The following is a 60948-nucleotide window of genomic DNA, read 5'->3' as shown; positions in this document are numbered from 1 at the left end:
TTTGTGTAGTTTATATTATTCTAAAAAAAAAAAAGAAATCTAAATGGCAATCGATGGACGGATAAAATAAAAATTCGTGTGGACCCACATGATGAATAATTAAAGCCGGCCCTAGCTATGCCATAAATTTTGGGTGACGTGTTACTAAAAAGTTATGGCTATCACTTGGTGGCTCTTCTTGGTGGCTCATTATTGTCGCTTGGATTAAAATTCTAGTCTAGCGTCATGAAAAGACAACGGAACCACTCTATTTTCGTTTCTACCCTTTTATACCACAACGCCAATGCATTTGCAAATCCACGAGGCCAAAAGGCGGGATATAAACGCAGAACTCAGTTGTAAGGGTACTCTTGTAATGATAGCTCACATATGCTCTGTCAAATTAATTTCTTATCCCATTTATGCCGCTGACCTCTCTTCTCTGCCCATCTCTTCATTTACTAGTCACAGCCCTTCCCCTCCTTTCCTCTCTCCATAGCTTTCTCCCGTTGTGCTATATAAAGAAGAGGAGAAGCTACTACAGTCTTTAGTGTTACACTTCCGAATGGGTCGGTCACCATGCTGCGACAAGGTGGGCTTAAAGAAAGGGCCATGGACTCCTGAGGAGGATCAGAAACTTTTAGCTTATATCGAAGAACACGGCCATGGAAGCTGGCGTGCCTTGCCAGCAAAAGCTGGTAATTTTCTGATTTTTTTTTCAATACTAGTACAAGTGTTTGCAGCTTAGTTCACTGATATATCCTGTAATCCATGCTGTTTTGCCTACAGGACTTCAGAGGTGTGGTAAGAGCTGCAGACTGAGATGGACCAATTATCTTAGGCCTGATATAAAGAGAGGAAAGTTCAGCTTGCAAGAAGAGCAAACCATCATTCAACTCCATGCCCTCCTAGGGAACAGGTTTCGTATTCAAGCGAAGTCATCTATCTATCATTCTATGCTCAGCAGTAGGATAGAAATTCTTGTATGTTATGTTATGACTTGGGAAGTTTTCTACAGATAGCCATTTGCTTGGTCTTCAGGTTGTTGTCCTTGGATTTTCATAAACTATTCACTTCATTTCTTCCCTAGTTTCTTTCGGCCCGTTGATCTGTGTTGAGTACACAGGCAGGCACCGGATTTATGAAAATCCCATCATGGCTCTTTCTTTCTTTCTTGGAAGTGTGTAACATTGATGCTTACTCAATTCTTGTTATGTATTGTATTTCTTTTCTTTCTCCTTTCCCTTCTTGTACAGTTTTTATTAAATGCATTGGCCTCTCAGTTTCTTCAACCACCTATTCTGACCTATCTTCAACAAACAATATTAAATGTGCTTTCTGCCATTTCCATAAATTTACTCCCTGACGTCCAACTTTTTTCAAGTTGGTCTTTAAATGTAAAAGGATTTAAATCAATGCGCCATGCATGTGATTTCTAGTGTAATCGGACATAAACATGCCATGCATTTTCTTTCTGATCTATTAAGGTTTCATTTTAAATATATCAAACATAAACAGTTGCTTCTAGTTATCGATGGATCCAAGGGTTAGCCTTGGTTTCTATGGCGTCTCTCTCTATTATTTCCTGTTGTCTTGTACTCAGGTGGTCGGCTATAGCAACACACTTGCCCAAGAGAACAGATAATGAGATCAAGAACTACTGGAATACGCATCTTAAGAAAAGGTTAGCCAAAATGGGAATTGATCCTGTGACCCACAAGCCCAAGAATGATGCCCTTCTCTCCATCGATGGCCAATCCAAGAGTGCTGCCAACCTTAGTCACATGGCTCAATGGGAGAGTGCTAGGCTTGAAGCTGAAGCAAGGTTGGTTAGGGAATCAAAACTACGTTCGCAATCATTGCAGCATCAGCTTTGCAGCTCTGGGTTTTCATCTTCATCATCTGCTTCAACCCCAGCCCAAGCTGGGAATAAACCAGAGGGACCACCTATTTCCTCACGCTCTCTAGATGTGCTTAAGGCGTGGAATGGAGGCTGGTTGAAATCTACTGAAGGCCATAATGTTGGTGGCGAACTTGAATCCCCTTCGTCTTCCCTGACTTTCTCCGGGAACGCTCCACCAGTTATGACCAGTGGACTTGGAGAGAGTACAATGCCTATGATTGAGTTTGTGGGCTCTTCAGGTTCTTCTGAGACAGGAATTGTGAAAGAGGAAGGTGAGCAAGAGTGGAAAGGTTATGAAAGTTCAGTCCATCTGCCGGAATACAAAGATGGTATCGAGAATTCCATGTCTTTTGCGTCTAGCCTGCATGAGTTGACGATGTCCATGGAAGGCACGTGGACGTCCGAGTCTCTCAGGACCAGTACTGATGCCATTGCTGAGGAAGGATTCACCAATCTTTTGCTTAATACTAACTCCGATGACCGAAGTTTGTCGGAGGAGGGCGGAGGTGAGTCTAATAACTGTGAAGGTAATGGAGGCAGTGGGGGTGACCTCTATGAAGATAACAAGAATTACTGGAACAGCATTCTTAATTTAGTGAACTCTTCCCCTTCTGACTCTCCCATGTTCTGATTCAGTGCCATATTCCTCAAACTAAATCTAGAGCCATTGATTTTCTTTCCATCGCCATAAGCAGCGAGTTTGTTCACAGAAAAAATGTTTCATTTCTATAGTAGTTTTCGTTGCTTTCGGAGTGGCTTTCTTGGGAAGTATGTAACTTGTGAAAGCATCCGCGACTTCCGTGGAAACCAATTCACTGGTCGCAAATGTTCATATCAATTTGTTCTGATTCGACTTGATTTCATTATCTTTTGTATCTCCATCCAAGTCCAGATCTTCTGGGCAATGTTCAAACTGATATAGTAGACAGAGTGTGAATTGAATGACTTTAGTCTTTTACCCCCCAAGTTATTTCCTGTGCTTAAGCTGCATACAAGCACGTCCAAATAAAACGGTATTTACTATGGTATTTATTGCTGTTTGTTTCACGTCACAGTCTGGCTTTTCAAGGATTTCATTCATTGCATTATTTTTTTTTTGGATAATCTTTCCCCCGTCTACCTCATCTGCTAGGTTGTCATGTACTCTTTCAAGATGGAAACTAAATTAAACTTTTTGACTTTTCATTTTGAATGGTTCATATGAGTACAAAATTTTTGATAGGCGTGTCCATATATATGAACACCTACATCTCATTCATAATTAGACCAATTTAGTGGTTAAACTTAACACCTTCCAGAAGAAAGTCTCGACGACCATAATTGGAGCCTTATGTACTTGCATGTTTAATCAAAACTTTAAATTCAAATTTCCAATGGAGTTTATGATGCATGTGACAATCATTAGTATGAATATAACGTGTGAGGGAAGCATTTATGCATTGGGTTAAATCTTATCTTATTTATATATAAATCATCACAGCAACACGACAAATGGCTAAAATTTGATAGACTACTAGTCTCTACAATTCCAAATAATAATATTATTAGTTTGACGGATCAGTGGTTTAATAAAGCGTTATTTTCACACCAAAAACAACGTAAGTACGAAGAAGAAACAATCATGCAGTGCCTATTGAACGATTCTACGCCTGAAATCACATATTTTCATGTTAGAAATTTAAAGGAGCTAGGCTTTTAGTGCTGTTTGGTCATGGATGGCAAAATGGAAAAGGAAAAAATGGATTTTTTTATACAATATATATTACAATATTTTATAAAAAATATTTTTAATGATTTTTTAGATATAAATACGAGGATTATCATATCTTTAATAATTTTCGGTCAAAAAATAATTTTATGTACATAAATAGCGAAATTGAAGAGGAAAACTTTCTTAAAATGAAAAAAAATAGAAATTATTTAAAAGTATTTTTCTATTATGTTTTTTTTTACCTTATTCCATTTTATTTTATATACTTGAGCAATAGCCTCATTTCGCTTTCAAAGGGTTGGACAAGACGGCTTGAATTTGGGGGAAAATGTCTTAGAAAAAATCTCACAGAAACATGGGCAATCAATACCTTGTGAGGGTGAAGGTGAGATTTCATTATAAATCGATAACCATCGCTCCGTCAGAGATTTTCTTGCTTCCTCTTCCTCCAATCAATACCTTGTGCTCGTTGACTTTTCAAACCAATCCGATTGCTAGCCCATTTTACAGGTAACTACAAAGCTTAACCCAATGCCAAGCCAAGTATAGTTGACTCAATTTATGGGTTACACGAAAACTTTTTATGGGTAATTTGTAAATATTACTATAAGTTTGATTTTAATTTTGATATCTGTTTTATTTTTTATGAGCCTGATTCATCCCATCCAAATATTTTCTCATGTCACAAAAGCTCATTATTCAAAACTTGAAATTGGTATGCTTAGCACAGTATATAGTATTTTCTAAAAGCCTTACTTGATCTAAACTATAAGACATTAGGTAGGTTTTATGTATATTTTTTTAATTACAGCCTTACTTTATTATATCCCACTTAAGTAATTAATAAAAGTATCTTAAATAAATGAGATGTTATATTTGTTTCACTTAAAGCCATAATTGGAAAGACAAGAAAATTTTTAGAAAATAAAAAATTTTAACTAACTTTTTTGTAAAAACATAAATTTTATTAAGAACTACTTATATTGTGATTCAAAAGGAGTATGATTAAGGTATTATGCAAACTAAATTTCAATCCCAATGAATTTAATTTATATTGAGGTTGAAAAGATAAGTTACACCATTCATAATTTATAAATTATACAATTTTTTATAATTTTTGTCCTATATATTATTATTATTATTATTATTATTATTATTATTATTATTATTATTTTAAAGGTTTGATTACATTATACTGAAAAAAATTCAGCAATTTTTACACAAAAAAATCCAGCAATTTGAATTTATTTATGAATAATGTATTTTTTTTTACTGTACAGAATAAGCTAAACACATGAAGTATCAAATAAGATTAAACTAATACGAGAGAGTTGCATGCCGCTTGGAGCTAAAATCATTGTCTAGATATTAGATATCAGATATTGTTGCTTGCACGCGAACTATTTCATTTTCATAATGAATTTGGAAATGGATTAAATTTGAGTATTTTGTAGTACAATGAAATATTAATTATTGTTTAAACAACTTTCGCATAACATGCAGTCATGCATGTAGAGTCATGCATGTTTTCTTTATACAAAGAGTACAATTTTCTCCAAAAATTATGATACAAATGTTGCTCGTATTTTGCAACGTTTTAGAAACAACTTACAATATTTACTCTAAAATTTACCATTTATTTTTTTAAAAAATTATTTTCCCTTTCAATAACAAAGTTTACGATATTTAAATTTCAGCAGTACTTTCTATGCATGTTTATAAATCGAAGCAGAGGAGTAAATGCTAGTACATGTCAAGATCAGAGACACAGCATTGTTGAATTGCCACCTTTTTCTTGCACCTTGAAACGTCACTTTCTTTCCATAAACATGGACAAACTGATCTTTTCATGACACTTCCAATCTCGAATTTTCTTAATTTCTCATTTTTTATTTATTAAAAATAAAAATGATTGACCATATATATCAAAAGAGTTTTTTTAGGCGAGAGCATTACAAAGTTTAAGCGTTCGATTTTCTAAATAAAACACACCAAATAATTTATTTCAAAGTCTCGAGGCTTGCCAATTGCCATGCATTTCACATACACAATTTTTTTTCCAAAACATATATTAAAGATCCTGTCATTTATTTTAAAATTGTGATTTAACATATGATTAATGTACAATTTAGATCCTGAATTATAAATTCAGAGGCAATTTGAATTCTATATTTATAATTAGCATATTTTGGATATTGAACAATTAAATTTGGGGCATCCTCACCTCCATTATTAATTTGGTCCTAATAGTTGTTGATAAAATCCTCACCATGTAGATTTTATTAAGAGTTAAATGCAATTTAAACTATAAACTATAGGTCCAATAGCAATTTGAACATTAAACTTATTTTTAGTATATTTTGAATCATAAATAATTAAATTTAGAGTAATTTGGCCCCAATTGTTAAAATGATACAAATGTCCATTACTTCAGGTGTGGGCACAGACAAGTGGCAATGAATTTGTTTCTTTCTCTACATCTTTGCCTCTTTACATTCCTAGGTGGTATCTCCCTCCCCTCCCTCTCTCCATGAGATCCTTTTACAGAAATTCCTCTCTCACTCTTCTACAGAAATTCCTCCCCCAAAACAACCTCATGGATGAGTCCTCTGATAACAATCCCTATTCGTAGTCCTCTGAACACTTCCAAATGTACAACTTCAAGTTTTATTGTTGTTGTCATCATCGAAGAAAAAGTTCATAATCACCTAGTGTAAGCCAAACAACATTGCTTTTATCATGATCAATCGACCTAGTTCTCTAAACTCGTTAGCCAAGTTACTGATGGTTGACCTATCCTAAGCATTCAAGACGTTGGACAAGGATGATTCGGTGCAAGTACTCATATTGATTGGGTAGGGTTGAGTGTTTTGTTTAGGGGTGGACCTGACAATAGTGGAAGATGTCTTCAAAGGTGATGTTAAAGGGTTTGGCGTGATGGCTGGATTCAAGCTTACTAATGATTGCGCTATGATAACCTTCTCTCCCCATATCTCTTCATTCTTGCTAGTGATGTCTTCTCTTGTATGTTGAACTACCATGTTGAAAATGGCAATTTGTAAGGAGTCAAGCTTACTAATGATTGCCCTATGGTGTCTTTTTGTTGATGACACTATTCTCTTTCTTAATGCATCAAGAAAAAAACTACGGTGTTATAAAGGAGCTTCTGAATACTTATTTTAATGCTTTAGGCCAGTGCATGCATTTTGAAAAATCCTCTCTATTCTTTTCGGCAAATACTCTAAGATAAGTAAGAGATGAGGTTTATAATTTTCTGCACATTCCTACTATTGAAGACCCTAATTCTTGGTTTGTCCATTCTTTGAGGTATATCTAAAGTGGCAGCTCTTGCTTATGGTAGGGATAAAATAGGTAAGAAAATACAAGGGATAAAGTGGGTAAGAAAATACAGGGTTGGCATAGCAAGTCATTATCCTTTCCTGGGCGAGAAGTAATGATTAAAGCAGTAATTAATGCAATTCCAATCTTTCCTATGATGTGTTTTAAATTTCCCAAGAGAAAGTGCCAAGAACTTGATATTATGGTTGCTAATTTCTTTTGGGGGAAAATTGAAGATAGAAACAACATTCATTGGAAGGCCTAATCTAAACTTTGTGCTCCTAAATTTGGAGATGGCCTTAGGTTTTTTAGACTTCATAAATTTTAACAATGTTCTCCTTGCCAAAATTGCATGGAAAATCCTCAACAACCTTAATCTTTTATGGGTTAAAGTTTTGAAAAATATTTATTTCCCTAATACCTCTTTTCTAGATGCTAGAAAAGGGTCACATGCATCTTGGGCTTGGCTTGCTCACAGGAAGAGAATTATTATCAAAGGACCTTTGTTGGAAGTTAGAAAGGGGGTAAGAGTATCAAGGTTTGGACGGATCAATGGATTCCTGTAACATCCTGAGTTTTAATCCCCAAATTAATTAAACCTAATTAGGAAAATTAAATAAGTTAAAGTGGTGTGTGGCTAGAGAGGTCTAATAATTATATTTGATGGTATTTTAGCCCTAGTCATGGGTCTAGTATCAAGGTAGGCTACCCAAGCATCAAAAGGAGAAGAAAAGGAAGAGTTGATATTGTTGTGCCACACACCGCGACATGTAGATCGTTTGCCACGATGCACAAATGCTTCTGAATGAGGGAGGATCTTTTTGTGCCATGCGCCACGGTGCATTGTGCGTCCACCGCAGTGTATGGCCATTTTTTGCAATTTATCAGATGCAAAATGAGATAGAAATAGAGAGAAAGAAAAGAGGAAATAGAGAGACACGCTAATGCTCTGCTAGAGTTTACTTATGGACAACATTGGGAGTATTTTGAAGGCTATAAACACCTAAGGTAAGTATCATACTCATTAATCTTCTCATTTCTTCCACATTTATGAGTTTATAATTAGGATTTCATAGTGGAAGTAGAATTTCAGTCCATATAGGTTATAGGTTCGAATTTGTTGACTCAAATAGAGTTATTAGGGATAAATTAGAGTATCTAAACCTAGTATAATAAGTTTTGGTGTCTTGAATTGTTGGGCACCATTAATATCTAAAAATCTCATTTATTATGGGTGGTTGAAAGTTTGTGATGCTATTAATAGGGATCTAATGGCTAATTAATGCTATTGGGGACTAAAGGTAATTATTAAACCCAATAAATAGGCTCCAATTCATGTAGAGTGAACATTGGACAATTTAGAAGTAGATGATTGAGGGTGTAAATGCTTGAATTGGTAATGTTGATGAAATTTAACTTGGTTGATTGTAGTTTTAACTCTTGGTCACCTATTAGATTGAAAATTCAAACATGAAAGCTAGTTGATTGAGGGATAAACTTTTAACTTCTCAAAAATTTGAGGTAACCAGGAAAAATTCTACTTTAGGTAGTTATATATTAATTGATTATAAATAAATTTTTATTGTGAGTGTGGCATGCATGGGTTAATTTTTAATGTGAAAAGCATGTACTAGTTTTGATAAGCATATGAAAAATTAAATGTGCCTAAAGTTATTTTGATTTGAAATGCAAATGCCTAATTAAGATATTTTTTGAATATGAACTTGCATATGCCTTTAGAAAAATGAATGTAATGATTATGTGAGATAGATGTGTGTTATTAAGAAATGGATTTTGAGAAAATGATGAGAATACATACTTGGGTAGTGCATAGTCGCGAGCCCAATGTGATTGTTGTAACAATGAGTATATGAAAATAAAAAAGTAAAAACGAGTGAGTAATTGATTATAGTATGATCAGTGGTGAGAGTTTGCCTAGTAATTAGGAGTAGAGAAAAATTTATATGTTATTTAGGCTGCTCTCCGATGTATAGGGGTATAGCCTTGTCCCACAGTTTGTTAAGGGACTGTTCTATAGTTTGTCAGGGGACTCGAACTTAGCTATCTCTATTAGTTTAATGAGAAAAATAGCCTAAGGTATGAAATACTCCAGGGAATTTGAGAATGGGGGAAGCCGTGGTTTGAGAGTGAGTCCTGTAATCTTTGATTGGGTCACACCTCACTATTGGTGAGCTTGGTAAGTTTAGTCACATAGACAAAGCCCTAATTAGTATTATAGCCCACAATTTCAGTCTAAAAAAATAAGGAGGACATAAGGTGGTTGATTATTGTCTAAGTAAATATATATGGCATGTCACATGTATTAAGTGGTGGCAAGTCGCATGAGTATGGGTCATGTCAGATATCTGAGAATATGGTGACAATGCACCTAGTTATGAGAGTTAAAGAAGTTATTTAATGATAAATAACAAGATATGTTATATGCCAGAATGTTTTACATACTTAATTTTCTTGTGTATGTATTTGGTTTATGATTGATATATAATAGCATAGGGTAGGTTTTACTTTAGTTACTAAGTAGCTAGACTCATCCCTTTCATTCAGTATTTTTTAGGCTCTAGCTCTGGTGTTGAGAGAGAGAAGGCTAAAGAGTCGGGAAATTAGCATATTCCTACTATATGCCTCTAGTTTAGATTTAATTGTGTAATAGTATATGATTTGCCAATTCTAGGATACATGGCATCACATTTGCATTATTTTATTGTTGGAAATGTTAGTTTTGTATTTTGAGCCCTTAATCTTTGTGTATATTGATATATATATATATATATATGTTTATAGGGCCAAAATACTAGTGCAAATGTAGAAATAATGATTTGAACAATTTGGACAAGATGCAATGACAAATTACCTCCCTTTTTGTTTTTGGTAAAATGGGGTTAAGGAGTGAATTTTTGTTATATTATTGTTTCAGTGCTTGTGATGAGTTGTACTAATAGTCTCAGGTTTATTGGACATAGTCCAGGTGTTAGGAAAAGCTTTTGGCACTTGTTGAGAGTTTTGGACACCTATTTTGTATAAAAGTCATGAAAAGTTGTTGAAATGTGTTTGGGTGTCCAACTTTTTAGTGTGACTTGTTTTAGAAATGAAACACATGCCATTAGCTAGTTCATGTAAAGAGCTTTCTATAGACACTTAGATCACATCATTTGGACGTCAGACGAATAATCGGGGTGCGTTGGAAGTTCCTTAATTTTGTTGTCAAATGATAGCAGAATCAGTAAAAATTTCATGCAACACGCCGCGACGCATGGTGCTTGAGCTGTGGCACGTGGCACAGAGAGTAACATGCCGCGGCGCATTGTCCCGTATCACAGCATATATTTTATTTTTAATTATTTTTGACTTCTTTTACTCTTTTTAGGTATCTCATGCTTTCAAAACTTATTTTACTCTGATATAAAGGGTTTGGATTGATTTAAACTCATTTTTATTTAGAAAATTTAGGATTCCTTGCTTTTAAATTAAATCTTGATAATCATATTTTTTAGTGAAGTCTCTGATTACCAAGTGTTATATTGGTTAATTATGTTTAGTGGAGTGAGAATGTTTCAATTCCAACCTTGCCAAGTTTTAAAGATGCTACTATTAAGGGAGCTACCATTAATAATTCAAAGTTGTTGAGCTAATTTCTTATGGCTATTGGGATCTTTCAACCATCTCTAACTTGTGTATTGGTGATACTCTGAAGGGCATATATAAAGTTCATATACCTCAGCACCTTAATCTTGATTCTCTTGATTGGATGGTTGCTAATGATTGAAAATACTCTTCTAAGGTTGGTTATATGTTATTAAAAGCTAGGGCTCCTCAAACAGTTAGTAAGGCTTTAAGTTCTTTCTATCTCATATGAACTTTAGAAGTGCATTTGGCAACTAAAACTACAACCAAAAGTAAAACACTTTCTTTGTAGAGCTTTAAACAATGCACTTGCCACCAAAGATGCTCTTTATAAATAAAGATGTGTAGCAGACCCACTTTGTCCTATCTATTTATCTCAACCTAAGACCATCAAGCACTTATTACTTCTCTAGACCAAATAGGTGTGGTTTGGTTGCTTATTGACTCCGAAATTAGATGCTTTTGATATGTCATCGTTTAATTGTTGGTATAGTAAGTATTTCATTAATGATAGCCTTCTTGATGACTATAAAAAATTGCATGTTGTCAATGTATGTTGGAATATTTAGAAATTGACGTTTACCTCAGTTTTTTTCTAGTATTGTTATTAACCCTTTCACAGTTGTTTTTGCTATAAATGTTGTTGTCTTTGAGTACTGGAAAGCCATTTTTATTATAGAACCTACCTCCTTTATTTATGATCTTGTGCTTGGTTCTTGGTTAGCTCCTCCACGAGATAGGATTAAGATAAACTGTGATTGTTCATATCTTGCTTCTTCAGGAAATGCAAGTTTTGGAATTGTTTAGAGATCACTATAGAAGATTCATCAAAGGCTAGTGTGAGAGAATTGAAGCTTCGTCTAGTTGCATGGTCAAAATTCTTGCCTGCCAAAAAGTAATCTCTTTGCTATAAGATGGGTATTATCAAAGGTTTATTATTAAACTTGATTGTTAGGTTCTTTTTGGAGCTCTATCTTATAAAAGTTTAAATGGTTGAAACTGATTACTTCATGGCCTAGTAGCTGACCTACTTAAGAATCTCTTTAGAGCTATAACTTCTTAGTAGTTTCTTTGTTACAAGATGGGTACCATCAAAGGTTTGCTATTGAACTTGACTATCAAGATCTTTTTAGAGCTCTATCTTCTAAGAGCTTAAATGGTTGTGACTGGTTACTTCATGGTCTATTAGCTAACTACTTAAGAACCTTGAGTCCTTGGCCTTGTTACATCTTTCTCTAGTTAGACGATTGGAAAATTTAGTTGTAAATTACCTTGTAGCCTCTACTTCAAAGGGTGTGGAACCTTTCAGGCTGGGTTTTTGAACCTTTACTCCCTCTTTCTTTTATATTTTAAGTACTCAAAATTCTACATAGGATGTTTTGCAAACTTTTGCTATGAACCAGGACCGTAAGGGGTTGGCTAATCTTTTGTTATTTTTCTGACTTTATATGCCTTTGCCAATGGCATAAGGCTTGACATTTAATCTTTGTTTTTTTTTTGTAATGCATATTCTCTCCTTTTTTAGTAACAAAATGGAGATAGTACGCCGTCTTCCTTTTATTTGGTCGGAGGAAAATAAAAGGAAAGCAATTGAAGCAAGGAGGATTTTTGTTTTTGGATAAAAATGTTGGGAGAAAAATAATAATAAATTGATAATATGATTTTAAGATAATCATATGTTAGAGTTGCAACGGAAGCCTTCATGAAGTACCTCTTGCCATTGCTTATTGATATAATAAAGAGTGTCTATAAATAGAACTTTCAAATAAGAACACTAAAATCAAAGAAATTTTGTCAGAGAAAAGATTATTAGGGTATCTTCTAACTAGCATGAAGGCATAGTGATGGACTGAAGATCGTCGTCACTAGTCAGGAAACCCTAAAAAGGCTATTAGGTTTTACAATAGACATTGTACCTCATTCAAACAGCCGTCATTTACTCATAGTCCCTATCATATTATCTTTACTTAATTAAATAAATGATTAATAATATTCCTAAACCTAGACTCAGTCAACAATTGACTAGCGAGTCACACTTAGATTAATTTAGTTAATTGAAAATACAATAACCACCAATAAAATATACTATATAATAAAATAAAATATCTAACAAAAAATCATGGAGGATTCTAATGAATTCAATTTCTAAAAAATGAATAAATTGTGTTACAAAATTTTAATAAAGAGCAGAGGTAAATTAAAAGAGTAGGTAAAATTAATCAAAATCTTTTAACCTTACTTTTTAATTGTTTTTGAAAATTTAAACTCATTGAAATTTCTGATCCCCTCCTCTCCAACTAACCAAACCATGAGCAAGGAAGCATGAGGAATGAAGGATTCAATCGCAGGCTATACATACATTTTTTATTTTTTCAATAAAAAAGGAAGCTGAGTTGAAAGTTGAAGCTCTCCACATGGGGTGAACTTAATAGCCGCAGCATATGTATTGCCTCATTCCTTGTTTCGTTTTTCCCTCCTAGTTATTTTTTTTCCCCAAAACAATCAATAGTTGTGAGGCTTATCAGTGTTCATTTATTTCTGTGAATTATGAATCCACATGGCTCTGGATTTACCATGACCGCGACACTTTAATCGACAGGAAAACTGGGTAAAATGAACTCTAATTTATTGGCCACTAAATACTAAAAACACCTTACATGATGAATAGGGAAATTACTTTCTTCTTAACAAATAAGTTTAATTTACTGCTTCGTTTTTCGAGCGCTATTTATGTATATAATTATTTATCAAAATGTTATGATTATGACTTACTCCTTTATTTCAAATTATAAAATATTTTTAAATAAAATATTACATATCAATAAACCTCATTAAATATACTTAACAATTTTATCTTTTTAAAATAAAAATATAAACTTCTAAAAATACCCATCATTTAATATATTGAAAAGAAAAAAGATATAAATTAATTATAGAGAGAGAAAGGATAATATTAAAATTATTGTATTTAATGAAATCTTAATCTATACAAAGTGTCTTATATTTTGGGATAAAAAAATTCTTTTAAAAATATCTTAAAATTTGAGATAGAGATAATATTATTTAGAAAAATTACAAAATTATAAGATGACCTTTCCAAACAAACTTTTGTTTTTGGCCGAATTCCAAACAAACTTTTATCTATATGCTATATTAAATAGTGTTCATGAGATCAATTATTTTCATTTTTTTACCTATGTTAATCACTTTGAGCGAATCAACCAATTAAAAACATTTAGGCACTATTTGCTTAAAGGAAAGGAAAGGAAAGGAATGGATTAAAAAATAAGAATAAAAATATAACGATTAAGATATAAAGAAAAGATAAATCAATCATGTTCATGAGAGGTAAATAATTTAATTCATGAAATTAAAAATTATGATTCTAAATTTTGTGGTAAGTGTAGTGATTCTCATGCTTAGTGTATATGGTATTACATTTTTTTTCATATTTACTACTTCCTTCATTTAAAAATGTAAGGTATTTTTTAATGAGTTGGATGTTAAAAAATATAAGACATTTTTAATTTTTCGAAGTGTAATCATTATTTTCTTTCAAAAGTGTCTCTACTGATAATTACTTTATATTTAGTGTAGGGTGTTTAATAGGGGTAAATATAAAAAAGATATGGTTAGTTTGAAAGTAAGTAATTACTTTATTAAAAATGAGATTTAGTTAAAAATACTTTATATTTTTTAATGGAGAGAGTATGAAAGATTGAATAATTTAGTTTTAGTTTTTTTTTTCTTATTTTTTCATTCATCCCATTTCATTTTTTTAAGCAATCAAACTGTCCTTAGTGTCAAAATACTCCCTCAGTTTTTAAAATAAGAGAGAATAACTAATTTATACAATTTTAAAAAGTTTGTTAAGTACAATAATTATGTATGAAATTAAAAAAAATAAATTCAATTATTCCTGTTATCAATGAGCCAAATTTGTCTAATAGTGAAAATAAACATTAATTGTATGAGGACCAATTTAGATGAAATATAATAAATACTTCTTCAAATGTATAATTTTTCTTATACATGAAAACAAAGAGATATTATCTTATATTTAAAAATAGAGAGAGTAATATGAGAAGGAGATCCTCTCCTCATCCTTCTTTCTCATTTTCTTCTCCTCATATAATCTCCGTCCTTAGATTAATAATGAGTCATTCAAATTTAATTGTTTCATAAAACCATAATCATAATATTATATTAAAAAGATAGATAAATAATGTTAAACCGTTAAAAGTTAATCTGCATAGTTTATAATAGCAATAAAATAAAATAAAAATCAATCTATACAAATGTTTAATAACAGTATGCAATTATGAACTATACAGGTAAAATTTCAAATTTACTTTTATTTTTATATGATATTATGATAAATATTTTAGAAAATAAATAAATATGGATCATTCAATTTATTATCTAAGGGTGAAGATCCGATGAGGAGAAGAAAATGAGAGAAAAGATGACGAGACGTCTGAGGCCCACTAATTATGTGTGGACGTAATTAATTGACTGATTTAGCTTCTACGCTCGAAAAATAGGATCGATATCTGAGTCCAAGAAACGAGAAAACAAATATTTGTTTTTCTCCAATTTCTTGATAAAATAGGCGTCCTGTTGGCAGAAAGGAAAAAAGATAAAATTGGTGTTCCTCACTCATGTTGACCCCAAGTAAATAAAAATTTAATCAAAGTAACCTTTTTGCATTGGCAAAGGGTGATTATAGTTTTGTGGCATATCATGAACAGTAGTTGACTTCAAAACTCAAACGTTAGGATGACACATTTTAGAGCTCAATACATAAATGAAAATAACTATTAAGGTTGCCCTTCTTTAATCTCTTGACGAAATAGTTTTCCGTCTTATTGGCCCTTTCAAGTAAATATTTTTTTATGAACACGTAATTTAATCCATAAAAGTGTCGGCCAAAAAAACAACTCATAAAAGTCAAATTATATCTTACACTTATTTTTCAACGCTACATGATATTAAATGCACTCACTTTACACGATACAATAATAAACGCTTATCTTAACATGAAAGTTCGAACAGTGGGGGGCGATATTTAGAGTCATCCAAGAAATGAAAAAGAAAAAATAATACTCCCTCCATCTCAAATTATAAGACACTTTTAGATAAAATTTTACATACTAATAAACCTCATTAAATACACTTAATAATCTTATATATTTAAAATAAAAATATAAACTTTTTAAAATATCCATTATTTAATACATTGAAAAGAGAAGGGATGAAAATTAACGATAGAAAAAGAAAGAATAATATTAAAATTAGTGTATTTAATGAATCATTAATCTATCTAAAATATCTTATATTTTAATATGAAAAAATTCATTTAAACATGTTTTATAATTTGAAATAGAGGGAGTATTTAATCTATCAATCTTTCTCTAATCTTTTGATGAAGATGTGTAACAATAATTTGATTCATGAGAGTCAATTATCTTGCACCTCAAAAAAGAAGAGACAGAAAAATCAACGTCTTAGAAGAAAAAGTTATGTGAAAATTGACAAGCATGCATGGATTTATCAAGAGACAGTCATTCCCCTAAAACATCAACTTCTCTTTCAAGCGGCTCTGCTTGAAAGCAATATTATGAATGGGGTGCGTACTGTTTTCCTCAAGTATACATCAAAATCTAAATTAAATTCTCAATGAAGACAGAAGGCAGGATTCAAGAAAAGAAACCATACCTGTATAGTCTTAAAGTTATATAGCGATTATTTTAAAAAACTGTTTAGTTATTCTTTCTAAATAATCACTCATTCTCTCTCACGCAACCTCGCTCTTTTACTCCATGCTTAACCATCTCTATTACTCAAGTATCCTTCTCACTACAAACTTTTAGTCTTTATATTTTGATTTTGTCTCTATTAGTTTAATTTTTTTTATTCCTTTTTCACTCTACTTCGCTCAAAACTTTAAAAGAGAAAATAAAATAAAATATAAAAAAAATGCTCATATATATAACATTTATTTAAAAAAAATTGTTATAGCAATTACAAATAACTATATATTGGCTCAGAAAATATATATAATCAAAATCTATAGCGATTAAAAGCCGTTATATATGGTAAAAAATAAAAGTAACCGTTATATATAATTTTTTTTTAGCAGTGGCTTATGCCCTCATATTATACATTTGACTCAGCGGCACTATGTTATGATGCAGTTCTCCGAGTTCAATCCCGCTAGTAAACAATTTCACTTGCCTACTCTAAAGAATAAATTTGGGAAACCAAATAATAAATAGACGACCTAACACAAGTGAACTGAAAACTAATCTCTCTAGTGCCTTGATGTTTGCTGTTGGTTCCAAAGACGCCATAATTAAGATTGTTGACATATGGCGATTGCAACGTGAGAGACAGAACAGACGAAGACAGTTACTAAGAAAGCTTCCTCTCGCCTGTGAAATCAGCCTCATAATTTCAGACTTAAAAAAAGATGTTGCAAATCTGTCAAACTTATTAAGTACTGCCATTCTGGAGGATTATAGATGGTGAAGCAGAAGTTAGTAAATGAAGGTCAGTGAGAATTATGGGTGATTCGGTTTCAAAAGAACAACATTAATTGCTCAATAATTAAGCATATTGTGTGAATGAAGTACTGACCCATATATAGTGGCTTCGTTGCTTTATTGCTCAATAACCCACTGAACTCGGTGTCGCTGTGTCATGATCATGAACAACAGAATATGCACCTTCCTTCCTTCTTTCTCGTTCAGTTTATTATTTGGGTAGAAATATTTCGGTTTAAAGTTGAAGAAAATGTTCACTTGGGCCCAATTCTAGTACTATCGTTCCCTGTAGCGATCAGAAAGGCTTCACGTTGATTCTGACAAATGTTCTAAGCTCTGTTCCATTCGGCAGAGGCAGAAAAATTATTACACAATCCCATCCCTCGGAATATGAGAACTTGAAAATTAATGGCGCACTGTCAACTTGAATCCTTAGGCACCTTAACCTATACAGAGTTATTTACATACATAGCCCTAAGCCCCGCGTGGTGACTCCAATCTAAAGAGGCCCAGAGAGCCAAGACGCCTGAAACAACTATTTGGTTGGGTTTTTATTTTTATTTTTTAAAATTATTTTGTAATATAGTTTTTAAAATTATTTTTCAAAATAAATTAAAAAGAAAATCAGTTTGATTGTATTAATTTAAAAACTGCTTCAAAATAGAAAAATTGATCGATAGCAATGCTCTCCAACGATTAACAGTGATACCTTATAATAGTAATTGATTAAAGAAACTGCAGTTTTTAATAATTAAAATATAATATATTTCAAGAACAAAAAAATGACAAAAAGGTTTAAGATGTTTCTATTTTTTATTTTCAAAAACAAAAAACGAAAACAAGTTTTGAAAACAATTAAATTCAAAATATGTATCCAAATTAGTTTTTTATTTTTTCTTTTAAAAACAAAAAACTACTTTTAAAAATTGAAACCAAACCACCTAATATATTTTTTGGTTCCCAAATTTGGGCAAGAGATATGAAAATAACAATTTTCAACGAAGCAACCGAGGAGGTGGAGGATTACACTATAATTTTGACCAAACATGTTCTTTGGCCCAAAATCTTGATGGCCGAAGCCCAATAAATTTTTGCAGGTCTCATTAAGGTAAGCAACCCTATTTTAACTCAATTTTCCCGAGTCCTTTTTTTTTTTTTGGTTGCAATTTTTGATCAATTAATTGTCAAATGAACGGAGCACAACATTGAACTACTTTTGTGATGTCCAAGACATTAATCCACAACTAACCATGATGTTTAAGGTCAATTAGTTAGATGCAGAAAAATACCAAAGAAAGAAAGGATTAACCTTAACTATTTAAAATTTTAAAGATTAATTTAAAAATACTTACAAGCATATGGAATCCCAAAATAATTAAGTTTGGAAAGAAAGAGTTAAGGCCCTTGAAAAATTCTTAAAATTAGAGTACCAATAGTTACTAAAGTATAGAAATGTGTTTGATCATTAAAACAAGACAAACAAGGTTAAAAATATCAAGTTTGTTAGGCAATCTGTTTTGAGAATAATTTTCTGCTCTCTAGAACCAAAAAAGTTAAAAAAAATTTATTTGATAACTTATTTTCAAGAAGTATTTTAGAGAAAAATATTGTTTTAAAGAATAGAAAAACGAAGACATCTTTTAAATGTTCTAAGAGTTTTATTCTGCAGAATTAGAGAGAATGAAAAAAAATACATATTTTTATTATTTTTTTATCTTTAGAACTTGTTTTATAAAATATTAATTCTTAAAATAATAAAATAAAAATAATTTTAAACATACCCATCATCTTTTGGCAAAAACGTAGGTAGTCCACTGCGGCTTGTAGTGTAGAAACTACTCGTCGCAGCTAAGTGCGGAATCCGTCATGGCTAATAAGACTTTCTGCCACGGCCAAATAACACTGACAGTAACAATCATGACAGCTTCTAAATTCTAATTTTTAAAGTATCTAACATTCAACTCAAATATTCAATTAAGGCAATTCAAGCGTTTATACAAAAATAATTAGACGGCCTAACTAATTAATGGCAACAATTTTACCATTGTTCAGTACTATATGGGGATTTTGAACGCTTTGATTCTGACAAATGTTCTCAGCTCTGTTCCATGCAGCAGAGGCAGAAAAAATATTGCACATTCTCATTTCTTGGAATATGAGAAATTGAAAATTTGTGATGCACTGTCCACTTCAACTCCTCAGACATCTCAACTATACATAGTTACACACATAGCCCTACGAGGTGGCCCCAATGCCAATCTAAAGAGGCCAAGAGAGCCAAGACGTCTGAAAGAAATACACTGATACACTATTTTTTATTGTTCTTTGGTTCCAACGTTTAGGCAAGAGAAATGAAAACATAATAAATTTCTATCAAGCATCCGATAAATAAGGAGGAGGAAAACACTATAATTTTCGCCAAACTTGTTCTTATGGCCGAAGCCCAATAAGCAGTTCTCGTTAATGAAGTCAACCATATTTTAACTCAATTTTTCTGGGTCTTTTTAAATTTTAATTAATAAATGATCAAATTAACTGACATTTAATAAAGATATGACATTGCACTAACTTTCACTTGAGGGTGTTTAGTGCACTTGGAAAAAAATTGAATTGACACTTTAACCCATTTTTAATCCAAAATAATTAGATTCATTGTGTGCAATATTATTTTTTGAAAAAAAAAAAATCAGTGCGAAACATAATGGCCACTAAATTTATTCCAAGTGCGAAAATTATCTTTGGACTTAGAGGAAGTGGAGACTGGGGGTATGTGATGGCAATAAACCAATCATTCATATTGTTGTTCGATCGAGTTAGGAGTCTAATATGGCTATAAATCTTCGATCACATTCTAAAAAGCATCTTGAACATATTGAAGGGCTACAATCAACTTGGATGGTATTGCAAAATTTTAAGTAGTTCCGGGATTATTTTTCAAAGAAAAGAATTGAAATCTATCACCTTGGGCCTTCCAAAAAAAAAAAAAGTCCTAATGTGTGTGTGTGTATATGTCATATATGTAATTGATATTTATAATTTCATATATTTAAATATAAATAAAAGAAAATAAAAAATATTGATTGTTTTTTCAATTGAAAAAAACTACAATCATTTTCAATATAACTTCAATTATTGGGTTAGGCCCATTATTTATTTAAAAAAAAATAGTGAGATCCATGATATACTAATTTACATTATATCATCTTATAAAAAAAATAATTTACATCATATCACTTTGATCTAACTCATTTTTACAATCTCATTTTTAATTTAACTTTTTATCTCTCTATATTGATATAAGATAATGGGTATTCTTTTTTTTTTTTTTTTTGCATTTGAAAGTTACAATTACACAAGCTAGGCTTTGCTAAAAATTTCACCTTAAGTCTGGAGTTAGGAATAAGGATCGTGCCTAGAGGGTCGAGTTTAGAGACCTTGTTTAAGTAAAAGTTCAAGCTTTAAAAATAATTTTTTTTAAAAGTAATCGGACTTGAGGGTTTGACCTTGATAAGTCCTGTAAAAAAGAACTCGGGCTCGAGCGGTCTTTCAAGCCCTATTAAATTATTATTATTCTTATTTTTTTTGGTGGAACATATGCTTGAAATCAATGATCTACTCACTTGATTTTACATGCATTATATTATTATTAATTTTAATTTATTTTAAAATTAATTTAATATAGTAAATAAATATCTATGTATAGTATAAAATTTTTGATATTTTTTATTTTTTTTATAATTATTATGTTTGTGCATTTATAAAAAAATGAACTATTTTTTAACCAAAATTTAAATTTTATTATTGGACTTATAAATTTGAGTTGTTTAGTTTCTAAAAAATTATGAGGATTTTGATTTTTTTAATTTTAAAATATTTTAATTAATTTATAATATTTAATTTTATTTTAATTTTTTTATTTTTAAAAAAAGGGCTCGCGGGCTTGACCCTGAGCCCTTCACATAAGGGTTGGGCTTGAAAAATGGAGCTTAAAATGAGAAATCGAGCTTTAGGACTCTGGTTTTTAAGGGCCGAGCTCATAAAAGCCCGTCCTTTATGCTAGACCCTTAAAGGTCGGGCCCGTCTATATTTTTAACTCTATTAAAGCTTCTAAATTTTGTCGCATGACCCTTATTTATAGTCAATCTTCGCTGGTTGCCTGCCAATGGATGAAAAATACAAAGGAACTTCTGCCATTGGATAGAAACTCAAAATCTGGCATAAATACGCTACATTTGATTAATATTTATATAAGGGAGAAGCCAAAAAAAGTGGCGAGATTAAGCTTGCTCTACTAGGGTTTTGATATTTTGGAGTCTTGGGAGCAAATTGAAACATCTAAACACCTTATAAGCATCTAAACGCCTTATTAGTAAATACTCTTACCTTTATTTTTGTAACATCCCAACTCCTCTAAAGGTTCAATGTACATGATTTTGAGAATAATGTGATTGGATTTTTATGTGTTGCACGGATTTGATATAAAAAAATTATAAAAAATAATATAACTAAAAACATTTACAAAATTCTAATTTAAGTAACGATATTGTCTTGTTAGAAAAAAAAATGAAGATTTATTTGCATATCTTTTTTTTTCAATTTTAAGGTTTAAAAGATGAATGAACATTATTTTTTGAAAAAAAATATATTTTTTTGATAAAAAGACAATTATATTAAAGTAAAATAAAATAAAAAAACATTGCAAAATGAAAACTTGTACCGGTTGTCTCCCAGCCAGACAAGTTGGAGAAGTCTGAGTAGATAATTTAAAAAACAACAAAAAAAGAAAGTAAATTTCAAATATCCCCTACAATGACAGATTCAGAGGGAGGAACGAGCTTGAAAAGTTCCGGCCTTGTGCATGTAATTTCAATCGGATATCTTGGAATCAAATGAGAGCATGAGAAATGATAGATCCAAGAAAGACTTCGTCTCAGGCAATCCAATCTAAAAGTAGACACCGAATGATTGTAGGATTCAGATCTAATCCATTTGATACACTGAAGGAAGCAACCCTTGAAGCTGATGTCAAAGAGAATAAAACTTCCACGGATCCCTTTACCTGATCTGCAGAAGAGTGCCCAGCCATCTTGATTCGCGGAGCTATGAGGAGCAGACGAAGAGATCGTCTGTTGTGGGAGTATAAGCACAGGTAAGGCTTCATTCTCATCGTAATTTTTACAGATTACTGTTGAGAAAAAATACTATGTCTGATTTCTTTGATAGCTGCATGAGGATCTAGGAGCTTTCCTTTTTGGATAGAAAGATTTCTTAGTTCCCATATCTTATGAAGCATGAAAATCAGCTGAATAAGGATTTCATCATCTTTCCTTTCCAAAAGATTGTTGATAAAAAAACTTAGACCTTGAAGAGGTTGGGAATAATCTCCTGATAGAGATGAAAATGTCATTGATAGAAAACCGAACCAAATTGCTCTAGATAATGGACATGACAAGAATAGATGATCCAAAGTTTCAATAGTGTCACAGCCAAAAGCACATAATTGAGAGGAGATTAGATGATGAGAATTGAGAACATCCTGTGATGGAATTGCCCTGTTTAACATCTTCCATGTGAAAAGAAGAAAACTAGGCTTGGTCTTTAATTTCCATAAAGCCTTCCAATTAAAATCAGATGGATTTGATGGATGAAGGTTTTGAAACCCTGACTTGACAGTGTAGCAACCTGAGGAATTTCCTGTCCAAATTAATTTATAATTGATGCCTGTAAAGGAAAAGGAGTTCTGGGAAAGTTTGGAGTAAAAATTGGTCACTAGAAGGGATTTTGAGAGATTTGAATTCCAGGAAATGGTTGAAAAAGGGTTATTGGATTTTGTCAATAGATCAGATACCCGTAAGCAATTATTTGAGGGTTTTCGTTGGTGTCTGGAAATAATCCAAAAAGGACTATTGATAGGAATGCTAGTACCAGTTCCAACCTGCCATTTAAGTCTATCAAAAATGATATGTGCATAACTAAGGATGTTTCTCGAGAACCAGGAAGAATTTTAAGGTATTTTAACTCCTAGGGAAGAGTTAAGATCAATGTATTTCTTCTTCAGGGTTGATTCTATGATAGAACCTTGTTTAGCCTCTGTAAGTCTCCAGATTTGCTTTGCAAGAAGAGCTTGGTTGACTAGAGAAATTCTCTTGAGTGCCAATCCTCCTTCTTTGATAGGCGAAAAAAGCTTTGATTGGTTGGTGAGGTGCATTCTCTTTCTTCCATCTGATATACCCCAGAAAAAATCCTCACACTTTGAATCCAACTTGGTACAAAATGTGTTTTGGAATTTTTACATAAGATAACTGGTAAAGGTTAGAAGCAGAAAGGACAGATTTGATTAGCTGCAATCGAGAGGCTTGAGATAGCATGGAGATTTTCCAACTTGCTAACCTTTTATCTATTGCATCTAACAGACTTTTGTAGATGACATATTTATCTTTCACATTATCAACATAAGTACCCAAATATTTCCCAAGGGAATCAGATATTGAGATACCAAAAACAGTGCTCCAATCTGTCATAGTATTAGGACTTACGACCAGAGTTGATTTTTCATAGTTGATATCCTGACCCGATAGAGTGCAATTTATTCTTAAAACGTTCTGAACACAACTAACATTGCATCTGGTAATTTCAAAGAAAAAAACAGAATCGTCAGCATAAAGAAGGTGTGAGACAGGAGTAGCATTCTGACATATTCGAATTCCTTTCCACTTTTTAAGCTTTTCCTGTTCAATAATGAGACAAGACAGAATGTTAGCTGATAAAATGTAGAGATATGGAGACAAAGGATCTCCCTGTCTGATGCCTCTAGAAGGAAAAATTGGACTGGTTCTGTTTCCATTGAGAAGAATTTGATATTCCACTGTAGATATGCATTGAAAAATGAGATTAATCCATTTTTTCGGAAACTTCATTTTCTGGAGAACTGCTGTTAGGAAATGTCAGGACAACTTGTCAAAAGCTTTTTCAAAATCAATCTTTTAGAGCACCAATTTTTGTTTTTCTTCTGTAAGCATGATGAATTTGATTGACAATATCAGCTGCAAGAAGCACATTGTCAGAAATCAGTCTATCCTTGATGAAAGCACTCTGACGGGGGTGGACAATTTTTGGCATGATTTCCTTTAGTCTGAGGCCAAGAGTTTTTGCGAAAATTTTGTAGGCAGTATTGCAAAGACTAATTGGTCTGAGGTCCTTAAAGGTAGTTGTATTGTCACCCCTGGGAATGAGAATAATATGGGTTTTGTTTAAACTCTTGAGCATGTGTTCAGAATCCCATATATGTCTAACCATACCTTCATTTCTCTTCAAACAAATTATATTGAATATGTTTTGTCAAGGAATAATAGATAGATTTTCTGATCACCACTCATGTTATAATGTGGAATAAATATTTCATGTAATGTTGGGGGGGGGGGGATGCTAACAAAAAAATGATAAAAATGTCTTCTAATTAGCTACCGGAAGATATTCCATGAAATTATATCAATTAATTTAAATATGTGTGTGTGATTTTGTGTTCATACCCATATTTTTGAGAAAAATTTAAACAAAAATTACCTACAATTAAAAATTATAGAATTATATCTATTAGAATTTAGAAGTGAGTATAATAGAATGTGAAAGATGCTCTTTGAAGTATAATAATTCTTACAAATAAATTAAAAGTAGAGTTGTTGATATAACCTAACATGTTTATTGGTCATCTTAAAATAAGAGTCTAGATTCTAAACCAAACCCCTTGCATTAGGTGTATGATCATTCATATTAGACCATCATCAATCAAACCTGTGCGACACACACATCCAACATGACGTCATCTTCCTCGACAATGGTCATTGAATCTTGTGCATGGTACAATTTAGACATCGTATAAAAGTATGATGAATTTTGAATGATAATAAATTAATAAATTTCAAAAAAAAAAAATAATGAAGTTGTCATATATATTAGACATAAGAAGAATTTATTTGAATACAGCTTTAATTAAAAGAACATAAATATTCTAGTTATTAATCCCGTTATAGTGTGGATGTAATAATATCGTTAATAGTTAATAGAATATTATTACATTTTTTATAATTGTGTTAGAAGTTGTATGTTATTGAAATCATTTGTTAAATTTTTTACACATATTAATATTTTAAGAGGAGTAAGTAATATTTTTTCAGATTGTTGGACTTGATTAGAGGTCTAAGAAAATTAGTTATGACAAAACAAATGAAAAATTAATTATTGGCATTTTTTTTAATGGGGATGATGTTATCGATGATAAAATTATAGTAATAATGTCCACTATTTTCCTAGCGAAACATGATCAATAAAATTATACCAATTAGTCATAGCATGTGATTGTAATGCTATTATTTTGACATCTTTTTATTGTATATAATAAAAACTATTCTGTATTTTCACAGAATGATTAAACAATGAATTTAAACATAAGAAAAAACAAGTATGAGTAAAGAAGGTAATCGTACAATCAGCTTATTTAAGTAATAATCAATAATCAATTAGGGATTAACTATTCTTAATAAAAATGAAAATTTATCAAATTAGGAAGGCAATACTTATAAATAAAAAATTAAGTATCAATTGATTTAATACTATTTAAAACCCATTAATTTGTAACTGCTAAGTCTGACGTCTTTTCCAAATTCCACATAGGGAAGTGTTAATTAGCCATTAATTATCACAAGTTTGATAAGAAGGAATTTCTTGTGTCAAAGAGATTAGAAATTTACTACTCCCAATTCATAAAACGCATTTGGAGAGATTCAACGTCTTAAAATATTAAACACTTGGATAAATTTTTTTTATTAATAATACTTTTTCAATATTACATTTTTAATTATATTTTCTTTCTTTAATATTATTTCATAAATGAAGTATTAAATTAAAGATATTTTTAGATGTCCATATTTTTGTTTTTTAAAAAATAAAGTTATAAAATATATTTAATGAGTTTTATTCATATGTATAATTTTATCTAAATATATTATAACTCGAAAAGGAAGGAATATTTTGTAAACATAAGACTAAAATTATAGTTGTTGAAAGAAAAATGTTAACATACGTCTACTCTTATGTTTGAGTTTCACATTCAACTACCCCTTCAAGAAATTTAGTATGTGTTTAATTTTTAATTTGTTAAAAATTTATTTGGTAAAAATCAGTTTAGTGAAAGTCAGTCGTTATAATGAAATTTATATTTGGATACATTTTTTTAAAAGTCAATTTGATATATTAAAAGTTGTTTGATTTGTGATAATAAAATATGCTTTTGAATATACAATTATAAAAAAGGATTTTGATTTATGATGATTTATAATTTTTATTATACAAATGTAATATATTTAAAAAATGTGATAAAGATTTTGAATAACATAAATTTTGATCTATAATGCTAAAAATTTGATCTCTAGTTATTTGTTTTTTTAATTTGTAATTTTAAAAAATGTAATAAAAATTATGTGTAATAAAAATTAACATGATTAATTACTCAATTTATAATGCTAAAAAATTGACATCTGATTATTATTATTGAAATAATAATTATATTTTTAATGAATTAAATATTTTTTAAATAAAAGAATAAAAGATAAAATTTGAAGTAATATGATCAAATAATATTTTACTTTTCAAATTCACTTTTTAAAAATTTTAAATAATTACATTTCAGAAATTTATTTTTAACTATTATTTGAATGTACTTTTAAAATATGTTTTTTTACAAAATATTTTTCCCAAACAATTTTCAACTTTCTAAAAGTAAAATTTTACTTTCTAAATGTGAAACAGATAAAAACCAAACATGCCCTTAATATATTTCTTGTGTTAAACTTTGTTCATCACATGAATAAAAAATGATACAATAATCTATTATAAGAAATTGGATAAATTGATCCGTTAGAAAAACTTGTGTTTAGAAAATATCGGTTAAATTTTCAAAAATTTAAGAGTATAGATTAACATTGATACATAAAAAATTTATTATTAAAAATTTAAAAATTTATTATTAACAGCACATTATTAACAAATATAATAAATCGATTATAATGCAAAATGTAATAAATATTAAATTGTTTGTTTGGTTTGATCTTATAACATAAGATAATTTGCAAAAGCCCTTGAGAAATTTGACAAGAATCAAAAAAGCATAGACAATAACTTGACTTTTTAATATAGGAAACAGACTACAGTTACTGATCAATGAATTTTCATCTACAAATATGGATGGTTTTGGCAACTGATTAATATGATCAAATCCAAATGATCAATATTTGATCACATATTAATCAAGTTCTATTTGTCCAACACGACAATATCTATCCAAATGATTAAGTTCTATCTCAATTCCTCAAGTTCTATCTGTCCAAATGATCAAATCTATCAATAACTTCAGTTAAGAGAAGAAGAAGCATAACAATATAATTTAAAGGAGGACGATCAATTTACCAAACAAAAAAAAAAAAAAAAAACAAGGACGATCAAAAGATCGGATGATCCATAAATAATAGCTCCTAAAATTGAAGATTAAAAAAATAAAAATGAATTCCTTATTAGATTTCAAGTTATCACAACAGTACAAACTTGCAGATATGAAGATTTATTTAACTCTTTCCAGCTGCTGATAAAACATTAAGGAATTATGCAAAAGTAGTACTATCAATTTTGTTGTTTCGCTGATCGCATGCTACTCAACTCTGGAGTAAAAATGATTTATTGCACTCGCAAGTTGAACCCTGAAACATCCTTGGAGTAAAAACAGACAAAACAAAGCATCCTACTCAACTTTAAATGTTTGTCTATCCCCTGTATTAATTTTAATCATTTGAATGCTAGGGATTGTTGGCAGGAGATGCACAAGTTAGCTTCGCTTTTTTTGAGTCCGCCATTGGTGATCTTTTGCAATCTTCTAATTTTGTTTCTCAAATGACCAATCTCAGTTTCTCACTTGTAATGGGAAATGAGTAAAAATAGACAAAAATAAGTATTGGGCCATGATAATAACATTGAAAGAATAACTATGCATCTCCTCCATAGAACTTGTAAAGATAAACTCCCCCAAAAGTTCAATATACTTCCCAAGTTTGCACTCCAAAGCACACATCTCCATCACGTGCATGATCAATCTCTAATTAGCAGCATTCAAGTATGGAAATTAGTAATAATCCAAAAAACGCTCAACAGGTGAAAAATAAGCGTGGTTTGATAGCCCTTAACTTAGTGTGGACCAAAATAGAAAAAGTGTTTGAAAAAGCTGTACTTAAATAGGCACTTGAAAAGAAATATAATGGTTCCACTTATGTAAATCTTCTCCCATGGATCCCACCATGGATATTGGCCAAACAGAAATAAATCATTTCCGAATTGGCACTTGTAGTCAAAACAGAGTTCCATTTTAGGCATTGAAGTCGATAGCATATTATAAATCAAATACCTATGCATCTGAATTAGGTTTCGTGGAAAACTCTCAAGTAAAGACATAAAATCATTGAGTTTTAGTACTACAAATGATCATCTAACCAGATAAAGAATGTTTGCCATCCCCTAGTGTTTTCCCATGCTTCCATTATTTGCAAAATTGTGCTAAGTGCAAAGCTGCTGTTTGGTTAGAGGTGGATCAAACAACAAAATACCAGTAGAGTTTTAGTATGACAACTCTTGGGCAACGCTCTTCCTCTTTATACCTCTCTGAAACAGAAAACAAAGTATAGAACTCAATTCTCACAAGCTTAGAAGTTTGAAAATAATTAAAATTAATAACTACTAAATCTGCTCTTCATTAGCAAGCAGAACATCCGTCCTTGCATGCAGGGACTCCAACAACTATAGTAACTTTGCAAAAAAAATCCCCTTAACATTCTCGTCTATTCAATTTCAGCATCTGTATTAACAAAATGTAAACCAGACTATTTCAAGTGAAGAGGTATAATATTGAAAGGGTGAAAGATACAAATTATAAAAGTGTGAAAGATATATCAGTAGATTTAATAAAGAGAGAGAGAGATATATATATATATATATATGCAGTGACGAGAGCACAAATAGGAAATATATCAAGAAAGCCGTCATATGCATTTGTAAATTGCAGCAACTAATAGAGGAACATATAACATCATCACATATAATTAGTATTTGATGATTGTTAAAAAGCAAATATGGGTATGAATCATATAAAGACTCCTAATGCAGTAACTCATATAATTAGTATTTGCAGATTAATCAATGAAAAATTGCTTAAACAAAGATATATAACAGAAAAGGGGAATAAAATCCAAATTCTTACAATTTATAAATAACTTGTATTCACATTTCAATGAATGTAATAACAAAGTAGGAAAACATACTATATAGTGCATGGACTTGTTATCTAACTTATCTCGAGTATTTAATTTTGTTCATGGCACAAACCTGAAACACAGCTCCACCTTTTGCTCTTGCTTGTTTCTTCAATGACCGCAGCAAAGATAAGATAGCAATTTCATCCTCACCTCGGTCTAGTATATCTCCAAGTTGAACCAACACCTAGTGCAGAGAAAATGAAATTGTCATTTGATAAACTATCTGAACTATAGTGCTAATCTTTTTTCAGTTTTTCCTCAAGCATATAGAATCAAAGACAATAAATTTCCTCTAGTATTATATGTACATGGTTCACAATTCAATTAAATTGACTTGATGGAATTAGAAGAGTTACATCTCTTGGATAATTGTGATATACTGCAAGACAATCAATATCAATATGAAAAAACAATGAGATTTTATCTAAAACAAAATTGAAGATCAAATCTTGAGAAAAAAGGAGAGCACAAATAGATCAAGAAAGATATATCAATAGATCTAATAAAGAAAGAGAGAGAGAAATATAGGGACAAGAGCACAAATGGGAAATATATCAAGAATTTTCAAATACTAAAATCTTGGACAGATTTTCCCTTTTTTTGTTTGGGCCAAAATAACCATGTATTTTCCCTCTACCGCCATGAGCAATGTGGACTGTCACCAAAACTTTCAATCGTCTCCTCCTTTGCTACTCATCCTTTGTTCCACCTTCCCACTCTCGACTCTATGTTGCCTAGACCAAACACAGATCTTCGAACACCCCAGAGGGCTCGCTCACTTTGTTGCTTGCTAGGGTTCCGCTGTGCGAAGAAGAAGAATAAAGATACCACTGTCTCTCTTGCTCCCTTTCTCGCTTTGCACCAAATTTGAACCGCCATCTAAAACGATTGGGAGAGGGAACAAAATGATCGGGATCCATAAAAAAACCAAGAACCTTTGTTAAAGAGAATGAGAAACTCGATTGAATATCATAACAGAGAGCATAGAATGAAATAAATGGGTGAAGAAATAGAGAATAGAGAATGTATAAGAAAACCTGTCGCCTGGATTGAAGACATATGAATATGAACTGCAAGGAAAGGAGAGTGAACAGAACGATCTAATAGTAAAGAAACTATAAGGCAATATAAAATAATGATTCCAACATTAAGAAATGGATGAGAGATTCAAAGGAGAAAAAGAATAAACCTGACGACTGATACGAGGAATAGGGAGGAATACAAACTGGTTGCAAAGAAATGCGAAAGGACCTTTGGGCTGCAAAACTAGAATGAAATCAGAAAAGAAAATGGGACGCTCTTGGAAAAATGAGGAAAATAGAAGAGTCATGGGAAGAGCAGCGGACATAAATGGAAAAGGCTAATGCTCCCGCGAATTCCACACTGCTAAAAAATTTTCCTCTATGGTTCTTTGACTCCACTGCACTTGGTTTCCTTGAGGCTTGAGATCCCTATCTTAAAGTGTCAGCACACATGGACAAAAATTTTTTGGTTACAGCATATCCTCAAATACAAAAATTTTTTTACTACATTGTAACATTAAATAGCATTGTTGCTGATACTAATAAAGTAATTCAAGTATTTGTTTTAAACACCATTTATTGTCCCTGACATTAAACGCATTATGCCAAACTCAATAACTGTCAATTTCTTGCATCACTATTTTAATCAATGGCAATGAATCACCAAGTTCTCAAAAAAGATAGCTCATTTCACAAAACATGGCATTGAAGAAGCTCAAGAGTGAAAGGAAGCACATTGTATCTTTGCTTTCTTCAAACTACCTTTTGACTTTCCTAAGAAAAGCATTATCGCAAAAGCACATAGATGTGTGCACAAACTAGCTAATTTTTTGTCAAAAAATCTACATTAGACAAAAATTAGAACCAAACAAAAGTACCACAACATGAACGAAAACAATTGATTCAAGGTACTTTCAAGATCAGCATAAATGCATGAAAATGGTAGGATGTGAAGTATCGAAAAGAATAAAAAATTACTTACTCCTATAGGAAGATGCAAGGGACAGAAAATGACAGGAAGAGAGATGAAGAATGTAAAGAATGACCAAATATTACTATAGTTTGAAGTTAGACAAAAATCAGAAGCAGAGCTATAAGGAAATGGGCAAAAGGAGAGCAAGCATGAGCAAGTGCATTTGGAAATTACATGTTTTAGAAAAAATGAAGCTCTTCATATGGCTTGTTGCCCATGAAAAATTGCTTGCTAACTCCTTGAGGCCAATAGAATTTTATTTGCTGATAATACATGCAGCTTTAACAGTAGAGATTATCTTGAATGGATATGCAAAAATGAAGTTCCCTTTGACTTTTTTAAGTTCATATACTTGTTTGAAACCATTTCTATTCACAGAGCTTCATGTCTAGATAATTTCATGAAGCTTTTTTTAATGGATAATTTCATAAATCAGCACCTTAAGCTATGATAGTTTTTGGCTCTCAGAAACATCGACAGTCATTTTACATCATCTTCATGCGCTAAATAAGGAAATAAATGCAATCATTTCAAGAGGAATTGATATCCACTTCCAATCGCTTGCTTCCTTGAATTCCAAAATTTATTATTATGATCTTTAGATTAGATTTTTGTAGTCTAATGACCAGATCAATCAGAAAGGTAGAATCTCTAGGAAACTGAGAGCCAATAATTTTGCTTTCCTGTACTTCTATATGCTTAAAATGCCTTGCCAAATTATTAAGAGTTACAAAGAACCTTAATATCATTTTTGCTAAAGTTGCATGTTAGCAAATCACAATAAAAAAATAAAATCTTCAAATGATATTGTGATCCTACCACATCAATAGCTAAATTTCAATCGCTCATAGTCCTTCAAAATATTATTTGAATAGTTATCAAGGTCCATAAATCCTCAACATGGAATAAAAACATTTAATCCATACTATGCAACTTCCTACAATGCAGGAACATATCTAAAAGCAATTCTGGTTGCCTACCCTCTTAGTCCATCAAAGGCTTTGTTTAAATGTAAAAGAAATACTGGTGGGATATTTAAATGCCATAATGTTGATTAAGCTCAAAACAAGACTGCAACGGGTATACAATTTGAGATATTGAATAATATACCGTATTGATATTTCAGAAAAGAGATGAAAATGCAGGGATATTTCTGGATCACCAAAGATAAAACATGCCTCCCAATAAGCATTATCTTAGTCAAGTTAGCTTTTAACTTCAATCTTACCTAGCAGAGTGAGTTCAATACATTCAAATCATCATCAACTCAACAAATTAGTATTCTAAAATTTTTAAGAAGGAAGTTTCATAAGGTAATAATGCAACATACGTTACCTACTTCCAATGGTATTGATAGGAAAACAAATTGGCGCCTACAAGACAAATGACATAATGTTCCACCAAAATTTGATGTAAAGAACAACTTACGAAGAATCAACATCGTTAAATTCAAATAACCAAAAAGTTCAAACATGAAATGATGCTAAAACAATTAGGAAATTTATAGATTGTTACAACCCAAGAGAATATTCGATTCTCAAGTAGAAAAATTAACAAGACAGAAAATAACCAATAGGGAAATCCTTAGGTTTGATATTAAAGCTTCCAAAATAGAGAGCTAGTATTACAAGAGACTCCACTGATTCAAACCATACCCTATCCCCTGTTGTAATATCAAATAATTAGAATAATAGCTAAACGTTGAGAAAATGGCAATGCTAAACTAAGCATGCCGTCTAGCTTTTGAAAGGCTAGTCTCTCCTCACCACCAAAAATACAAATATCACCCTCTTCACCAAAAGACACCAACAAGTACTATAATTTCAAAAACAAACTTCATAGACTCCAATATTATTTTATGCTAAAATAGGCCTATGACCACCAAGAGTCAACACTAAGTTTGCATTGCTCTCTCTTTGACATTAGGGAGAATAAGGTTAACATTCTAACTATTATAAAGTTGCTTTCCCTTTTCTTGCATCTTCTTAAGTTTCTTCTTATGGGCCTTTGTAATAAAAGAGTGTCTATCATTACCCTCCCTTAAAAGCTTCACCTTATCTTGTCCTCAAATGGAGAATCAGGGAATTTCTTAAAGATAACATCAAGATCTTCCCATAAGTTCTTGAATTCATGTAATTCCTTCCATTTGACTAACACTTTCAGCTAGTCATCTATGAGCTTGTGAACTTTACAAATGTCTTGAGGCTAAACTTGCAATTCCCATTCAGCAGAAAGAGCTATTAGAATGGTAAAAGTCACTGCAATTATGGACATTGACTTCTTGAGTTGAGAAATATGAAAAAAAAGGAAGAATTCGGGCAGTAGGAGGAAGTTCCATCTTATATGCCACCTCCCCAATCCTCTTGATGATCTTAAATGGTCCATAAAAGTAAGGGCTAAGCTTCTCATTGGATTACTTAACTAAAGTCTTTAATATATAAGGTCTAATTTTTCCATATACCATGTTACCAACCTTAAGCTGCACATCACGGCAATGCTTATTGGCTTGTTACTTCATTCATTGTTGACCCAAATTAAGGTTCTCTTTCAAAATTGTAATGATGTGATTATGGTCTAAATTTTCTCATTAACATCCTTGATGATGGTTTATCACTAAGTTTACAGAAAACAGGAGGATCTTACCTATATATAGCCTTGAAGGGTGTCATTCCCAATACATTATGATGTAAGGTATTGTACCAATATTCAACTCAACCTAACTATTGAACCCATTGAGTGGGTTTTTAACTTGTGAAGAAATGCAAATATGTTTTAAGCCCTTAATTCAGCACCTCAATTTGATCATCTATTTATGGATGATATGTTGAGCTAAGGTATAACATCCTGAATTTATTAACCTTAAGTTTAGAGGTTAATTGAGGGTGAAGTGAAAATTGAAGTGGGGTTAAAGATTCGATGATTCATTAGTATTTTGACTTGTTTGTGTATTGTATGAATAGATATGGGTGATAGGAGTGTGTTTTGAGTTGAAGTGTGTGTGGTGAGAATAAATCTCACTGTATCACATGCCGCAGCTTGTGCTGCATGCGCCGTGGCACATGGACTAGAATTTGCCTTGATTTATTTTAGAAACTTTAGAGGAGAGAATTTGAGAAACACATGAAATAGAGAGAGAGAAGAAGGGCTGAGGAGCTAGGTTAAGTCATTTTGGAGTGGTGGAAGGTGATTCAGATTTGTAACTTGCTAGATAAGCTATGTATAACTTTTACCTTCCATTTTACACAAATTTCTCTGAAAATGAGTTATAAAAAAAATTAAATCAGTAAAATTTGAGGGGTTTAATTCTTGTCCCATAGTATTAAAAAGGTTCTCGAAAGTTAAATTAGGCCTTATGACTGTTTAGAGCTAAACGGTAGAGCTTTGAACCCGGAGGCTCAATTTTGGCCTTTAGAGAGAGAAAGTTAGAAAAATCTATCTTGAGTGAAATAAGACCGGTCGAGGTGATGTAAAGTAGTAATTGGGTAATTGTGAACTTAGAATGGATAAATGAAAAAGAGTTTATGGATAAATATAGCCCTAAGTAGTAAAAATGCTATGTAATGTATGAATGATTTTGAATTGAGCATGTTTTGTAACATTGATTGAGTGTGTGTGTCAAATGAATTTTGGTTGAAATGAGTATTGAAATTGTGTTTTGTAATGTAAAGTGTTATGTATATATAATGTGCAAAAAAGTGTTAAATGATAAAAAGGAACTTTAAATGGTTTGAGAAAGCATGATTTGAGAGGTAGGAGTTCATCCGAGTGTAGGAGATGATAAAGATCATATGGTAAGGTTTTCTTAATACCCTATTAGGGTGCGGTGTTGGAAATAATTCTCTTTAGTGCCTTGAAAAGTGTGGTGTTGGAAAAGATCTCCTTAGTGCCTATTAAAGTATTGTGTTGGAGATGAGAGACTCCTTAGTATCTTTGTGATATGGGTTGGAGTCAACGATGTCCCATTATGTGTATTGGGGAAAAATCATAGTCCGTATTATGCGTTAGAACATCTTTAGCCAGGTAATTTTACCACTGCAGGTGAGCTCAAGACTAATGAGAGTATACATTAGTCTGAAATGAGCCTATGGTTTTATGTTGAGGTGATTTTGAGGTTTGATTGGTAGAGATTATGCTAGTATTTTATGTGATATGATGAAATATCTTGAGATAATATGGAATCCTTTGGGATTGATGAAAAGTTAAAAATGAAATGTGATATGTGATGTAAATACTACTTTATGAGATTTTAATGATATATTACGTTTACTTTCATATTGTTGCATGTCATAGTTAATAAGCGTAAGTTATTCTATTACTGAAATTTTTATCTCACCCCTATAGTTATATGTTTACAGGATCGGGATGTGATCAGGATAAGGGAAGAGAGTCTGGACTGGCTTGAGTTGTGAAGCCGTGTACTCTAAGGTTGTATAATGAACTAATCTGAAAGATTGTATATACAAGTGTATATGAGTTGCCATAAGGTTTCATACATGAATTGAATTGAGTTTTTGTGAAATCAAGCCTGATTAGGTATATGTGTGTTGCTTGAAACAAAAGGGCTTTTATTTGAGTATGTTTATGTTGAAATGGTTATTTATGTTGGTGAATCTTAAGCTAAGGGATAAATTATGATGAAATGAGTAATTTGAGGGCTAAGATTGTATTTTGAATATGACTGCATATATATGAGTTGAGAAATAACTAAGTGGACTAAGTTATACAGAGAAATAGCATAATATGTCAAATTAATAAATTCTGAAAATTGGCCATAGAGGGCCCAATTTTTGATATATGAGTATGATTTGATTAATTGTGGTCAATCAGGTGTATTAAATCCTTTTAAACTTGGTTCAAAGCCTAATGTGGTCTAATGAGAGTAAGGGATCGATTTAAGTGCTTGAGTGTGCAAAAATTTCAAAAAAAAAGTGACTTTTTACACCTGAGTGTTTAAATTTTGATTGAATCACTAGATCGTGTCCAAACCTATCTCATTAGTTAGTATATGAGCTAAGCTTTATGTGGGCACTTGAATCACTCCAATCGGATGTCGCATGAGAAATTGGCGCATGCCGGAAGTTTGTCATTTTTGCTATCAAAATAACAACAAAAATTTGGACAGGTGCACCGTGGCATATGGGGACACATGCCATAGCGCACGACATAAATAGGGCGAGCGTGTGGCTTTATGCTACATGCTGTGGCGTACAGACCAAAACCTTAGTTCTATTTTGTATGCTGAATTACATGCAATTGAGATAGGAATGTTGGTGGGTTATGTTCACTATGTAATTGAGGTGTGTATGATTTACTTTCGCTGTGTTTTTCTCTAATTGTGCTATGAACTGATCAATTTTATAAAACAAGTCTTCAACTGAAGCTTTTGAAATAAAATTTGAGAATTGTAAATGATGTGAGATCAGGGTAACACCATGATCTTCTTCTATATTGAATGGATATAGGAGGAGGTTACATAAGGTATAGTCGAATCTCTACTTTATTGAACAATTCTCTCCAAAATTGACTCATAAAAACTCTATCTTTATTAAAAACAATGGTTTTTAGAAAACCATGCAATTTTTCAATCTCATTTGTAAATTTTACAACAATATCTTAGGCTGTAAATAGATGCAATAGAGTTAAAAAATGAGTATACTTAGTGAATCAATCCTTAACAACCATAATGGTATGACATCATCATTTTTAGAAGCTCAGTGACAAAATCCATACTAATATCCTCCCATATTTGTTGAGAAACGGGTAGAGGTTGTAATAGCCCCACAAGAGAGGGTACTTGATATTTAGTTTTTTGAAAAATATCACATTAAGAGAAATATTATTGAATGTCCTTCTTCATGCCTTCCCAATATACCATATTAGCCAGCCTCTTATAAGTTCTTAATTAGCTTGAATGACATCTTATATGTGAATCATGAAATTCTTTGAGCAACAATGGGATTCAACAAGACCCTTTAAGTAGCACTAGTTGTTCTTTGTAGTGTAAACATGTAACATTTTAGAATTTAACCCCAAGTAACTAAGTCTAATTAGGATAATTAAGTATATTAATGTGGTATATGGCCAGAGAGGTCAAACGAGTGGCTTTGATTGTAGTTTCAGCCCTAAATTTAGGCCCAAAGCAAAGTCAAGTCACCTGAGCATCAAAAATGGAGAAAATCTAAAAAAAAGCTCTCGTGCCATATGCCATGGCGTATAACACATCTGCCATAGTGCACATATGGAAACCAATGATGGAGGACCTCATGACACATGGTAAAAAATTTACAGAATTTAGTCTGCATCAGTTCGTGAAATCAGAAGGAAAGGCAGGAGAAAACATAGAGCATTCACCAAGCCATGCTAAGGTTCACGTTTGAGGATACTTGGAGACGTTTTGGAGCCTCCAAACACTAAGAGTAAGTCTCTTATACCTCCTTCCTTCATTCTTCTTCATTTTCTTGAAGAGTTGAGTTAGGGGTTGAGTGGGAATAATGATTTTCTGTCTATGAGTTATGGATCTGAACCTATTGACTTAAATAGGATTCATGAGAGTTGTTTAGGTTATTTAAACCTACTATTAATAATTTTACTAGTCTTTGGTTGGTAAGGACATTAATGTTTGAAAATTAGTCATAATGAAAGTTGTTGGAGGTGCTTAATGGCCATTAATGGTGGTTCAATGGCTCATTAGAGGTGCTTTGGAGTTTGTGTTTTGAGGAGTAAACCTTTGACCTTTCAAAGGTTTGTGATAATTGAGAAAAAATTGGTTTATGCCTTTGTATATTAATTAATATGTTAGAAAAAATGATTTGAAACTCATAAAATTTCGGCAAGACTTTGTGATATGTGTGAAAATTATGTTAGTGATGATAAAAATGATATGTTTCTATGCTTAGGCATAATGAAAGAAAAGGAGATTAAGAATGAAGTTATATGTGTTGTGCGGTTATGTTGGTATTGTATTGAGCATGTTGTGACAAAAATGAATTCGTATGCTAGATATTATAAGAGTTTGCATACTACATGTTGATTGGTTTATGGCATGATCAAAATGGCAAGAATTTTCCTAGAGATAGGAATAGTATTAAATCCAAGTGGTAATGGCGACTTACTGTTGGAACTAAAAGTCAGCCAGCTGTCGACTATTAGAATCAAGAGATAGCCATTGTCTTGTGGTTGATTAAGGCCTGTCCCATTTGTTCTTTGAAAGACTCGAACCTAACTAGTCTTTATTAGTTCATAAGAGGGCTAGATTAGAGGTATGACATTCCATAGTTGTTAATATTGAGGAAAACTGTGGATCACAAGTGAATAAGATAGCTTTGACCTAACAACTCCTCACAAGTGGATGGCTTGGTTAGTCCAAGTTTGGATGTAGCTACTAAATAGCCATCGATTTCATGTCAGAGTTATCAGGAGGGTATAAGGATGGTATTGATTACGCATTTTATATTTTCAGCCACATGGTTGTTATTATTGTAATCCAGCATGATTTGATAGGGGCACATGGTTGTTATTATTATGACCCCATATGTGCGTTGTCATTTCTACATGTTATGAGATTATTTGTATTTATGCCTGACCACATGGTTGTTAGTATTATGTTCGTGGCAACCTTTTGAAAAATATATACAATGTGAAAGTTGTTACTGTTATTTGCATCTATAATTAATTGATATACAATTATATAGGCTAGATTGACCTTAGTTACTGAGTAGTTATAATCACCCCTCATTTTTCAATATGACAAGGACTACCTTATCGAATCACAATCAGGAAAAATGATCAGAGGCATAGGATTCTATGTAAATCCTACTAGTAGGCCTCTTAGTTATATCTATGTGTATTTGCATTGACAATTTTCCAACTAGGAGTTCATTTAATTTTGTAACTACTTGCATTAATTGTAAAATTGATTGAAATGTGTATTTTGTGCCTCAGGTTGCATGCTATGTGATTGTAAAGTTTATATAGGACTAAAATATTGGTGCAAGTAAGGAGTTATGTAAATGAATGATTATGATGAATTTTATATTGATTTATGGGTGTTTGGCTCCCTTTCGTGTTTTTGTGACCACGGAGTTGAGTGTTAAAAAAATGATATATGTGTGATTGGTTGGTTGTGGTGTATTGCACGAGTCTAATATAATCCTTTGAGTGTGGTCTAAGGGTTATGTGGGCTCTTCACACTTGAATTATGATTTAGGCACCTATGTTGTGAGACAAGATTAAAAAGAAATGAGTTTTGAAATGGGTATCCAACTTTTGATTGAAAAATGACTTGGTTATAAAATCAGTGTCATTAGCTAGAGCTAGGAGCTCTTCGTAGACATCTAGATTACTTCAATTGGACATTAGAAGGAGAAATGAGACACTTCAGAAGTTTGACCCAAGAATTATCATGTGACAGTTTTGATATTGTTAAATTCATGCAATGTACCGTAGTGCATGGCACAGAGATAGATGAGCTGCGACATATCATATTATGTTATGCTAAAAAGTAGTTTTTACACTCTAAATGCAAATGCCTTGTTATAAATAGAAATCTTATGCTTTCATAAACATTTCGTACTTTGATTTGTAAATGAGAAAAGTGCATTAGAGGTTTGAATTGTAAAAAACCTGGGATCCCACTCTTGTAAATTGTACAAACTGGGTAATTCTTTTAGATTAGTCCCTTCATTACCTTGATTTTGGAGTTAATGTGAGATTAGTAAAGGAGGCCTTACAAAACACCCCCTTTTTTAATATTGAATCCTTCCACACTCTTGGATTAGTGATTATTTTTACATCACATCATTCAAATTAGGATTAAACATCACTCCCTTTTCCTAATCTTTGACATCATCATATTTCCATAAAGAGAATCTATACATTTCTTGGTTCTCTTGTCTCAAGAGTGCATCGGTGGCACTATTTTTCTTGCTCAACTTAGACACTATTTCAAATTTATATCCTATCAATTTAGAGGCTCAATGTTGTTGATTTTCTTCAATAATTCTCTATTCCAGTAAGTATCTGAGGACTTTTTGATTTGTACAGATGATAAATTTGTAACCCTAGAGTTAGTGTCACCACTTCTTTATTTTCATAACAATAGCTATAAGTTCCTTTTCATAAATTAGGCACCATTGAGCCTTGTTAGAAAGCTATTGGCTAAAGTAAGCCACAAGTTTGCCAAGTTGCATCAGCATTGCTCCCACACTAATTGTAACATTCTGAATTTTTAATCCTGCATTAATTCCTAGTTACAGAATGAATTAGTGATTTAATGTAAGATTAGTACTTTGGATAGTGGAGTGTTATATTGACTCTTTAGAATGTTATATGAATAGGTTTGAGTGGAAGAAAGAAGTCCTGAAAAAGAGCATGTGAGCATAGTAAAGATTATCCTCACTGTACAACACGTCGCAACACATGGTGCAGAACTTTGATAAGTGAGAACATATTTAGCTCATGAAAAAAGGAGGAGAAATAGAGAGAAGAGGTTCAGGCGCAGAGAAGGGGGGCCAACCTTTACTAGGGCTTTAATTTTCGGAAGAAAGGATGATGTTTCTGACTTGTTACTTATCAGGTAAGTCTCGTACTACCTTAAGCTCTAATTCTACCATGTTTCTCTTAGTTTTAACTATTAGAAATTGAATTCGAAAGTTTTAAGGAGATGATTTCTTACCTTATAGTAATAGAAAAGTTCTCTGGAACTAAACTAATACTTTGTGATTGGTTTGAGTCAGAATGATAAAGTTTTAAAGATATAGACACAATTTGACCTAATCTAGAGAGAGTAATGAGAGAGAAGTTTGATTTTGAGGAAGATAGTGGTTGTAATGAGTGATAATTAATCATAATGCATGTGAGTGGATGTGAATAGTAAAAGTGATAGCGATTAGGTACTAGATTACTGTGATTGGCATTTTTTGTCAATAGAGTTATTGACTTTGGGTGCCTAAATTTGTGTAGATTCTAGCATGTGATGCATGAATAGTGGAAAGAAGCTTCATAAGGTTGTGGAACATAGGTAACCCTTTCTATTGAACAAAAAGGTTGAGGTAATTAAATAGTTTGTTATGTTTATTAACTATTATAATTGTGTAGAAGTGAATATTGAATATGCATAAGAATATTGAATATGCATATTTTAATTTATGATTTTGATGATTTTGCTTTTAGTACATGATTTTGTATCATAAAATGATTTTGGCATGCAATATGATTTGGGAATGTATACAGAACTTTTATTGGATTTCAAATTTTATAATGAATTTATTTATATATGAATATATAGTGAAAATTATGAAAGTATTAATTTATATGTTGTGAAATATGGAAAAGCATGGTCATAGGGGGTAAGAGTTCACCTAGGATATATGGAGATGTGTGTGTAGAGATGTGAGTAAAAAATTCATAAGGTCGGACTAACACTATGGGACATCCGATGCAGCATATTACGAGCTAGTACCTGATCGCTCTCGTAAGTGTACGAGATCACAATAATAAATTACCTAAAGTATTTCAGGTGTCGAACCTACAGGGAAGTTACACTTTTACTAATTTAAATAATTAATAGTTCAAGAAAAATAGATAAAATGAATAAATTTGATGAAAATATAAAGAATAAAAAAATAAATCAAGAAAATAATGATGATAAAAACGCAATCACTTAAAGCGTTAGGGTTTAAGATTCACCCTATAGGTTGCTAGTTTCTATCCTTTGAATTGACTCTAATCAATTATAGTGACAACTATTCCTAAAGCATCCTAGTATTCTTCCAAATTATTAGTCCTTTTTTACTTAGCGTTGAATTCATTCCTGCGATACCTAAGCAACTAATTAAACCATGAAGCTATAGCTTAAGTCACTATAAATTTCTAGAACTATCCCTAACCTAGTTATTTATGTTTAGTTCTCTATGTCTAGGTTCTCTTTTTATTTCTCAGTCCATCAAGATTACCCATAGATTTGATTAAATGATAGCCAATCATTAAATCAATATGAAGAACAAGAGAAATAAATATAATTGGAAAAAAAGCAAAAATATTCATAAATATAAACGCAAAGAGTCAAAACAAAGGAAATAGAAAACTAACTCCCTAATTGGGCTACATCTTTATCCCAATTGGATAATTTAGAAACATATAATACAATCAAATAAAGCCGTTCTAAAATCTCCAATCATGAAAAATGATCACAGAGAAAATTAAGGAGTAGAAAAGAAATAATTATAATTTATGAAACTCCTCAATGAACTCACTTTCAGCCTTTAAAATACTTCTACGAGCTCCAAATATCTCAGAGATAATTCTTGAGGTACTCAAAAAAGTGATTGGATGACTTCCCTCGTGATAGAGGGAGTATTTATAGTTAAAGTAGAGGCTCCTTCTTTTGTTCCTTATCAATGTGGGACTCTAATATATATATATATATATATATATTTCTCTTTTCCTTCTTTCCTTCTATTTAGTTTATTCTTTTTCTCTGTAAAATATAAAGATAAAAATATATGAGTAGATTTTGTATTAAAATTCCTTTTTATCTTATAATTAAGTGATGAGGAAAAAATATATAAATATCAATTAAATAGATATTAAATCTTAATAAATATAATCAAATTCAAACTAAAATCCATACCTATTTAATTATAAAATATGCACTTATCAAATTTCCCTATACTTAGCTTATTACTTGTCCTTAAGCAAATACTTCTGCATTTAGCCTTATTCCTTAAATAAGTATATCAAATGCAGGAACTTTACTCAAAGTAGTAGTAAAACTTAACTGTATAACTAACCTACAGAGCTTCAATGTAAGAGGCAAAGGTAATAATTATACTAGTACCACCATAGAGAGTGAATTAAATTCTGATTGAGCACTTATTTGTAAAATAAATTTATCTATACCCTTAGGCCTTACCTGTTTCTTTTTCTGAGTTAGTGCAATGGGGTCACCATCCTTAACTATTCATGAATTTCCTTTCTTCTTAAATACTTCTTAGGTCCTTTTGACGCGAACCCTCATGTTGGTGATACTAAAATAAACTTCACAGACTCTAACATTGCTATCTACTAAAAAAAGCCTATAGCCACCCAAAGTCAACTCTAAGTTTGCATTGCTCTCTTCCTAACATTAAGAGTAAGGTCATCATTCTAACCATCATAAAGCTGCTTTCTTTTTTCTTGCATCTTCCTAAATTTCCTCTTATAAGTCTTTACAGCAAAAAAGAGTCTATCATAAACCCTTTTTTGTTGCACACAACTATAAGAGGAAATATAGGAATATGCAAGAAAAGAAAAGTAACTTTACAAAAAGCAGAACGTTAACCTTAAGCCCTTTTTGGTATAGTGGAAGAGTTTTCTATAGAATCGGAATCAGAATTGGAATCAAAATCAGAATAGAATTAGGTTTTAAAAGTGTGTTTGGTAAGAAGATGAAATCCTGAGATAATTTTGGTAAATATATATATATATATATATTTAAAATAGAAAAAGACTAAAATATCCTTGCAATAATAAAAAAATCAGCATCACACCCTTGCAACTATAGTACTATCGCCACAGCCTTCATATATGTTTCAACAATCATTACACAGATCAAGAGCACAATGACGGTGTAGTAATTCTCATGAGGTGAATATGAAAGAATGATAAAATCTTGAAAACAAATAATAAATAAAAGAAATATGTTATTTGATTCGCGTGAAATAATGCAAGACAAGGTATGGGCATATTACTAAAATTGGGTAACCACAAGCCATCAAATCAAATCAAATCCAGAATTATGATTAAAGATTAGGAGCTAAAGTCCCTGATTCATCATCTCTATGATCTGTTACTAAGCAAGAGGCGAATATGAAAAAAATGATAAAATCTTGAAAATAAATAATAAATAAAAGAAATCTTTTATTTGATTCACGTGAAATAATGCAAGACAAGGTATGGGCATATTACTAAAATTGGGTAACCACAAGCCACCAAATCAAATCAAATCCAGAATTATGATTAAAAATTAGGAGCTAAAGTCCCTGATTCATTATCTCTGTGATTTGTTACTAAGAAATTTTGTTGAGATAGTTCTTAAACAACTAAAAGAAACATCATCGTGATTTAAGAGCCATGTAAAAGAGGTTAGAGATAGCAACCACCTATTAGTTGGTAGTCGTCAATTGATCTAGAAAGTGTGTTTTGCCAGCAGTAAAGGGGGTCATTGCCTAACGCTGTGATAGCTAGGGGCGGATGACAATAGATGAGGATGGTGGATGTCAATTAACAAGGAGGAGCAGATGACAATGGGGGTATAGGTGGGCATGGAAATTAATTCTAGGGAATTGAACCAATTCTATAACTAAGAAGATGAAATTTGATTATGGCTTTTCTCCTTGAATCTGGATTCCTAAGAGTTGTGATTAGACTGTACCAAATAGCACTTGTCTAAGGGTCCTATTCTAATTCCATTTCTAAGTTTATGATTCTTTGATACCAAATGTGGCCTTACTCTTCTTACTAATAAAGAGAAAGTAAGACAAATTAATATTTGAGAATGTGTAGGTTGTTTTTTTGAGTTGTAGTAGTAGTTGGTGGCTTTTTTAGGGGTAAGGCCATATTTTGTATTTAGTGGGAAGAGACTAGCTTCTCAAAAGCTAAGGGCATGCTTAGTTGATTGGTGTTGGTTCTTTGTGGTAAGTTACTATTCTAGGTATTTTGATTGTAATAGCAAAATAGGGCTTGATCTCAATCAGTGGTATCTCTTTGTAATACTAATTTAAATCAAACCTCAGAATTTTGCTTGGCTTGGCTTGTTGTCTCTTTATTTTCTCCACATTTAACTTGATTAATCTATTGGGTTACATTAGTACCAGAGCGGTTAGATCTGAGCAGTGTGGTGTGACTTGAGATAGAGAAAAGAGTTCAATAAATAGACCCAAAATTGAAAGAGTTAAAGGAAAAAGTGGGAGGGTTGACCAAAGATGTTTCATCACCTAAAGATATGATGAGAGATTTAGGAGGAACATTGGCACATTTAAATAATAAAAGGAAGAGTAACACGTCACATGTACGTGAAAGAGGGGCCTACTAAAGAAATCTCAAAAAGAAGTGTAAGGAATTGAAAGAACCAGAGAAATATAGAAAACTGGAGTTACCTATGTTCAATGGAGAACACCTACTTAGGTGGTTTTTTAGAGTAGAAAGATACTTCCACATTAACTCCATAGCTGAGAAAGAAAAGCTCAAGCTTGGTGGTTTGTTTAGAAGGAAGAGCTCTCAACTGGTACCAATAGATTGATGCTAGAGCACCCTTGGAGAGTTGGTATAAGTTCAAGCAAGAGGCTTAAGAGATTTCATCCATCTCAACTAGGCGATGAATATAAGATGATGATGGCGGTCGAAAAAGAAAACACGATGCTCAAATTTGTAGAGGAATTTGAACACCACCCTGCGTCATTGAAGGACGCCCCAGAAACATGTCTAATTATTGATTTCATAAGAGGTTTAAAACTTAAAATCATAGCTAAACTGAAGCTCATGAGTACAGTGACATTACACAAAGGAATGGAGATGGCCATACACATTAAGGAACAAAACCAAGAGATCAAATGAGTGAGAGATTTGGGTTACCTGAACCTACCATTTTTCAAATAGGCCAAGACCTAAACAAGCACAGACCAGTTATACCCATACAACTCACGTGTCAAAGATTGGAAAAAGTGCACCATTTACTTCCTTAACGTCAGACACAATGAAGAAGCCTAAAATGAAGATTGGAGAGTCTAAAATAGGAAGCTTGTCGATTAGGTCTCTCTCGACAAGAAAGGGAAGCATTGCTTAAAGACTTTCAGATGCGAAAATCACAAGACTAATTTAGGCTGAATCACACTTGTAAAATAAGCGATTGCAATACTAATTATGGGATCGGATTCTTAAAAAAAAGCTCTAAAAAAGCTAATCAAGAGGCTAAACTCAAAGATGGTATGGAGAATGATGGGGTAGTAACAAAAAAAAAAGAACTATTAATGAACCCTATTGATGAACTTGGGGTAATCCATACAATTAAGGTGAAGGGAGTAATAGGAAAAGAACTTGTGGTGTTGATAAATAGCAACACCACCCATAATTTCATATTAGACAATTTTATGACCAAAATGAAGGTGCCCTTCAAAGAAATTGCTGCTTATACAATCACAAAAGGAGATAGGAATAATTTTAAGAGGCACTAAAGGTGCAAGGGGATCGGTTTGAAGGTACAAGGCCTTGATATTACCTAACCCTTTTACTCCTTTCCTCTAAATAGTATAGATGTTGTTTTAGGGGTTGAATGGCTCAAATCTCTAGGGAATGTGAAGATGAATTAGGGACAGTTGATTGTGAAGATTGGCAAAAAAGGTCAAAAAGCTTGTTTGAGGGGAGATCCTACTTTGGCAAATACTTAAGTCTCTTTCAAATCGATAATCCAGTCTACGTAGAAGGAAAACACTTTTATGATTGGGTACAATAACCTTTCACAAGAGACGAAGGAAGAAATAATTCAAGACATGGCGCTCCTCAAATTCAATCACTACCCTACTAATTCAAGGCAGTTTGCCAACCTATTAAGGGATTGCCACCAGTTCATCCTAATGATTATGTGATCGCTATCAAACCAACAGAACAGCACTCGAATATAAATACATATAGGCATCCCCATGCTCAAAAGAATAAGATTGAAAGCATGGTACAAGATATGTTTAAGGCAAGAATTATACAACCTAACCATAGCCCCAGCTCCAATATGGTGTTATTTGTAAAAAAAAAAGGATAGGGGTTCGAGATTTTGTGTTAATTATAAGGCCTTAAACAAAATCACAATTCTTGATAAATTTTCAATACTCGCCATTAATGAGTTGCTCAATGAGTTAAAGGGTGCAACCATGTTCACCAAGCTTGACCTCAAGTCAAGATATCATCAAATTAGAATCAAAGTTGGAAATGAATTCCAAACAACATTCAAAACACATGAGGGGCATTTTTAAGGTCATGCCTTTCGACTTGACCAATACCCCCTCACCTTTCCAACCATTAATAAATAAGGTATTTCATAAAGACTTACATAAGGTCGCACTTGTTATTTTGATGATACACTAGTATATAGTAGTGATTTTACTACTCACCTCAAGCATTTGGAGATTGTTTTGCCCATTTTGAAAGAAAATCAACTAGTGATTAACTCAAAATGCATGTTTGCTCAACCAAGGATTGAATACCTTGGTCACCTCATTTCGAAAGAGGGACGTCAAGCATTTAGAGACTATTTTATCTATTTTGAAAGAAAATCAGTTAGTGATTAACTCGAAATGCATGTTTGTGCAACTAAGGATTAAATACCTTGGTCACATCATTTCTAAAGAGGAAGTGCAAGCAAACTCAACCAAGATTGAGAGTATGATCAAACAGCCCAAGCCTGAAAATGTGAAATCATTAAGAGGTTTCTTAAGGCTAACCAGTTACTATAGTGTACTGGCCAAGCAAGGAAAGTAGAGCTGCTGATGCGCTCTTAAGATAAAAAGAGAGTTTAGAAATATGAAATGTGTGAATTTCTCCTTATGGCAATACGATGATGTTGAAGATTAGGAGAAAGAGGTGCTAGCCAATCCTATGTTTAATGGTGTGATACAGCAACTTACTACTAAACTAGGGAAAGTAGAAGGATTTAGCATTAAAAAGGGATGTTTACTCTACAAAGTGTGCTATGTTACCCAAAGAGTCTTGTGGAATCCCATTATTACTCAAAGAATTTTATGACTTGCTTATCAAGGGTCATTTGAGATACTAAATAACTTATAAAATGCTGGCTAATGTGGCATATTGGGAGGGCATGAAGAAGGACATTCAACAATATGTGATTTAGTGTGATAATTTCCAAAAATAAATAAATATTAAGCTCTTTCTCCCTTGAGGCTATTACAACCTTTACCTATTCCTCAATAAATACAGGAGGAAATTATCATGGATTTTATCACTTAACTTTAAAAACCAAGTAAGACACCATTATGATTGTAGTAGATCAACTCACTAAATATGCTCATTTCCTAGCTCTATTACACCCATTTACAGCCCAAGATGTTGCTACAAAATTTGTAAATAAGATTGTCAAATTGCATGGTTTTTCCAAAAATCATTGTTTCTAATATAGATAAAGTCTTTATAAGTTATTTGTTCAACAAAGCTGAGACTCAATTATGCCTTAGCTCAATCTATCATTCAAAAATTGATGGACAAACCAAGGTGCTTCTTAATAAGGGCCTTGAAACCTATTTGTGTTACTTCACAAGTGAAAAACCAACTCACTGGATTAAATGGTTGTCTTGGGTTAAATACTAGTACAACACCTCACATCATAGTGTGTTAGGAATGACACCATTCAAGGCTGTATATAGGCGAGACCCCAAATTTTTTTCAAACTCAATGACAAACCATTAGTCATAGAGGCTATTAATGAACAAATTCAATCCAAGAATGCATAATTGTAGTTTTGAAGGAAAATCTTAATTTAGAGCTAACGAGCATTGGAAAAGATATGCAGCTAAAGGTTGATGACATGGTATATGTGAAAATTATACAATATAGTTGGTAAGAGGCTTAATGAAAAGCACAATCCTTATGTTTATGAACCTTTAAAGACCATAAAAAGGGTTGGAAAAGTGGTATTCAAGTTGGAACTTCCTCATACAACTCGAATTCATCCACTTTTCTTTATTTCCAAGCTTAAGAAGTCGGTGTCCACCATTGTTGTGACTCCTACAATTCCACCTGCTCTCTCTGTCGAGTGGAATTGTAGACTCATGAATGGCCAGCTAGAAGTCTTGGTCAAATAGAAGGACTTACTAGAGTTTGAGAAATCATAAGAAGATGCTTATGTTATCATGAAGCAATTTTCTTTTTTTTTTTTCTTTAAGGACAAGGTGAAGCGTTTAAGGGAGGGTAATGATAGACCTATTTTTGCTACACACACTTGTAAGAGGAAATATAGGAAGATGCAATAAAAAGGAAACCAACTTTATGAAGAGTAGAACATTGACCTTACTCTTCTTGCTGATAAGGAGAAAGCAAGATAGAATTAAAGTTGACTTAATGTAGTTTTAGACCTGTGTTAGCATAAAGTAATATTAGAGAATGTGTAGGCTGTTTTTGGAGCTTATAGTAGTGGTTGGTGTCATTTTAAGAGGTAAGGCATATTTTGTATTTTGGTGAGAGGAGAGACTCGCCTCTCAAAAGCCAAGAGGAATACTTCATTGAGCAATGTTGGTTCTTAGTGTTTAGTTACTGCTCTTGGTATTTTGATTGTAACAGCGAATAAGGTTTGATGTGAATTAGCAGTGTCTCTTTGTAACATAGATTTAGTCTTTTGAAAGTATTAAAATCAAGCTTCAGAATTTCTCTTAACTTGGCTTGTTGTCTCTTTGTTTTCTCTACATTTAACTTGATTAATCTATTTGGGTTACATTAGGAAACAAAACCCAAAAGCCAACAGTACAAATATACAACTACCCAAGAATCATAGCAATATAGAATTTGTAGTTCTAAGGACATAAATCAAAATCAAAATGCAGCAATAAAGGTCTGCAACTTTAAAGGTTCTTGGGAGCACAAGTTATCAATTATGGGAATTATGGTAAAAAGGACAAGGCCAATTTTAATAGTCTTCATGCATGTTTGGTTCATCTGCTGTTCTAGTTAAGGTAGTAGGCAGGCTTCGGGCTTTACAAATCTCAGCTGTTTAGATGGGAAGGGAAAGGCAATAAAGGGAAAAGAAGAGCATCATAATTCTACATGGGACATTGGCCGGGTCAAGATATCAAACTTCTATATACAAATATGAGTATGCTATATCACAGGCAATTCCTAGATAAAAGACAAAATGGATTAAAGCTGTAGTCTAACTGCAAGTACCCATCAACCAAGTTTTAGTAAGCATTGTTTCTCCTACAAGAAACATTGTTCTGGCTAGACAGCCTGATAAGAGATGCTAAATATCAACATAATGAGCTTAAAGATCTTAGAATCAAGTATCAACAAGTGTAGTCTCTTCACAATATGGACAAGGTCAATAAGGAGTCTTGGTCCCCCACTCCCCTCTCTTTTTGATGGCAAAAGTTGGTTTGTCTGTTTTCATTTGAAATATCATGACTTTGGAAAATATTTTAAGCATAAAAGAGTTTCCTATAAAACAATTTCAAGTTAAAATATTTTCCTTTCTTAGCAAAAGGTTAGAATATTTTCCTGAAGAATACATTAGCTAAAAAAAGTTATATAAAAATTATACATCCTCCTACAAATTTGTGGAATGTGATTTGTTCCATCAGAGATGAACTCATTGTCCCCTTCATGAAAGGGTGGGTGTCAATTGACCAGAAAACACAACACCTTACAAGAAGTAAACATTCTTAAAACAAACACACCTCAAAACAATTAAAGGAGGTTATGAGATTAGTTAGGAGATTGTTTAGTTTGTCAAGGATTATCAAAGTAAAGAACATTTAGGAAAAAAATTAATGCTTTAGTCAAAAGATATTATATTAACAACTATAGGAAAAGCCCTTATAATAAGAACTAGAGGGAGTAGCCCTTATAATAAGAACTAGAGGGAGTAAAACAAAAATTTCAAATGAGGCTTGCTTCATAGCTCTCAACAAAACACTTTAGACCTTACACAATACGATCACAAACACACAATAATTAACATATATTGATCTGAGTAGTGAAAATCGCACACAAAAAATCCATGACTCAAGGAAACAAATATTAGAGTGTGGAAGAAGACAAGTTACCTAGAAATGCCAGTCCATCTCAAAGAATAACTCCCATAAGCTCCATAAGCAATGCTACTCCAAGCGATAGATATTTTGGAACATTATTATAGTAAAAGGGTAAGAAATAATACTTTAATACGTGACTTATGACTTATGGCAATACTAGAAGAATGCAGGAACTAAACCCTCTTTATCAAAAAAATTTTTCCCTTAACCATGTGAGGACTTGCACAACAGTATCCTTGGCAATATCAAGGTCTCCAAAAACCTAATCAACAAAGAAGATAAACACTGTTCAAAACTATGGGACATAAAGGACAACCTTTAGTCATAATAAAAAGCCAGAAAAAATAAACGAAACTATAACAATGCACTTGCCTGCATCATTTCATCATCATCAGCTATTCAAATGCAATTTTAAGAAGATTTTCCTTTGACAAGATATAGATGTAAGTCTTTGTAAGCCTCCTCATTTTAGTAATTACAAATCCTCCTTTACCAATAAGGCAACCAATTTGTGAGGTTGGCATTAACAGACGGGTTGGGAATTAAATTAGTCCTGAATCTCTTTCAACTTTCTCACTGTACTAGGGTTGTAACCACACAACTGCCTCTATTGTTGGAGAAAATTCATCTTCAAAGAACTGATGATCACAATGTTTTATGTAACAGTCACACCCCCCCGAGCCCACTGCTGCGAGTGGTGGACTGGGCCGTAACCACCTCACGGCAACCCAGCCGGCTTTCCTCCTGGTAGTTCAGGAGTTATTCCCCGCACCCACTGCGCTAAGGGAGCCTTCCCAGGTTCGATCCTCCAACCTCTCCTACATAGCGAAGTTGAGGCTGAACCTGGTACCATTGAGTCAGTTGACTCAATGGTACCAGGTTCAGCCTCAACTTCGCTATGTAGGAGAGGTTGGAGGATCGAACCTGGGAAGGCTCCCTTAGCGCAGTGGGTGCGGGGAATAACTCCTGAACTACCAGGAGGAAAGCCGGCTGGGTTGCCGTGAGGTGGTTACGGCCCAGTCCACCACTCGCAGCAGTGGGCTCGGGGGGGTGTGACTGTTACATAAAAGGCGCCTTTTATGTAACAGTCACACCCCCCCGAGCCCACTGTTGCGAGTGGTGGACTGGGCCGTGCCACCTCACGGCAACCACCAGCCGGCTTTCCCCATGGTAGTTCATGGGTTATTCCCCGCACCCACTGCGCTAAGGGAGCCTTCCCAGGTTCGATCCTCCAACCTCTCCTACATAGCGAAGTTGAGGCTGAACCTGGTACCATTGAGTCAACTTGACTCAATGGTACCAGGTTCAGCCTCAACTTCGCTATGTAGGAGAGGTTGGAGGATCAAACCTGGGAAGGCTCCCTTAGCGCAGTGGGTGCGGGGAATAACTCCTGAACTACCAGGAGGAAAGCCGGCTGGGTTGCCGTGAGGTGGTTACGGCCCAGTCCACCACTCGCAGCAGTGGGCTCGGGGGGGTGTGACTGTTACATTTTAACTATCACATATACAGTAGAAATCAACTCAAAAAAAGGTCCAATGGATGATCAGCATTTTAACTCCTTTTTTGAAATGGTGATTAAGCAATCATCTCCAATTGATAAACTACCAACTTTGATTGTTTCCCTAGAATTCTGCCTAACTTGATTTGTTATAGCACCACCCTTGCTTGAAAATGGGTGGTAGATGCAAGGTAAGGAATATATTCTCAATGATGCACATATTAATAGATTGCCCAAGGGCACAAAAATGTTAAAGGTAGGTGGTAGACGCGGGTATGGGATATCTTAAGTTCTCAAATGGAATTTCTCACTACCAAAAGAGAGTTTAGTAATGTGAATTGGTTGAAAGTCTTTATATGCTTTTGTTGGTCATTATGAACTTCAAGATGTTCAGTAGCTTTGGATGGGGAGAGCATAGACTGTAATGATCTGAATTTTGGATGTATGCATTGCGTAATGAAGGAAGTAAGCCATCTAAAAAAAAAACAAGTAGAAGGTATGCATTCTTGAGCACAAAGAACATGTAAGATGGAGAAAAAAAAAGAAAAGAAAGAAAGATGGATACTGCAACAAAAGGGAAAGGTGAGGTTGGATATTAATCGCTCTTGTAATCAAATGAATGCAAACTATGAAGGAGTGGCAGGGGATAACAAGAGTAATTAGCTCATCGGATATGCTCGAAAACTTGGATTTTACCCCCAACATTGACACCAAATTCTGGGCAATTTTCTTAGGATTACATATGTGCTAGAATGGAGGTTTTAGGAAAGTATTGCTCTGCAATGATTCTTTTAAAGCCTTACACTTGCTAACACATCAGGATAGGGAGGACCATCCATACTACTGGCTTACGCAGGATATAAGGAAGATTTTAGATAAAAAAATACACTAGATCTAAGGTTTATAAAAATAGAGTTCACATATTGTGTTGACTAGCTTGCACAAAAAGCTTATGGCTTGACTTCTTAAATACTATTTTTCTAGACTGTTCCTTACTAAGGATAATTTCAAGAGAGATTTTTTGGGGCTAAATAACCATGACCATATGTAATATGTTTGGTCAGTTTCTTGTCCTTTGAAAGGCAATTAACAAGAAGGTGACCATAAGTTCTCATTCCACGGACAAAAAAAAAAATGGAGACTCTTATATCCTCAAAACTTTTACCTAATTACCTCTTGGAAAATGCCAACAAAGAGTGAGATCAAATGAATTTAACTCATGTCCAGGTAAATTTATCACTTATACATCCCAATGTATTATTATCAACTGAGATGCTTACAAATCATTGTTGTCTTAGCTTACATGTACCTTGGAAATGTATTCTCATCAACAAAAGTTCCCAACTATAACTAATGCAGCTAGGAGAACGCATTCCTCATTGTAAATCGTATTAAGTTCCAACAAAAGCATGCTCTAAACAAGTTTAACACATAGCCGAGCAAATTTATCCTTAATGCTTCCAAGCTAATTTCCAACAAATCAAATCAAATTTTCCTCAAATCAAGTTTAACACAAGCTAAGAGAATCTTTTTCCTCAAATCAAATTCCAACAAATGATAAGCTCAAATCAAGTTCTGCATATATCTAAGTCAAGCCATCCATAGATGATTTCAATGTATTCTAATCAACAATAAATAGCTTCATAATAATCACTACCACAGATAAGACCACACATTCCTCATTGTAAATCATACCAAACTTTTGACAAACAATATGCTAAAAATAGGGATGATTCATACATTTTTTGGCACCTTCAATGCATGCATATCAACCAAGAAGAGATTTCCTAGCATATCAAGAGAATGCTTTTCACATGGTAAACCCCATTACGTTTCAAAATCAATTCCAAGCCAAATCATTTTTATGATAACCATATATTGTTTAGTATGGGAGAACATTCCCTATCAATGAAGAAATGATTTGAGATAACATTCACGCCTCAAAACTACAACAAGTAAAGAATATCACTGAACTAGCCAAAGCCAAAACTCCACCACCACTCAACTATGCATTACATGGGAAACTTACCAAAGAAAGATATATTTAGAAGCTATGTAAGCTAAAAAGCAAAAGTAGAGTACAACTAATATATTTCTATGCATCAAGGAGAGCCCTGTAGGAGTGCATGTCAAATACATCTACAAATGTAAAAGCAAAGACAATTATTTCAAATTGAAATACTTTTCTCTCGTAGCCTTAACATGTTGATTTTACAAATCATAAGGCATTCCTATAAGGGAATTTATGCCAGCTTAGCAATCTCATTCAAGCATCCAAATCAATTTAATTACTCTCAATAGATAATGAATGCGGGCATTCAAATCAAGTGGCAAATGATGCAAGTAAAGGTGTTCATAGGCTCGGTTTGGTTTGGTTTTTGGCCAAAAACCAAACCGAACCGAACCATTTGGTTTACTCATAATTGGGACCTGATTGATTTTTATGGAGTTCGATTTGGTTCAGTTTAATTTTCGGTTTGATTAAAGTCTGGATCGGGTTTCAATGCATTTATTTAATTTTTTTCCTTTTTTCCATCTTCATAATGGTGCTATGTATTAAAATTAAATCTAATTCTTTTTGGCTCCTTTTTTTCATAAATAAAGGTATAAAAATATAATAAAATTTTAATGTGATAATGATAATTAATCATAAAAATTGATATAAGTTTTTAAGATTAAAATTATTTAATATTATGCATTTCCATTCAAGTCCTTTAAAAATGTTTATCTATGTATCCATATTTTAATAAATAATGAAAAACTTATTATATAAAATTCAAAACAAAATGCTTCTTGTAGATAAATTGAATACTGAAAATTTCAAGTTGTAAATAATTAAATGATGGTGATAGCATCATTATTATAATTATTTAATATTATACATTTCCATTCAAGTCCTTTAAAAATGTTTATCTATTACTATAAAAAATTCAAAACAAAATGCTTCTTATAGATAAATGGTTATATATTTTATAAATAAATAATATTTTTTAATCAAGTTTGGCTCGATTTGGTTCGGTTTCTTATACTCAAAACCGAACTTGAACCAAACCAATCAGTTCTCATATCATAAAAACTGAAGCAGGCTTGATTGTTGTTTGGTTTTGATCAGTTTCTTTCGGTTTATTGGATTGGTCCTTTTAGTTTGGATCGGTTTTGAACAATCTTAGATGCAAGAGTCATAAATCTTCACAAGAGTATATTACAAGGGAAATTTACCAAGGGAAAAATCTAGTAGATATGTAAAGGAACAAATGGCAAATGATGTAAGAGTCATAAATCTTCACAAGAGTACATTACAAGGGAAATTTACCACGGGAAAAATCTAGTAGATATGTAAAGGAACAAATAGCAAAGACACATGGAGATTTAAATAAAAAGCCAACATACACTCATGGAAATACGTTGCAACTTAAGATTGGGCATAGAAAATACAACTATAAAAAAACAAATACTAAAGTTCAAATAAAAAAGAAAACACATTTATTTCAAGATTAGGCATTACCAGTATGTCTTTAAGTACCAAAGCCAAGACATCTATTTCAAATCAATATATTATAATTTCTAAAAGGCCATTTATGCTATTCTAATAGATCTCAATCCATGCAGATATGGAACAATTGAAAATTATGGTAGCATACAATATCAAGTTCAAGCTCCAAATAAATCTCAATTTTTGGAACATTCGTATATGGGAATTTAGTTCAAGCAAGAAATGATGCTACAATCAAAAGATATTAAAGTAACAAAACAAATGGTAACTTTGTATTACATGTTCCGAGCTCCAAATCATTCTCTATTATAAAGCATTTGTATATGAGCTTTCATAATAAGCAATGAGTGATGTAGTGGATATGAAGCTTTTCAAAGGTATGAAGAAGAAATTTGCCACAGAAGGAAAAATACTTATAGCATAACATAAATGTGAGGGAGCTACCAACAGCAAAGACATGGTGCATCTAAGCAGAAGAGGAAAAGTAGACCCCCTATGATTCCATTTATGACCATTCAGATAAGGCATCAAATGATACAAATGTCATTAAGCCTTATAGGAGTGCACTACAAATATAAATTCGAGTAGCAAAGAAGCGACATCAATTTTCAATCAAAATATTATCATTTTATAGATAAGCCATATATGATATTTCGAAGGGATCGAAGGCATGCATGTAAGCAAAACTAGGACACCTTTGCATGTCATATTCAAGCCTCCTAATCCACATCACTCTTCCCATGATAAAAAAGGGCAACCAAATAAAGCATCAAATGATGCAACGATCATCAGTCTTTGCAATTGTGCTTACAAGAGAAATTTGTCAAATAAATATGTGAGAGGACTACCATGCAGCAAAGACATGAGAGGACTACCATGCATATTTAGATGAGGCACCAAATCATAAGATTGTCATTAAGCCTCATAGTAGTGCATTAATGGTCTATAGTCAAATGTCAAAGATACATATTAAAATCCAAAGCTGGTCATAAATTTCAAAAAATATATTGTTCTATATCAATCATTTCTATTTTTAAGTATAATTGAAGGTTAAAAATAGGCCTTCAAAAGACACAGAAGAAGCCTCATAGAAGAATATAATTATAAGAGAGAAGGATAAGATAACCTCATAAGGAAATTAATTTAAATAAAAATACTACTCAATTATCCTAAATATAATGATGTAACAAAACACAAGGCAGCTTTGCATTTCATGTTCAAGGCTCCGAATCATTCTCAATTATCCTGCATTATAAAGCATACATGTTAGGGAGCTATGATTAGCAAAGGCACAAAGAGTCTAAGCTGAAAAGGAAAGGTAGATCTCCCACGATTCCATTTATGCACATTAAGATTAAGCAACAAATGATACAAAAGTCATTGAGCCTCATAGGAGTGCATTGCAAATATAAATTTGAATACCGAAGAAGAGGCATCAAGTTTCAATCAAAATATTACCATCTTATAGAAAAACCATATATGATTATTTTAAAGGGTCCAAAGTCATACATCTAAGCAAAACTAGGACACCTTTGCATGTTGTGTCCAAGCCTCTTAATCCACCCTACTCTACCCACAATCAAACAAGGGCAACAAAATATAAATTCGAATACCGAAAAAGGGACATCAATTTTCAATCAAAATATTACCATCTTCTAGATAAGACACATATGATATTTCTTTTCAAGGGTCCAAAGACATGCACGTAAGCAAAACTAGAACACCTTTGCATGTCATATTCAAGCCTCCTAATCCACCTCACTCTTCCCACAATCAAACAAGGGCAACCAAATCAAGAATCAAATGATGCAACTGTCATCAATCTTTGCAAATGTGCTTACAAGAGAAATTTGCCAAATAAATACTTCTTTTGCAAATATGTGCAAGGACTACAATGCAATAGAGACATAAAGAGTCTAAGTTGAAAGCAAAATTTGAACCCTATTAAATATATTTATGCACATTTAGAGGAGCCACCAAATCATATGGTTGTCATTGAGCCTCATAGTAGTGGAGTGATGGTTTGTGATCAAATGTCAAAATAAGGAAATCAATTTTAAATAAAAATAATACAATTTCTCTCGCGATCCAAATATAATGATGTAAGAAAACACAAGGTGGCTTTTCATATCATGTTCAAGGCTCCAAATCATTCTCAATTATCCAGCATTTATAAAATAACGACATTGTGGAAGACAAGCTTTTCAAAGAGACATATTGAAGAAATTTGTCGACAAAGGACAAATATATAGCATATATGTAAGGGAGCTACAAGCAGCAAAGGCACAAAGAGTCTAAGAAGAAGAGAAAAAGTAGACTTCCTATGCTTTCATTTATGCACATTAAGATTAGGCCACAAAAGGTACAAAAGTCATTGAGCCTCATAGCAATGCATTGCAAATATGAATTTGAATACCGAATAAGGAACATCAATTTTCAATCAAGATATTACCATCTTATAGAAAAGCCATATATGATATTTTGAAGGGTCCGAAGACATGCATGCAAGCAAAACTAGGACACCTTTGCATGTCAAAGTCAAGCTCGTAATCCACCCTACTCTAACCACTATCAAATGAGAGCAACTAAATATAAATTCGAATACCAAAGAAGAGACATCAATTTTCAATCAAAATATTACCATCTTATAAATAAGCCACATATGATATTTCAAAGGGTCAGAAGACATGCATGTAAACAAAACTAGGACACCTTATCCATCCTACTCTAGCGACCATCAAATGAGGGCAACTAAATATAAATTCGAATACCAAAGAAGGGACATCAATTTTTGATCAAAATATTACCATCTTATAGATAAGTCACATGATATTTCCAAGGGTCCAAAGACATGCATGTAAGAACAACTAGACACCTTTGCATGTCATATTCGAGCCTCTCAATCCATCCCGCTCATCCCACAATTGAAACATGGGCAACCAAAACAAGCATCAAATGATGCAACAATTATCAATCTTTGCAAGTGTGCTTGCAAGAGAAATTTTCCAAACAAATACATGTTTGGCAAATTTGTGCGAGGACTGCAATGCAGCAGAGACATAAAGAGTCTAAGCTGAAAAGCAAAAGTAAAACCCCATTATATATATTTATGCACATTTAGATGAGGCACCAAATCATATAATTGTCATTGAGTCTCATAGTAGTGCATTGATGATCCATGGTCAAATGTCAATGTAAGGAAATCAGTTTTGAATAAAAATACCATCATTTGCCTAGCAGTCCAAATATAATGATGCAACCAAACACAAGGTAGCTTTGTATTTCATGTTCAAGGCTCCGAATCATTCTCAATTATCCCGCATTTCAATATAGTCGTTCATAATAAGAAACGAATAATGACGTTGTGACCAACAAGCTTTTCAAAGGCACATACTGAAGAAATTTGTCAATAGAGGACATAAATAAAACATACATGTAAGGGAGCTACATCCAGCAAAGGCATATGGAGTCTTAAGCTGCTGAAGAAAAGTAGACCCCTTATGATTCCATTTATGCACATTAAGATTAGGCAACAAATGATACAAAACTCATTGAGCCTCGTAGGAGTGCATTGCAAATATAAATTCAAACTGAAAAGGAACATCAATTTTTAATCAAAATATTACCATCTTATAGAAAAGCCACATATGATATTTTGAAGGGTCTGAAGACATGCATGTAAGCAAAACTAGGACACCTTTGCATGTCAAAGCCAAGCCTCATAATCCACCCTACTCTAACCACTATCGAACGAGGGCAACTAAAAATAAATTCAAATACCGAAGAAGGGACATCAATTTTTGATCAGAATATTACCATCTTATAGATAAGCCATGTGATATTTCAAAGGGTCCAAAGACATGCAGGTAAGCAAAACTAGGACACCTTTGCATGTCATATTCAAGCCTCTCAATCCATCCCGCTCATCCCACAATTGAAACATGGGCAACCAAAACAAGCATCAAATGATGCAACAATTATCAATCTTTGCAAGTGTGCTTGCAAGAGAAATTTTCCAAACAAATACATGTTTGGCAAATTTGTGCGAGGACTGCAATGCAGCAGAGACATAGAGTCTAAGCTGAAAAGCAAACATAAAACCCCATTATATATATTTATGCACATTTAGATGAGGCACCAAATCATATAATTGTCATTGAGCCTCATAGTAGTGCATTGATGATCCATGGTCAAATGTCAATGTAAGGAAATCAGTTTTGAATAAAAATACCATCATTTGCCTAGCAGTCCAAATATAATGATGCAACCAAACACAAGGCAGCTTTGTATTTCATGTTCAAGGCTCCGAATCATTCTCAATTATCCCGCATTTCAATATGGTCATTCATAATAAGAAACGAATAATGACGTTGTGGCCAACAAGCTTTTCAAAGGCACAAGATATTTCAAAGGGTCCAAAGACATGCAAGTAAGCAAAATTAAGACACCTTTGCATGTCATATTCAAACCTCTCAATCCACCCCACTCATCCACAATTGAACGTGGAAAATCAAATCAAACATCAAATGATGCAACGATTATCAATCTTTTGCAAGTGTGCTTACAAGAGAAATTTGCCAAACAAATACATGTTTGGCAAATATGTGCGAGGACTACAATGCAGTAGAGAGATAAAGAGTCTAAGCTGAAAAGCAAAAGTAAAACCTATTAAATATATTTATGCACATTCAGATGAGGCACCAAATCAT

General features: G+C 32.6%; 1 protein-coding gene and 2 long non-coding RNA genes across 5 annotated transcripts in view; 1 reads left to right on the top strand and 2 right to left on the bottom strand.

Moving 5' to 3' along the window:
• The first annotated feature begins 333 nt into the window (after positions 1 to 333).
• On the top strand, positions 334 to 2848 carry LOC129307172 (transcription factor MYB16). Its single transcript, XM_054948055.1, has 3 exons — positions 334 to 677; positions 769 to 898; positions 1583 to 2848. The coding sequence occupies exons 1-3, from the start codon at positions 545 to 547 to the stop codon at positions 2511 to 2513; spliced, it is 1194 nt and encodes a 397-aa protein (XP_054804030.1). The 5' UTR covers positions 334 to 544; the 3' UTR covers positions 2514 to 2848.
• Positions 2849 to 27638: 24790 nt separating this feature from the next.
• Positions 27639 to 34239, bottom strand: LOC129305956 (uncharacterized). 3 transcript variants are annotated; one of them, XR_008592083.1, is made up of 4 exons: positions 30659 to 34210; positions 30507 to 30539; positions 29540 to 30348; positions 27639 to 28819 (listed from the first exon to the last, which is right to left on the bottom strand). It is a non-coding gene; the product is annotated as an uncharacterized LOC129305956 (long non-coding RNA). The 3 variants fall into 3 exon arrangements; XR_008592081.1 differs by having other exon boundaries at positions 27639 to 28259; positions 28652 to 28819; positions 29540 to 34239; XR_008592082.1 differs by having other exon boundaries at positions 29540 to 30539; positions 30659 to 34218.
• Positions 34240 to 57208: 22969 nt separating this feature from the next.
• Positions 57209 to 60948, bottom strand: part of LOC129307254 (uncharacterized) — a 9593-nt gene continuing 5853 nt past the window's right edge. The window contains exon 4 of the long non-coding RNA XR_008592327.1: positions 57209 to 57484. This is a non-coding gene — a long non-coding RNA (uncharacterized LOC129307254). The remainder of the gene's footprint in view (positions 57485 to 60948) is intronic.

Source organism: Prosopis cineraria, unplaced genomic scaffold (assembly GCF_029017545.1).
Source record: "Prosopis cineraria cultivar Desert tree isolate PC_DT_omini unplaced genomic scaffold, ASM2901754v1 PC3, whole genome shotgun sequence".
Taxonomy (NCBI): Eukaryota; Viridiplantae; Streptophyta; class Magnoliopsida; order Fabales; family Fabaceae; genus Prosopis; species Prosopis cineraria.
This window is presented reverse-complemented; position numbering and strand designations above follow the sequence as displayed.

Coding starts and splice junctions, on each gene's coding strand:
- LOC129307172 (XM_054948055.1), top strand. CDS start 545: ATGGGTCGGTCACCATGCTGCGACAAGGTGGGCTTAAAGAAAGGGCCA. Junction 678..768: donor TGCCTTGCCAGCAAAAGCTG/GTAATTTTCTGA, acceptor TTTTGCCTACAG/GACTTCAGAGGTGTGGTAAG. Junction 899..1,582: donor CATGCCCTCCTAGGGAACAG/GTTTCGTATTCA, acceptor TCTTGTACTCAG/GTGGTCGGCTATAGCAACAC.